The sequence below is a fragment of the Bicyclus anynana genome, chromosome 24 (assembly GCF_947172395.1).
Source record: "Bicyclus anynana chromosome 24, ilBicAnyn1.1, whole genome shotgun sequence".
NCBI lineage: Eukaryota > Metazoa > Arthropoda > Insecta > Lepidoptera > Nymphalidae > Bicyclus > Bicyclus anynana.
In genome coordinates this window covers 1,506,631-1,578,719 of record NC_069106.1, presented here as the reverse complement: position 1 = coordinate 1,578,719, position 72,089 = coordinate 1,506,631, and the positions used below count along the sequence as shown (strand labels likewise).

The 72,089-nt window shown below is 37.8% G+C and overlaps 3 protein-coding genes across 3 annotated transcripts; 2 read left to right on the top strand and 1 right to left on the bottom strand.

The window, feature by feature from the left end:
• Positions 1 to 22,212: 22,212 nt before the first annotated feature.
• LOC112044002 (transcription factor BTF3 homolog 4-like) lies at positions 22,213 to 23,603 on the top strand. The gene has a single exon (XM_024079717.2). It carries the CDS (start codon positions 22,388 to 22,390, stop codon positions 22,925 to 22,927), a length of 540 nt encoding a protein of 179 aa, XP_023935485.1. The 5' UTR covers positions 22,213 to 22,387; the 3' UTR covers positions 22,928 to 23,603.
• Positions 23,604 to 24,798: 1,195 nt separating this feature from the next.
• LOC112044003 (TGF-beta-activated kinase 1 and MAP3K7-binding protein 1) lies at positions 24,799 to 30,796 on the top strand. The gene is made up of 6 exons (XM_024079718.2): positions 24,799 to 25,080; positions 25,487 to 25,621; positions 26,355 to 26,466; positions 27,316 to 27,580; positions 28,471 to 28,627; positions 29,309 to 30,796. The coding sequence occupies exons 1-6, from the start codon at positions 24,944 to 24,946 to the stop codon at positions 29,865 to 29,867; spliced, it is 1,365 nt and encodes a 454-aa protein (XP_023935486.1). The 5' UTR covers positions 24,799 to 24,943; the 3' UTR covers positions 29,868 to 30,796.
• Positions 30,797 to 31,955: 1,159 nt separating this feature from the next.
• LOC112044004 (26S proteasome regulatory subunit 10B) lies at positions 31,956 to 42,051 on the bottom strand. Its single transcript, XM_052889123.1, has 9 exons — positions 41,882 to 42,051; positions 40,814 to 40,933; positions 39,714 to 39,850; positions 38,191 to 38,289; positions 36,638 to 36,787; positions 35,533 to 35,656; positions 34,776 to 34,986; positions 32,608 to 32,773; positions 31,956 to 32,132 (listed from the first exon to the last, which is right to left on the bottom strand). Exons 1-9 carry the CDS (start codon positions 41,964 to 41,966, stop codon positions 32,055 to 32,057), a joined length of 1,170 nt encoding a protein of 389 aa, XP_052745083.1. The 5' UTR covers positions 41,967 to 42,051; the 3' UTR covers positions 31,956 to 32,054.
• Between the last annotated feature and the right edge of the window lie 30,038 nt (positions 42,052 to 72,089).

Genomic DNA, 72,089 nt, shown 5'->3' with positions numbered 1-72,089 from the left:
CTTTATGTTTATGGATTGGCATAATTAAAATGTACTTTTTCGTCACAAAAGTTGCTATGAAAACGAACAGCGCAGTAACTTTACAGAATCGCTATCCCGAGGCCTTAGCCATGTGGCACGTCGATTCTATTGCTACAAACGCTTCGAAAACTAATAAAATGTATAGGAATGACAGAACCGATCGACAACTTGATCACGTGACTTGTCAATAGTGAATGTCATTCCCATACATTTATAATTTTTGGAAGCGTTAGCGTTTGTAGAAAGAGAATCGAAATGCCACAGGCCGTGGAATAAAATGTGTCGATTTGACGATTATCGAAATGTATTTTAGTAAATATTGATTTTTTTTTAATGCTTAATAAATTATCTAAATTATGTACCTTAAAAATATTGGTACTATCTTACAAAACATACCTACCTAACGTGACAGTTGTTTTTCGTTTTTGCGGTAATATAAATTAGTGGTAATTGTAAATCCTACTAATATTATAAACGCGTAAGTTTGTATGGATGTTTGTTACTCTTTAACGCCGCAACTACTGAACCGAAATGGCTGAAATTTGGAATGGAAATAGATTTTACTCTGGACTAGCTGACGCCGCGCGGTTTCACCCGCGTGGTTCCTGTTCCCGTAGGAATATGAGGGTAATATATAGGCTATAGCCTTCCTCGATAAATAGGCTATCTAACTGAAAGAATTTTTCAAATCGGACCAGTAGTTCCTGAGATTAGCGCGTTCAATCAAAGAAACTCTTCTGCTTTATAATATTAGTATAGATTAACACACAGGCTTTTCATCCCGGAAAAGTCCATGGTTCCCAAGGGATTTGTGAAAAACTACATTCCACGCGACTTCGTCCGAATTAGTTTTGTAACAAATGTCATCCGGTGTTTACTGGTGGATATCATACATTATGTAGATGACATTTTGTCAATTTATTTGATGTTTATTTTAATAGGTTGATATAAAAGTCCAAAATAGTGAATAGGCCTTCTGGACGTTATAATCTGTACTAAACATGCCAACCACTAAGCTAACGAAGTATTTTGTCACCCCAACTACAGTTAACGCAAAATAAACAAAAAAATCTCCGTTCAAACACAGCTTTTTGTATCTCGTCGCATAATACACCGAATACCTCGCCGCGGTGAGAATCACTCCATCTCGAGTTTTTGCACGGACAGACGGACCGACGTATTATGTTGTCACCGTGTAACGGGGATGCTGAATTAATTAAAATGTTCCCAAATGGTACGTTTTTGGTTTACCTTTTTCGACGTCTGAAAAACACGTCACTTTGATCCTTAATCAACGGAGTTTGAAGATTTTTGGGTTTTTCAAAAAACTTGTTTCATTCATATTTCAATCATACAGCGGGCGATGGAACGAGCTTGGAATATCTTTGCGTGATCGAATCAGAAATGAGGAGATCCGCAGAAGAACCAAAGTCACCGACATAGCTCAACGAGTCGCGAAGCTGAAGTGAAGCGGGGCACATAGTTCGAAGAGCCGATGGACGTCATCAAGCGAGTCGCAGGGATTCGCTGGATGCAGGTGGTTCAGTATCGTGATGTTTGGAAGTCCCTACAAAAGGCGTATGTCCTGCAGTGTCCATCGGCTGATATGATGATGATGGTGATGATGAGTTGTTTATGGTAGATACACTAAGAAACTTATTCTTAGGCTAACTTATTCTAATAGCTGTACAAATCATGCCCACGTAGAATGGAGGCATGATAACTGGCTTCATTTCCGCGTTGGACAGTCAGGCTGATCTTTTGTTTAAAAATGAGCCAGCCCTTCTGTCACCAGTCGAGGGAAGGGAGAGAAATAATTTGGGGAGATAGCTACTCTATGGCCCAAGGGTCTCCACAGCAATTGGAACGTAACCCTCTGCCAGAGAGGCATAATTGTGCCACTTACCGGTTCTCAGCATTTATTCTGCGGCTCCCGTTCTAGAAGTCTAGAAACCTTGCTGTATTTACTCAACAGAACTCAGTCGCTTTTATTAAACGAAAGCCACTAAGCTTGTTTGACATTTTTTATGAAATTGGCTCATGCTAGACCACGGTAATCCTCATCACTATGGAAGTGTAGATGTGGCCTAAGGTGGAACGTGCTCAGAAGATGTCTATTAGCCTATCATCTTAGAGCATCTCAAACAGGGGCGTAACTATCATATCAACTATCGCCGTATCAGCCGTATCGAAACGGGGTACAGGGCCCGGGGTACATTTATTTTCAGCAACCATTTTTGTTAGAGAACCTTCAATTGACCCCGAACTAATTTTGACACAGGCCCCCTCCAAGGCACGCTACGACGCTGATCTGAAATGCCCAGATTGTAATAATTAGGAAACACTGGTCATCATGTGAGGGACATATTTTAATGCAACGTTGACTTGACGTAAGTAATATTAATAATATGTCGACAAATCTTAGTTCTCATCTTAGAGTATTAAAAGTATCGTAACTCTGGGCTGACTAAATACCACTTCCCCTCGATCTCAAAGGCACCCCTTGAGTTGCCTCTTAAAAGTAATGTAACATTTAGATGGTACACTATACGCCACTTGGTATTAGTGTCTGTTAAATACCCTAAGATAAGGTATATGACGCATTTATAAAAGTTTACAAAAAAAAAACGATCGTTATGTGCAAAAGCTACACATTATTTAATAAATGACATTATAAATTAAACATAGAAGCTAATAATTTAAGAATCACCACAAAACGCCGCAAAAACAGTCCACATTCGGGTTATCTGCCACAGAGTAGTTCACAATGGACTTGGCACGGAGTCTGAAGAACGGGTTAGCCCGCTTATACCTTTTAACTCTTAACCAATCAGATGTTATTGTTATAATAACCGAAACCTACAGCTTTACGTACTTTCTAAGGCACGGGTAATACACCACAAATTTTTCAACTCTGGGCTGAGAATTTTCGGATCTTCCTTCCCTATGCCCTAAATCCTAAATCCCCTATGTCCCTTCTAGCTCATAAAGCCTACGATAGTTTCTTTTCAAGCAGTTATAAATATTCTTTACAATTTGTCTTTTTTAGTTGCCACAAAGATCTCCTACAATATTTGTCTTTCTTACATCTATCTCACAGTTCTGATATCATCTGTGTATTGTCTAATTCTGTCACAAAGCGTATCCTCACAGTTCTGTGTCCGTGCTCGTCTGTGCCGCTATAAATCGCCGGCAGCGGGCCGTCATCTCGAGCAGCGGCGGTATAATTTTGTCTAGTTTACAAAGAATATGCCCACAGTTCTGTGTCCGTGATCGCCTGTGTATCTTTTTTAACTCTGTTACAATGATCCCCTACAATCTGTGTCTTTCCTAGCTCTGTCACGAAGATCCCCTGCCATCTGTGTCTACTATACCTCTATTACAAAGAGTTCCGTGTTCATGTTGCTGCTATAAATCGGCAGCGGGCAGTCATCATGGGCTGAGGCGAGGAAAGAAGGTAATCAGCGGTCCCTAAGAACTGTGTCTTATTTTGTCTCTGTCACAAAGTTCTCCTATTTATCCTCTGTTTCTTTCTTAGCTGTTACTAAAACCTACGATATGTGTACTTTCAAGCTCCCCCTACGATCTGTATCTTTTTTAACTCTGTTACAATGATCCCCTACAATATAAATCTTTTGTAGCTCTGTCACGAAGATCCCCTGCAGTCTGTGTCTACCCTAGTTCCATCACAAAGAGTTCTGTATCCGTGCTCGTCTGTGCCGCTATAAATCGCCGGCAGCGGGCCGTCATCTTGAGCTGCGGCGAGGAAAGAAGCTATAAACTATTTAACAATGATTCCCTAGGTCCTGTGCCTTGCTCTGTCACGAAGTTCTTCTACTCGTACGATCTATGTCTTTCATAGCTGTTACTAAAATCCGCTACGATATGTGTACTTTCTAGCTACCTCTACGATCTGTATCTTTTTTAACCCTGTTACAATGATCCCCTACAATCTGTATCTTTCTTAACTCTGTCACGAAGATCCCCTACCGTCTGTGTCTATCCTAGCTCCATCACAAAGAGTTCTGTGTCCGTGCTCGTCTGTGCCGCTATAAATCGCCGGCAGCGGGCCGTCATCTCGAGCTGCGGCGGTATAATTTTACAAATGTTCAGCAGCCATTACGCGCAGTTTCACAGGTTTTTCGCGATGCCTCATGCATCGGTGAGGACGCGGTCGGCTTTTATCTAAGCGCGCGGTGTTTGGCACAGGCGGTAGCGGGTAGCGGATGATTGTTCGATCTGTAAATGTTAACTTTATTTTTACTTTTTTCAACAATAAGTTTAATCTAACGATTTCTAATACACAACGGTAGCAAGAATGCTGGCTACGTTTCCACATTTGACATTCAACTTTTCCGTCATGTGCAAAAAAATTGCCTAACTTACCGTCATCAGTCATCAAAATTAAAAACAATTAAACCGAATTTATAAAAAGGCAAAAACTTAGGTGACCTATCTATTGACGTTGCGAAGCCAAATACTTTTTTTTAATTTCGTGTATTAGCACTGCCTTCAAACCCATCAGTAGATCTTCGGACATATGTGTGTTTATTCAAATTTTAATCCGTGGCATATCCGAAATTTTCTCACGAATGACAGAAGTCAGAGTCTACGACTATTTCGGAACGTATACGTAACTTACCTGGCCTTGCCTTTTTTTTATTCTCTACAGGTTAGCCCTTGACTACAATCTCACCTGATGGTAAGTGATGATGCAATCAAGATGGAAGCGGGCTAACTTGTTAGGAGTAGGATGAAGTCCACACTCCTTTCCGTTTCTAAACGACATCGTACCGGAACTCTACATTTTGACGGCCTCCGTGGCGCAGTAGTATGCGCGGTGGATTTACAAAACGGAGGTCCTGGGTTCGATCCCCGGCTGGGTAGATTGAGATTTTCTTAGTTGGCCACGGCCGAAGCCTCCCGCCAGCCGAAACTGTTTTACCGCTGTAAAGCGCTGAAGTACTAGCTCATAGTGGTATAAACGCTACATCATATGACATGGGCCAGTCACAGTCGTATGTATTTATTTATGAGCTCCACGTTTCAATGTCTCGTCGAACGCTTTTTTGTCGCGTCCGTATAATGAGACTTAGCTACAGATTTGTTCTCCCGATGTTTATGCCATACAAGGCAGTCCTGATATGAGATAAACTGCACAAAACATCCTACGCCCATAAACTATACAGGACCTCTGATGTATCTAACTCTCAGACCAATTATAGAAGGACCTGTATCGCACTCATAGTCAAGAACAAAATTGTCTGTCATTTTCTGAGGAAAACGAGCTTAGACTAGCTAAACTAGAAGTTTTTGCCCGTTTTTTACACCAATCAATTACACAAAAAGGTATTATTACGGAGCTCTTTAACCGACAAACACGATTACAACTATTTAACATCGATTCTCTAGAGACAGTTTTTAAAATCGCATTAGATCGTATGAAAAGTAGTAGTAGTAGTAGTAGTAGTAGTAGTATCGACAGAAAAGTAACGTCTAGCGAGGCAGGTCCTATACAATAATCGGTCTGAGATCTAACTAAAGTATTTTTTTTGATGTTACAGCTTTTTACTGTGGTTACTAAAGTATCATCATTATCAGACAATCTTAACCCTCTACTAGCAGTCCAATTTATTTTGACGAATGTTACTTGACATATAGGTATACGAAATTTTATCATCAACAACAAATATTCAGCTCACTGTTGAGGACGAGTCTCTCCTCAGAATGGGGTTGATGTGATTGTTCGCCATGCTTGCTCAATGCGGATTGACAGACTTCACACACTTAGAACTTTTCAGTTGTGTGCATTTTAAGAAGTTAAATATTACGTGTCTCAAACGGTGAAGGAAACATGGTGAGGAAAACTGCATACCAGAGAATTTTCTTTATTCTCTACGTCATGTGCGTGAAGTCTGCCAATCCGTAAAAGGCCAGCGTGGACTATTAACCTAACCACTCTCATTTTGAGAAGAGGCTCCTGCTCAACAGTGAGCCCAATAAGAGTTGATAATGATTGATAAATTCATTTCATAGTATAAAATGAAGTCGCTTCCGCTGTATGTTCAAGAGAATCTTTTAGTGTTCAACGGATTTCAATGTAGTTTTTAGCAATTGTTAAAGTGATTCAAAGGAAAGGTTTATATATAAGTATAAAAAGTACATAAATACCTAGGCACAGCGGCTGGCGGGCCGTACGTTTCGTCTGAGTTGGCGCTGACGGTCACGGGGTATGTCTTAAAGATATCCTGTAGTTATAACCTGATCATAATAATATTAGTATCTACATAGCACCCATGGGAAGTTGGGGCCTATGTAGATACTAATATTTTAAAGAGGTAAAGTTTGTGGTAAAATTCAAAACTCATTTATTTCAAGTCAGCTCAGTTTACAAGCAATTTGATACGTCAGTTGACTATTTGTAAAGATTCTACCACCGGTTCGGAAGGCAGGTTCTGCTGAGAAGAAAACGGCAAGAAACTCAACAGTTGCTCTTTTTTAAATAAATCATACAATATTATAATATACAATTGATGACAACATTACAATTTCTTATAGTTTTACTTCCTGTGTGAAGGTGGAAGTCCAACGGCCTCCAAGCATCTTTATCATTAAGGAATTCTTCAATGATGTAGTAACCTCGACTAAGCAATTGTTTTTAAGACATTGCTTAATAATAATAATAATTTATTTGCTAAAACATGGGTTATAACAGATACAATGAATACAATTCACAATTATTAATGGGCCAAACATGTTTTGCCACAAATTAGGCGTGCAAATTTTTAAATCCAGTAATACAATATAAATGTTCAAATTATTTATATATGTTACATGTTAATTTGATTGAAAATAAAGTGACATACAGGAAATTTACCACAACTATACCAATAATGAAATAATTCTAAAGTAATGAAAATAATAAAATATTTAAATAAAGTTTATGTCAAATTGCGAAAATATAATAAATTAGTCAAATTGATTTTAATTTAAAAAAGTAATTTAATTCGTAAATACTATTTTGGTTGAGGGCATTAAAAATATGTTTTTTGAAACTCTGTAATGGCCTTCCTTTTGTTTTTTCTGACAGATGATTATACGTTTTTACAGCCATGCAGTATACATTTCTTTTAAAAAGAGATAGTTTCTGTACAGGTATCTCAATGTTATTAAAGCTATGCATTGGCAGGTCCATCACGTAATCCGTCACGTAAGTATTGTAGAGGGTAAGTAATCTTCGTATCTTATCATCATCATCATTATTATCAGCTAATAGACGTTCACTGCTGTACATACATAGACTCTTGCATGTACTTCTTGCCTAATAAGCCTCTTGATTTTCAATTTTGATTTTTCAGCACCTTGGGACCATCGGCTCTTTGAACTATGTGGCCTGCCCATTGCCAATACAGCTTTGCGACTCGCTGAGGTATTTCAGTGACTTTGGTTCTTCTGCGGATCTCCTCATTCCTGATTCGATCACACAGAGAAACTCCAAGCATTACTCGCTCCATCGCCCGCTGAGTTACTTTGAGCCTTCTTATTAAGGCCCATAGTTAGCGACCAAGTTTTAGATCCGTATCTACAAAACCGATTTTAAAAATTCTTTTACCACTAGAAAGCTACGTTATTTGTGAGTGTCATAGGGTATATTTTATCCCCATATACCCACGGGAACGGGAACTGTGCAGGTGGAACCGCTGGGCGTCAGCTAATACATTACACGATTATATATTGTAGCATTAAATATCAAAACCACCCTAAAAACCGTCATGCAACCTGCAAAAACATTAATGGCGGCCAATAATATAAATTGCCAATCAAAACAACAGCCTAATTGGATACGTTATATCCTTTAACTGTCCTTAATAAAAACATTATGGACTGAAATTAAACTCATAGTCCCTATTTATCACCATTATGAAATCACTACCAATTATACGAGAAATACACTTTCTAAACACACAATAAACAACTTTATTTCTTAAACAATAAAGTATATATTCATACGCATATGAAATACAGCGAAAATTGGTATTAAAACAACCCTGCAATCTAAATTCAACTCTATAATTCAGTGTATTAGGTTTGAAATTGTACGTGCTTATCTGATCTAATTTCCCAGCGTCAGTCCCAGTAGAAAAGAGGGGTTACACCTATCTTTTTCTATCACATCACATCTCGTATATGTCTATCTCTATCTGGCTGGAAGGCTCTATTGATTTTCTCCCAGATAAGGCTCTTAGAGGAAATTTACATAGCACAATTTGCTCTGATGTTATCTAAGGATATATTATTTGGATGTCAGGTATTTGTGCTGGTTATCTAAACTCGTTATAATGGGTCATAATTTTAAGACAGAAGTAGTCATTTTGTTGTATTAGTAGACACGTTTATGTAATAACTGTGGTAGAGAACATTTCATAGATGCATAATCACTGCCTACCTGAGGACTGACTGGAGCCGTGATAGCCCAGTGGATATGACCTCTGCCTCCGATTCCGGAGGGTGTGGGTTCGAATCCGGTCCGGGGCATGCACCTCCAACTTTTCAAGTTGTGTGCATTTTAAGAAATTAAATATCACGTGTCTCAATCGGTGAAGGAAAACATCGTAAGGAAACCTGCATACCAGAGAATTATCTTAATTCTCTGCGTGTGTGAAGTCCGCCAATCCGCATTGGGCCAGCGTGGTGGACAATTGGCCTAACCCCTCTAATTCTGAGAGGAGACTCGAGCTCAGCAGTGAGCCGAATATGGGTTGATGACGACGACCTGAGGACTAATTATTATTAACCCATCAATATAAATCGTTAGATGGGCCCCTCCATACTAAATAACGCACAATTTTATGTCATTACATAAAGACGTGCACGCACATCTTATCTTAGTACGTAACACGTGCTATGCGTGGACGTGAACTTAAAAAAATATTTACCTACTGTTTTTTTCTATTTCAATCCCTTGATTATGCCTTCGTATTCATTTGGGAAGTGTAAAACCACAAACCATAACATGAATAAAGAGAAATGTGTTACGAGTGATGACGTACTCAATGTGCGAAACCAATGATAATTCCGCGACGCTTTGAGGCCCATCTAACGATCTACGATCGATGTATTAACCTATGTACCTAGTGGATATGACCTCTGCCTTCCTGATTCCAGAGGGTGTGGGTCCGAATCCGGTCTGGAATGCACCTCCTCACAACTTTTCAGTTGTGTGCATTTTAAGAAATTAAATATCACGTGTCTCAAACGGTGAAGAAAAACATCGTTAGGAAACCTGCCTGAGAATTTTAAAAATTATCTGCGTGTGTGAAGTCTGCCAATCCGCTTTAGGCCAGCGTGATGGACTCACCCTCATTTTGAGGGGAGACTCGAGCTCCGCAGTGAGCCGAATATGGGTTGTTAATGATGATGAATGATGTACATATAATGCATACCCTAGTTAAAACCTTGTGTACGCTACTGGACATGAGTGTTAAGCCGCATGTCATCACTCATCATCATTACCATCAGCCGATGGACGTCTTGACTTCCAAACACGACGACAAAGGCCTCTTGTGTAGACTTCCAAACACGACGACAAAGGCCTCTTGTATAGACTTCTAAATATGACGACATAGGCCTTTTGTATTGACTTCCAAACACCAAAGTCTCGAGCCGACTGCATCCAGCGGCTCCCTGAAAACCGCTGATTGTCCTCAGTGCATTTAGTACTAAGCCTCATGTACTGAAGCTTGGCAATCATACCTTGGTTTACAACAGAGCAGTCTTTGTATACCTACTCACTAGTTTAATCATTTAGCTTGTTTAGCTAAGAATTGTGATGTCTAGAGTCTAGAGTACGAGCGCAAATTGAGACGAATACAAAATGAGTTCTTGCGTTTCAGGAAATTACAGATAGTTTCAGTAGCGTTTTGGGAAGCCGTCGGTTTTGTAACACCCTCCGTGCCCTGCAGAGCACGTATCGACGGACAAGCGCCTAATCCCTCTCCGGTTGTATTAGTGTATCGTCCGCCTTCAAAATAATTAATAGAGAAAACATAAATAGGTACTATTTTACCGACGCTTTATAGTGTAATAGACTTTGTTAAAACGTTGTGTACAATCGAGAAAGGTGCTTAGATGGTATGGGCACGTAGAAAAGATGAAAGGAGACAAATAAAGGATTTTATAAGGCGAGGATGAATCGAAATGTTTAAAGAGTAGTCCAATGCGATCGTTGCAGGACCAAATCCAGGACGTTCTGAGTCCTCAATAAAGGCCAGGTCAAGACCCTAAACCGACAAACTGCTATTCGTATTCACTAATTTGGTATTTATTAACAATAACAAGCACATAGAACCAATGTATCGGAGCTAAAACAACTTAACATCTCGAAGATGCTGTCCACCACCTGTCTTCAGAGTATCCTCGAGTACAACGGCCACATTGCCAGGAGAGAAGGAGATAACTTAGAGAAACTAGTGATCACTGGCAAAGTGGAAGGAAAGAGACCTCGAGGACGTAGCCCGAGCGTTGGTCAGACAAAATCCGCGCCACTCTCGACACCAAAGTACCTACACGAGGCTCTGCAAGTCGCGAAAAGCCGGGCCACATGACGCGACATCGTGAATAAGCAAGTTTGTGTTAGGGGTCACGACCCTCAGTATATGAGGAATACGACGCAAGGAGGAGGAACAATAACAACCTATTAAAATAAACATCAAGTCAAATATCATATACCTATTGTGTGATGCTCACGATAGGTCGTCAGTAAGCACCGGATGACTTTAATTAAGGTTGGTACTAAAGGATTGATGGGAGTGGAAGAAGCATGGGAGATATGCTAGGATCGTAGTGGAATGACGATGTCTCTCTGCCTACCCCTACGAGAAAAAGGGATGATGATAGCTATGTGTGTATACCTTTTATTTACCTGTATTACCTATGTATACCTATTTTTGTGTTTTGAGGTCAGTTAATTTTTTTTTTTATAATAATATTAAAGTTGCGGACTCCCGCGACTTCGTCTGCCCTTAAACCTCTCGCAAAATCCATTCTTAGTTCATATAAATTGAAATATTTTTTTTGATTATTACTACAATTTTGCTCAAAAACTTCGCAGCCGATTTTAAAAATTCTTTCACCATTAGAAAGCTACATCTTCCCTTAGTAATATAGATTATATTTTATTCCCATATTCTTATAGGAGTTTAAACTACGCGGGTGAAACCGCGGTTTGTCTGCTAGTAATTAGTAAAACTAAAAGTACCAAAGCTGTCGTCTAGAGAAACGTTTCGCCGTGGAACGTGCCTAGATCAGTAAACGAGCCATTACCGACACTGCTCTGAGAATATATACAGCGTGATCCGAAATTTTTAGTAAAAAAGAAAGAAAAACGTTTATTTGCAACCTTGCTTTACACTATTCTAATGAAAGATTGAATGAATGAATGATCGAATTAATTAATTAATGAATGATCGTTTATTCACAAAAATATAGGTCGAACACGATGGTACATTATCACCCCAACCCAACCCGTAGGGGTAGATCTAGCTAGCTCCTTTATGAAGAAAGCCTGGCACTGTAGTAAAACGTTGAAATAGGCTTACAATGACGAATAAATGATCGGTAGAAAACATTTTTAACCGACTTCAAAAAAAAAGGAGGAGGTTCTCAATTCGAGGCGCATTTTTTTAAATGTTTATTACTTCTTAACTCTGTCATTTAATAACCAATTTTATAAATTATTTTTTTGTTTGTTTGCTCTTTGCAGGACCTGAGACATAGGTGTAAATGTAGTCTCATGTCTTTGATCATACCGACAACCCAACATAATAGTGGCTTAACAAACAGGAACATAATAATTCTTGGCAAAACAAATTACTAAATCCAATTTCTAGCGCGTCCTTAATAAAATATAATTAATCACAATTATAAACACGGAAATGTAAATCTATATTCTCTCAAAACAGACCACCATTAAAAACATCACCCCGTACAAGCCTATCTGGATGGCTTAAATCGTTCAACACTTGCGCAGTGTTTCAACCAATCACTTGCATTACATCTATGTGTGGGTGTGATATAGGGTGGGGTTTTATTGAAGGGAGGGGGGAGCAATTAAACTTTAACGTTGTCATTACGATGCGGATGGTTTATGGGGCTTTTATACGTGTTTACCTTTCTTATGTGTGTGTGAGTTTTCCCTGGTACTAGTTACTTTTGTTTTATCTGTAAGCGAATATTCAAGGCAAGAGTTTTGATAGGTATCTTACACAATATGTATTTTTTGATGGTATATATTTTAAAGATGCTTCGAGCCCATTGGATCAGCTTCTAGTTTGACATAGGAAGTAAAACTAAAAAGATATGTATTAGTTTTTGAATTTTGTATTTGTGACGGGTACGACACCGTCTTGTTCCGTACGCTACATCTGTATATTATTGATTAATCTGTGACTATAGATAATAAGATCAAATAAAAGGCATCATGAAATATAAACAAAAACAAAAAAAGCTAATAACTGTAAGCAAGTGGTCCCAACAGAAGTCCAATCACAAAGTAACTCGATACAAGCAATCACAATTTATGGCCACCGCGCAATTTTGTTGAGACGTAATAAATTTGTAAGCGATAGATTTCGTTTACTGCCGTTTTTCCACTTGGTTCTTTTCGTTTTTTTTTGTCTATGGTATATTGGTTTTCTGCTGGAATACGTCTTCGTCCAATACCATTACGATGATAGACATTAAGAAAATGTCTTTCTTAATACACTAGCAAATACCTTGTAGTTTCACCAGGGTAGCTCTCATCATCATTATCAACCCATATTCGGCTTACTGCTGAGCTCGAGTCTCCTCTCAGAATAAGAGGGGTTATAGTTAAGCCAATAGTCCACCACGCTGGCCTAATGTAGATTGGCAGACTTCACACAAGCAGAGAATTGAAATTTCTCAGGTATGCAGGTTTCCTCACGATGTTTCTCCTTCACCGTTTAAGACAGTGATATTTAATTTCTGAAAATGTACACAACTGAAAAGTTGGAGGTGCATGCCCCGGACCGGATTCGAATCTATACCCTATAATCGGAGGCAGAGGTCATATCCACTGAGCTATCACAGCTCAGATGATAGGTACATTAAGACAATATCGTTCCTAATACACTAGCCAATACCCTGCAGTTTCACCAGGGTAGAAAATAGAATATAAATTATGATATTGTAGCTTTCCAATGATAAAATAATTTTCAAAATATGTTTTTGAAATCGCTGCTTTTCAGCTAGGATCGAAATCCAGGTACCGCCACGGACATAGCATAAAACCTTTAAGGACATTAAGGTCCTGGGTTCGATCCCCGGCTGGACAAATTAAAGATTTCTTAATTAGTCTAGGTCTGACTGGTGGGACACTTCGGCCGTGGCTAGTTACCGCCCTACCAAGCGATTTCGATAGACGTGTAGAAACCGAAAGGGGTGTGGATTTTCATCCCCTTCCTAACAAGTTAGCCCGCTTCCATCTTAGATTGCATCATCACTTACCATTAAGTTAGATGGTAGTGGAGGGCTGGTAAAGAATAAAAAAAATAGAGATTATTAGTAGGTACTTGTAAGACACGTTAGAACAGCGAATTCTTTTGACTACGGAACCCTTTTTGTTTCACCAATTTTTGGCGGAACCCTAGCTTAAGAAAGAAGTAAAGTAAAGACGGAAAACTCTTGCGTCTCGTCGCGTGTGGTAGCGCGCCAGAAGCATATCGGTTTCCTAAATGATGCCATGGAATTTTGGAAAGCACTATTTTAAAACAAGTAAATTTAAAAAGAATAATAAATTACGTCAATTAATATTATCACAATTGAAACGATTTACAATATGTAATCTTGAATTTTCGCGGAACCCCTTAGGGCCTTTTACAGAACCTCAGGGTTCCGCGGGACACCATTTGGGAACCGCTACGTTAGAAGACCAAAGTGGAACGCACTTCGCTTCGATTCTATTCAATACGTCCTCGGTTCGTAAACCGAAAATGGGTGAAAGGAAAGCAATAAAAATCCTCCTTTCATAATAAAACTACAACATAAAATTTCCCATCTTTAAAACAATGTTGTCGAAAATATCTTTTTTTTTTACCCTTGCCATGTAATTGTAAACTTAATAATAGTCAAGCACATCTTAATCTTAAGCCATGATACCCCAGTGGATATAACCTCTCCGATTCCGGAGGGCGTAGGTTCGAATCCGGTCCCGGGCATGCACCTCCTACTTTTCAGTTGTGTGCATTTTAAGAAATTAAATGTCACAGGTCTCAAACGGTGAAGGAAAACATAGTGAGGAAACCTGCATACCAGAAAATTTTCTTAATACTCAGCGTGTGTGAAGTCTGCCAATCCGCATTTGGCCAGCGTGGTGGACTAATTGGCCAAAACCGTCTCATTCTAAGAAGAGACTCGAGCTCAGCAGTGAGCCTAATATGGGTTGATAACGATATCTTAATAAATAAATGCGAAAGGTTACTCATCACGAAATCTCGAACACCACTTCGTACAAATATGAAATTTGGCAGGGAGGTAGTATATACTTACTAGTTAGTAGACGTCCGCTAAGAACGAATTTCGCAAGAGGGTCAGATTAAAGAGGTTAAGGGCGGACGAAGTCGCGGGCGTCCGCTAGTATTTTATACCTACAAATAAAAAAGGTACTTGATGTACCTTTCTTATTTGTACAACACGAGAAAAGTAACGCATCTAGCATATATTTATTACGTCACTAGCGAAAGCCCACTCTTACTCCACGTAAGCCTGGAATTTAGTGAAAATTTTAATTTTTAAAAACTTTTTAACCCCATTACTTACATTTTATGTAACGTTAAATTAATCATGGTATAAAAGTGTATATACTTATTACTGTGAATGTAGCTGAAAAATGAAGACCTTAATAAAAATCCCGGTTAAAATTTTCAAAAACCTTGAAACACAATTGTTTTATTTTTTTTCGGTCGAATTTTATATAACGTGGTGAAATGGCTGATTTATTTTTATATAAAAAAATTAAACTCTTATCAAACCTGCAGGTATGAAATCTCAAAAATTCTTTGTTGGATTGTGGTAACCATGAATAGGCTTTTGCTACGTTAGAGGAAAAGTTGTACATGGTAAGAATGTGGCTGATTTTACATCACGGCTAGTTGCCTCGACTGTTGACAGAAGGGTTGGCTCATTTTCGCCTTGAAGATCAGCCTGGCTGTCCAAGTGTCCAGGGCAGAAATGCAGCCTGTATTCTTGCCACCACTCCACGTGGGCATGATTTGTACAGTTATTATGATAAGTTAGCTTGTTCATCTAATTGTATTCTTTCTCAATAAAAAAATGTGTGAAAATTCGTGTGTACAGGCCTTAACATCTTTGTTTTATTAGCCTAGTATCTAGAGCCCTTTTCTACCTCACTAGGTACTTTTAAAAACAAACGACCGCAACTAAAAAACTAAACAAACAATTCGCGCCTCTATGGCACTATAATCCGTTCGGAAACAATATCCGTGTAATATTTTCAAAGGCTCTTGAACGAAAATTGTTCCCAGCGGGTCGATTCCGAACGAACGGTAAGATTTTTGTCTGAAAAAAAAATGTAACCGCCATTTTTGTGTGGCACTTTGTGGTTTAGGACTGCGTTTATACCGCGACATTTTCAATAAGACTTTTTACTTGTACATAATTATTTTCTCCGTCTTATAGAAAAAATATCTGAGTAAGCTTAAGTACAATTAATAAAATAGACATAAAGAAAAAAATATACAATTAATAAACTAAATAGAAAGGAATTAATTGCACAGTATCTTTGTTGTGCAAGTGTTAAGGTTTTTGCGGTTACACTGGTTATCAGTTTAGTTTACGACTTTGCCGGTTTTCAGCGTGTATGGAGCACAGAATACATAATAATTATATAGCACGTACAGATATGAGCAAGAGTCAAACGGATCCAGAGAAGAGCAAAATTTGTAGGATAGGTTTTAGCGGACCGGATTTATTATGGTTTTTCTTACCATAACCCTCCATAATTTTCTAGTTGTGAATTATTACGGACTAAAGTATATTAATCACACGACACGACGTTTGTGTCGCAGTGTAAACCTGTCCCAGCGAAATGCGTGAAAAAACATAAACGGCACCTTTCCTATTCCCTGGTATGTACCTACAAAAAGGTTAGGCAGATTGTTTTAGCAAATTGTGCCCGAGTTTTCGCTTGGATATCGCGAGATTGAATTTTGTATTCAGCTGTGTAGGTACACTGGTACAAGCGCGTTTGTTTTGTTTTTTTTTTATTCAGTTCATTTTATCGGCTTCGAACAATATATTCAGCATGTAACAGAATCAGATTTTCAATTGTTTTAAGAGTATCTACGCAAAATAAAAGTATAATTTGTATATGGTAGTGTAAAACCAATTTAAAATTTTACGCATCTCTAAGCCTGTTTATTCCTTAAACAAATAAGATTAGAATACAATAACAAGGTCACGCGTCCTACGTCAGATGCGTAAACATTTCAAACGGTAAAATGCCTTAAAGGACTAGTATCCAGGGTCGTAAATAAATTTAAAAAAAACTTATTGAACATGCCGCCAAATTGTGACAGCTGTCACATTTCGCGCCTTTGGGTGGTCGTTCAGAAATCCACTTAATCCAACCTGTTTAGATAACTAATGAGTTCCTCTTCGAATTATCTCGTCGTGTTTAAGAATTATGGCTCCCAACTAAGCTTACGGGGAAAAAAAAAGAAAAAACAGAGATTACGTAGTATTAGATGTAATGTGATAGTTAAGATTTGTGTAACGACTTTTGACACATTTGAGGCTTAAAATTACTGCTTAACTTTACTTTTTGTTACTTAATCACATGTGACACCAATATTTTAAGTTTCTAATTGATAATAATTATTAACCGCGTTGGTCCAGTGGTTAGCAATGATTTTTTACTACTAGATATGTTACGTGCCAACAAAATCACCGCAAAAAGCGATCTGATTTTAGCTACTACACACACACAATTTACATACTTTAAATATTTATGTATATTCACAGAGTAACCAGAGAGAGTCATAACAAACAGCGTGCTGAATCTGTGCCGGTGCATTAAGTATTTGAGAACAGTTTTTAAAATATTTAAAAACATAAGACGCCATTTTTCTTAAATAATATTGAAATGATATGAATATGATCGAATCAGAAATGCGGAGATCCGCAGAAGAACCAAAGTCACCGATATAGCTCAGCGAGTTGCGAAGCTGAAGTGGCAATGGGCGGGGCACATAGTTCGAAGAGCCGATGGACGTTGGGGTCCCAAAGTGCTGAAATGGCGATCTCACACTAGTAAGCGCAGTGTTGGTCGACCCCCCCACCAGGTGGACTGAAACATCAAGCGAGTCGCAGGTATTCGCTGGATGTAGGCGGCTCAGTATCGTTTTAGAAGTCCCTACAAAAGGCCTATGTCCTGCTGTAGACGTTTATCGGCTGATATGATGATGATGATGATATTATAGTTTTTACCCTTCCTGAACACACAACTCGACATTATAGACAATAATTAGGTATAACTTGTCTAAAAAACTATCGATGTTTGCTATGCGAGTAGGTAATTGAAATTAAGACAATTAGCCACCTATTTTCGCCTAATTTTTGACGCGATAGTGACATATCTAATAGTATAAATCTTTAAGTTCGAACAAAACTGCTCTTTCTGGTACCTATTTACCCATGGAATCGCCACTCCAGCACCTTGGGACCCCAACGTATGTTCTATGGTATCTATGATATTGGCTTTAGAAACTATATAAAGCTTTTTAGAATAAAATCAACACTCAACGCACATTTAACTTTACAGATAATAAAAAAAAACAAAACCACATCTCTACTCTGTGACAATAGTGAATTCTTTTTTGAACGCGTTTCCCGCTCTCCAATTAATCAGCGCCATTTTGGTGACGCTCTTTCGTTAAAACAATTACGACAAATCGTTATCATTCTGTCGAAATGTGAACGAAAAAACGATCCCCGTTTTAGACTTAAATATATTTTACACAAAAACGTGGCATCGTTAATAAGATGTTGATGTGAACTTTAATTTGTTGCTTTGGTGACAAGTTTGAGGAAATGAATTATTTTTCTTATGTTGGTATTCGGGACGGATATACTTGACGTTCGTTTCAGGTGTTGCATGATGCGAAAAATATGCTGTAAAAATAATGTTATTAGATCCTTGAAAGAGACGTGACTGCCCAGTGGATATGTATGACCTCTTCGATTCGGAAGGCGTAGGTTCGAATCCAGTCCGGGACAGACACCTCCATTTTTTTTAGTTGTACGCATTTTAACAAATATCACTTAAATCACTTGAGAATTTTCTTAATTCTCTGCGTGTGTGAAGTCTGCCAATCCGCATTAGGCCAGTGTGGTGGATTAAGGCCTAAACTTTCTCATCCTGAAAGGAGACTTCTGCTCAACAGTGAGCCTAATATGGGTTGTTAATTATGAAAATGATGAGATTCTTGTACCTACTTAGGTACTTTAATACCTAGGTTGTATTTAACTTGTGCTGTCGGCATAGGTCAAGTGAAAGTTTGGCGGGAAAAGCCTTGGTAAATTTACTACCACAAAAATACTAAAAATTCAAGATTTTTTTTCCTAATTCTACCCTTTAAAGGTTAAAAAGGGGGTTGATTGTAAATATACTTAAATCGTTTATGTTTTGATCACAGAGAAAGTCTTTCAAACAGCGTGCTGAAGCCGGTGCAACCCATAAAAAAAATAAAAGTCACGCTTCTCTTTGATGAAAAATATTAATAGAAGGGGGTGAAATATGGGTTGAAAGTATACATCGACGAAGTCGCGAGCGTCCGCTAGTTTTTAAATATTACCTCTGAATTTCCCACCGACATCGTAACTCGAAACATCAACAAGATAGACGCAGTTCCTAATGTAAAGATGTTTAATGTTTACATCGCAAACGTTAACACCTCACTACATGAAATTACTCAAAATACGCTCTCACAGTCAGTTATTGGGGCGGCAAATCAGCGTTCGCGTACTAAAGTACGATTATAAAAAAGCAATAAACCAGTAACGTATCCTAAATATAAATGCATTAGTTTATTAGTCACTGCTGTACAGTTGAGTACTCAAATGGTTTAAAACTTCGAATATATGGATGACCGAACGTCATTCAGTCAGACGCAAAATAAGTAATTTTCATAAGTTTTCGAACACAAGAGACGTTTCATATATAATTTTAATTAAATAGTTTAACCTTTCGTGTTTTTGAGGTAGACTAACCAAGTTTTGAAGGTAAATACACCTTAGTGTTAAAACCCAAGTGTGTAAATAAAAAAAATCGAACCCTTACCTAGTTTTTCGTTTTTGCGCATGGGATTTCATTTTATTATGTACTTACTTCGTCGGATTATCTAGTATAAATTAATTATTAGTCAATTCTAGAAAAACTCAATCGTTCAGTGGATAACCTTCGGATGTCGAGGTTCTGGATTTGAGTCCTGGGTCTATAAAAGTCTATAAAAGGCTATAGGCTATAAAAAGTATTAAACTTTTCTTTCTTTCTGGCCATTTTTAGTAGAAATTCTCAACTCAAAATGGGAAAGTTGGTGATGTCGCACCCTCGTGCAAGTGGCCATCGGTCTTTAACATTAACGATAGTAATGAATAATAATTGTTAATTAATTAAATAGTCAAACATTATTATCACACTAAGCCCACCAGCCACCATTCGAGCGTGGTAGGTGTAACTCCATATCCTATCTATACTAATATTATAAAGCTGAAGAATTTGTTTGTTTGCTTAATCTCAGGAACTACTGGTCCGATTTGAAAAATTCTTTCAATATTAGATAACCAATTTATTGAGGAAGGCTACAGGCTATATATTATCCCCGTATTCCTACGGGAACGGGAATCATGCGGGTGAAACCGCGCGGCGTCAGCTAGTCTCCTAAAAGGAGGGAGGGCTAGCTTCTAACGACTGTTAAAACAGGCCGAAAATAATGAATTCTCCACTAACAGTTTTCGTTGCGACATTACATCTGTCATCACTTTAACTAAGTGCGAGCAAGTTTGCGTTCAAAAACGTTTTAGCGAAACATTCAATAGTTGTTGCCGTATCGACGCGTTCGGAAATTATTAATAGCTGTCATAATCATCGAGATGGCGCGAAGAGATCCCGCGACGACAGCTTTATTGTCGGCCATTTTAGAGTGCATTTAGTAAAATGCAGATAAATATTTATCGGCTGATAACTCGCTGTTAGCGATGAGAGGTGTTTATTTTTGTAACTGAGAGCTTTCTTAGAATATCGACTACGTTCGGAAACGTTTGATTAATAATTTGCGGCGCCATGTTTGTTTAAGAAGTTCAAGTGTTGCTATATTTTAGTTAAAAGTGTTACTATTTCAATCAATCATAATATATTAACTACTATACTTTAAAAAAATATTCTTGTATTGAACATTCAGCACCTCCCATACATTTTCACTCGCAACTTTTAACTACAAATAGTAAACACAAGTTTTATACTAATTTACAAAACTCAGTAAACGTACAAGTTTTTAAAATGATATTTTATATCAGTTCCATACATTATTTTTACAGGACATTTTTTTTAATCGGGTCATCTTAGTGAATGAAAAGTCTATTATGTTGCTTTAGACATTGCCCAATCGCATAAAAAGGGATCCCTAGAAAATTTTGTACACCTGATTACATAACAAGCTAATTTTTCATGAGTAGCTTCATCTCGATGAGACGATCACCTTTATTTCGAAAATTCTGGTAGCGAACTGAGTTACCAGGAATCATTTCAGATCGTCGGGACGAGATAATGTACCACGCAATTTGTAGGACAATGTGGCTGTTAAAGTGAATAACTAATAATTATTAAGCAACAGAAAAAAAACAGGGGATTCATCACAGAGAGTCGTACCCACTCCTAACGTATTTTTTATTGTTTACAAGTTAGCCCTTGACGACAATCTCACCTGATGGTAAGTGACGATGCAATCTAAATGGAAGCGGGCTAACTTGTTAGGAGTTGTATGAAAATCCACTCCTATTGGTTTCGACACGACATCGCACCAGAACGCTTGCTTGGCGGTTCGTCTTTGCCGGTAGGGTGGTAACTAGCCATAGCCGAATCCTTCCACCAGCCAGACATGAAGAAAACCTCAATCGGCCCAGCTGGAGATGGAACCCAGGACGCCATTCTTGTAATTCCACCGCGCTCATCACTGCGCCACGGAGGCCGGAGTTACCATAGAGAGGTCGTGGTTCGATCCCCGCCCGGTGGACTTTAATATTGTTGTAACCACTAATATTAACACGTAGTATTGGAGGGAATATTGGTCATATTTATAAAAGATATGGCAAATATTCTTTATTAATATTCTGTATACTTTCTATTCTCTAAGAGTAGTTAAGTATTGCTGCTAAGCAATTGTTGATATGAGGTTTTGATTCCAAATTATTTTATTTTTCTATTGCGTTCAAACAGTACTTATTTCAATTTAGTACACTTATTAAATCTTTTTTCATTCAAATCAAATGAAAAAAAAAACCAAGTCAAAATAAAATCTATTTCAAAAATAATAAATACGTTGATTATGCGAGTTGCGATTAAAGAGACAGAGCTTTTTACATTTTATAGTTTGTTACTGGGAGTGACATCTAGTAGAAATTCTTGGCAACTTCACCATCAAACTTTAACGTTGCTCTGCTGTTTAGCGCCATCTAGCGATAACTATTTGAACTGCGTAATGGTGCATAACGTTTCTTATTACGCAGTTTATTAAGTTATCGTTTTATTAAACTTTTATAAATAAGTAAAGTAAGAAAATAAGAATGATAAATTAGAACATTTCGTTAATTAACATTATTATTTTTATAATCTGATTTTAAAATTTGTATTAAATTTATCTCAGAGGATTGAATTGTACCTGTAAACATGCTTAAGTTATTCTAAATAACTTGAATTTAAATTAAAGGCTAAAAAACGAATAGCTAAAATTTGATAATAACTGTAATTTATGTATTATTTGTCTATTTTAATGAAACCATAATTAGAAATAAAACAAAATCTCATAAAAAATTTCGTGGAACGAAACGAATTTTCCTCAATACTGCCAATCGCACGACGTCAAAATTCAGAAATAACTTGCCCTGTCGCAAATCCACCATTTTCCCTTTGTAACTAACCGGTGTCCAAAACACGTGCGTACGATCAAGTTACATGGGAAACTTGCGTGTTCGCGACTGAAATCAATACATAAACAACACTAAAAAGTGCGTCGCAGTTTTGCCGACAAGTGTTACGTGTTGAAATAGAAGAATGAACACCGAAAAGCTGAAGAAGTTACAGTCTCAAGTCCGCATAGGCGGCAAGGGGACTCCGAGGCGCAAGAAGAAGGTCGTCCACGCGACCGCGGCCACAGATGACAAGAAACTGCAGTCTTCCCTCAAAAAGCTATCAGTAAACACTATACCGGGGATCGAAGAGGTGAATATGATAAAAGACGACGGCACAGTAATACATTTCAATAATCCTAAGGCCCAGGCATCACTCGCGGCGAACACATTCGCTATAACCGGTCATGGAGAGAACAAGCAGATCGCTGAGATGCTTCCAGGTATTCTGAGCCAGCTGGGGCCCGAGGGTTTAAACCAATTAAAGAAAATCGCGTCAAGTGTAGCGCCGCCTAAACCGCTCGACGAGGATGACGAAGTACCTAACCTAGTCGGGAACTTCGATGAGGCTTCAAAACAGGAGGCCAAGGAAGTGATTACAGAGGAGAAGGAAACTGAAAAGGAAAAGGAGAAGGAGAAAACGCCTGAGACAGAAACCAAAGCTGCAGATAAGAAGACAGATTAAATTAACCTTCCATATAATGTTTTAGTTTTTTAATTTTGCTCACCCAAGGTGATTTAGGGTTTCCAAAGGCGAAGAGGTGTGTCTCAAATCATAGATTACTTTCATTTTTGTGTTCCTTATTTGAATTGTGAACTGTTCTGTTTTAATCAGTGATGGTGCCAGTGAGGGACACTTTTTTAAAAAAAGAATACTTTTAGTCTTTGGAAATCCTTGTATACAGCCAAACCCGATGACTGCTTTTTATGCAATCCACTAACAAAATAGTTATTAAACCAGCATAATGGGGAAATATCTAAGTCTAATGTTATAGGGCATAGATAAGTACTTTAGTATATCTGTTGTTAAGATATTGGCGGTATAGATTCACTATGTTATCATAATATAGCATTTTATGTGTTAAAATCAGCGCACTGGTTTATAATAATAATATTATATGTTTAGAATGGTGTTGCACACCAATAATGATATGGAATTTTGTAAAAAAAAAAAGTATTTTCTAATATTCCTTTCAGATTTGCTTTCTCATTTCATACAAAAATTTAGGTTTAAAACGAAAGTTAGTCACAGATGGCTCTATAGTTAAAGGAGCTGATATTGTATAATACAAAAAAAAATTGTAAAATGTAAAACGGCCGAGTTTGTTATGAATTGACATGACATAAACTTTTGTCAGAGATATTTGTTTTATTTTTTCTTTGAATAAAATTCCAAATGCCAATCTGTTGAACCCTTATCCACAAAGCAATCATGTCTGTGTAATATTATAAAGATCTAAACTTAGTGCATGTTTGGTTGTTTGAGTGCTATCATCCATGCCGGCTCTAAATTGATGATATTCACTACTAAATTCTCATCAGATAAATGAATCATAGTCGCTTGTTCAAGCGTTTCTTTGTATGGTCACAGGTACTGTGTAAGATTGACCTCTGACCTTTCTGAATTCATTCAACGCTTTAGTCTATAAATAATTTTATACTTAGTAGGTAGGTAGACAGCTGAGTGTATTTGGTTATGCCACCCACATTTTAAAACTGTAAAACTATTAATATGGTATCTAAACATGTACCTACAGATAATTTGTGGTTAACCATACAAGTACAAGTATCACTTGATATCACTGCAATGCAGAATTTATAAAATACCTACTGCAATGAACCTTGGTTCTGATATCATAAACTTCATATTTGGCAAATCACCCTGGTTTCATCACAATGATTCTAATAACTTATGCCGATTGATTTAGGAGTTTTCAACAATGAAATTCAGTGTATTCGGTATACGATGACAATCATCATTGTTAGTATAGATAAAAAGTAGCACACCTAAAATTCGTGCGCTGTAGCATGGTACGGTATGACAGTTCGTTAATTGTTTCACTGTTGAAAGTTCTCCGTGATTCACGACAATAGTAGGTATGTAATATGAACGTCATACAGAATGTCATTGCATATAAGCAACTGTCACCTGCACCATGCGCACGAACTGTCCGTGTTTTCCTGAATTTCTGTACCAAATTTCATCAAAATCCGTTCAGTAAGTAGTTTTTGTGTAAAAAGGTAACAGTAACATACACACACTTTCACAATGACCGTAATACCGTAGGTATGTACTTGTAAGTAGTAAGTAGAACTAGAAGGCAGAAGTATATTTTGGTATCAAGGTACAAATAATTATTGCTTTTATAGATTGCATCACATTATTCTGTATGGAGGTTTTGCTATTCATACTCATTAATCGAAACAAAGTACAAAATAGTACAATAATATTTTAGACCGATGATCATCAATAAAAAAAAAAAATTTTGAGAGCAGAAACAAAACGTCCTAAATGTCAATGTCAATACAGTTAAAAAATTGACAGATTTAGTCCTTGATTTAGTCTGTGGAGTGTGATATTTATTTTGATAATTCGTCTTATTTTATGTGTTATTTTCTAATTTATATTAGTATTACATTATAAGACAGTGCTTATTTGTTATAGAGTTAATTTAGCTTGTATTCTCCGTCGAAAATAACAATGATCGCTAGGCCGTGGACGGACGATTTGCCAAAATGTCGGAACACCTGCGTCGCCTCGTATTTCTCTCCTTTAGACGGGACGAACAGTGCTAATGACGACTATCTGTGCTTTTACTGCCAGACAGAAGATAATGCGTGAGTATCATCACTATCCGCCTTTTTAATGGCCCACTTCAAGGCCATGCCAGGCCTTCCATAAAGGTGAGATACGGAGCTTATACGCTGCTCTATATAGTCTAATATAGCTCTAATATAGTCTATTGCGGGTTATACTAACGTTCTCTTTAAGATAGTAGTGATAATGACAGGCACCAATGGCTTAAAGTATTCTCCGTTGGTGTAACACCAACTTTCAAACTCTGGGCTCAACATTTTTACTGCGGCACAGTGGTATGCGCAGCAGATTTACAAGACGGAGGTCCTGGGTTCGATCCCCGGTCGAGCAGATTTTTTTTAATTGGTGCCGGTCTGGCTGGCTGGCTTTTGCCGTGGCTAGTTACCACTCCTACTATCTTAGTAACTCTATGGTTTATGTTTTCAGTTGTCTATATGGTGTGTTTGAACCTCATAATGGGCTGGAGGCAGCCAGGTTTATCATGCAGAGGATGGCGGCTGAGCTACTCTTTCCTCCACCTTCCATTAATAACACAGATGAAGAGGTTAGAGAGAGATTGAGGTATGTGATATATTTTCTGTTGATTCAGCTGTAAAATTAATTCAAGGTAAGTAAACTTAGCAAGAAGCAAAGAGAAATGCAACTGCCAGCTACCTTTTGACCTTTTGGCTTCGGCCGTGGCTAGTTACCACCCTACCGCCAAGCGATTTAGCCTTCCGGTATGATGTTGTGTAGAAACCGATAGGGTTGTGGATTTTCATCCTCCTAACAAGTTAGCCCACTTCCATCTCAGATTACATCAAAATAATACAAAATAAATATGATTACTTACTGATTGTTCTTTATGTTTTGTCATCAGATTTTAATAATTTTTTACTCTTCCTAGAGCAGGCAAAAATTTGGTCATTCGCCTTTGAGGATATCATAGGAGTGCTCAACCTTTTATTATGATTTCTTAATTATATCATACATTAGGGTTTAAATTAATAAGTAAGTGAAGTAGATAAATATCATTAATATGATTTTAATTCTTGCAAAAGTAAAAATTATATTGTTATTATTAGATTATCGTTTTTTATCAATGCTACTATAGTACTTTGTGTTGTTGATAAAATTTTCGCCTGTGCTTGGAACAGACTGTAGTTAGCTTATTTTATAATAAATCTCATTTATTATTTACACTTTTATTTCTTGAAATATAATTAAATGCATTTAAAAAATACACTATTTGTATAATAGCTACAATGCTTTATTTTTTATTTACAATAAAAATATGTTGTATAACATGTTACAGAAATGCATTTATCTCTGTAGAGAAGGCATACATAGAGAACTATGACGGCATGATAGCTGAGAGGACGAGCCTGCAGTACAGGTTGCAACTGCTAAACACACATACTGCACAGGTAATAATCAACCTTCTTTTTTTAAATTTATATTGACATTGTTAAAAATTAAAAAAAAAAGGAGAAATAAATAAATGAGAGAATAAAAAAAACCTATATGAGCCTTCCATCTATACTGTATGACTATACTTACTAAGTATTATTATTTTCTAATATTGAATGGCAAGGGGTTTTCAAACAGTGTAATTATTATTATCATATATTTTTTTTAATAATATTTTATTATACAAACATAACTAAAAATTAATAAAAAAGTGTACACAAATATATTAGAGAAATTATATAGCCCTTGTCAGTGTCTCATTGGTCCAGTGGTTAGCCATGTGGACTGGGCTCATGAGGTCCTGGGTTCTGCTCCTGGCTCAGGTAATGGGGTATTGAGCTTTCTTTAATACAAGAAATACACCATAAAAATAGCAGCATAGAGTTAGGTAGTAGTATTACACTTCTGTACCTCTGAGAGAAAGTTAAGCCATAAATCCTGCTCACTATCATTTGATAGAAATTGTTAAATAGTTTAACATTATCACCCTAAACCCACCAACCCAAATTGGAGTAGTGTGGTTGGTCTAAGCTACATATTCCCTTTTCTGTAGCCATGTGACACGTTGAATGTTGATATGTTGTATGAATGTTGTTGTATGACTGTCTTTCTACAAATGTTTTGAACATTTAAACATGCATGGCAATGAAATTCTTTGTCTACAGGGCATGTGATCAAGTTGTCGATCAAATCCGTCACTTACATACATTTTATTAGATTTCCAAGCGTTAGCGTTTATAGAAAGAGAATCGACATGCCACATAGCACCAGTCCCTAGCTATTTAGCCTATTATGATAACTTGTAGATGAACCCAAACTGCGACAACATTCTCCAACGGCTCAAAGAAATCGACCAACACTTGTCCGGCGGCGCCACCGTGGTCATAGCGTTGGTCCACAACAACAAGCTGTACGTAGCCAACGTTGGCGAGACGCGCGCACTGCTGTGCCGCACAGACGACAACGCGGTACTGAGAGTTGTGCAGTTGACGGTGGACCACAGCTTGAACAATGAGGATGAACTGCTGAGACTGTCCCAACTCGGGTTGGATGTGAACAAACTTAGGAACGGTGAGTACAGTATAATATAAAAATAGTATGGTCATTGAAAAAAGGTGCTCTAGCCCTGGAAAGTATGAAAATAACCTCGGAAAATGATGGGTAAGTACAGAAACATGAACTTGAAAAAATGTTCACAATCTCTGTCCATTGACGACAATGCAGTACTGAGAGTTGTGCAGTTGACCGCAGCTTGAACAATGATGATCTGCTGAGACTGTCCCAGCTAGGGTTGGATGTCAACAAACTTAGGAATGGTGAGTACAGTAATATAAAAATAGTATGATCATTGAAAAAAGGTGCACTAGCCCTGGAAAGTATGTGAATAACCTCTGAAAATGATGGGTAAGTACAGAAATTTGAACTTGAAAAATGTTTACAATCCCTGTCCATTGGCGACAACGCGGTACTGAGAACTGTGTAGTTGGCGGTGGACCACTACTTGAACGACGAGGATGAGCTGCTGAGATTGTCCTAGCTCGTGTTGAATGTTCGATTGGTGAGTAAAGTGTAGGTATACTATAATAATAATAATTGAAAAAAGGTGCACTAGACCTAGAAAGTACTTGAACAAAATCTGTAAATGAAGTGTAAGTACAGAAAATTAAAATCTAAAAAAATGTTTACAACTACTGTCCAGTGATAAACTCATATTAGCGTCATGTAACTGACGGTGGACCTCATTTTGAATACCGAGGACGCTGCTAACAAATTAAATTTTTCGAAACATGTAAGCATGAGTAAATAACTGTATAAAGAAATTGGAATTCGTTTTTTTTTTCTTTTATTTTTTTTTCTTTTTCGTAACCAAAGAGGAGATATTTGAGATCAAAGTGAGAACGCCTATTTCATATGTTAAGGACCTTATATTTTACTTTTCTACAACTTTTTGTCGTTTACAGCTCAGTACCTCGGCAACCAGACTGGCACGCGGTGCCTCGGCAACCACCTGGTCAAAGGCCTGTACAAGGCCTTCCCGTCCATCAGCGCGGCCTCCTCCGAGCCCGTGGTGGCGGCGCCCGAGATACACGGCCCCATCGCCTTGGACGAGTCCTGCAGGTAACATCCATCGACCCATAGGCTAAATAACTATGGAACATCCCATCGACCCATAGACTAATTAACTATGGAACACAGCATAGACTAATTAAGTATGGAACGTCCCATCGACCCATAGACTAATTCACTATGGAACATCCCATCGACCCATAAACTAATTCACTATGGAACTAATTGAATGGAGTCTAAGGGTCGATGCTATCATTGACCCTTAGACTATTTAACCATGGACTTGCCATTATCCGCATCGACCCATAGATTAATTAGCTATGGACTTGCCATTATCGTTATCCGCATCGACCCATAGACTAACTAACGATGGACTTGTCATTATCCGCATCAACCCATAGACTAATTAGCTTGACTTGTCATCATCATTATCGTTGTTTGACGTTAAGCACGAATCTTCTCTCAGAATTAGTCCATCACCCAGGCCAAATGCGGATTGGCAGACTTCACACCCCTAGAGAATTGAGAATTTTTTCAGGTATGGATGTGAACATACTCCCTCTGAATTGAAGGCAAAGGTCATATGAACTTGTATTGTAACTTTTAACCATTTACCAACTAATTGTGTGTCGTTTAAAACATTCAAACTACAATTTACTAAATGCTTTGAGTTTGTATTGCCCTAGCTAGATTATGACGGCTTATAATTACCACAATTTTTCCATTTTCCAGATTCCTAGTCCTAGTCAGCGCAGGCGTCTACAAAAGGATACAAGAAGTGAAAGGCAGCAGCGAACAGACAAACAAACAACTATCCCAAATCATAGTAGAGAGCTTCAGGAAACAGTCAGACTTCAAGCGAGTCAGCCAAATAGCTTTGGACGAGATCGAGCAAGAATTCCTTACATACTGCGTTAGAAATAGTTTAACCCCAAAACCAAACACCCATGTTACCTTATTAATACGTAATTTCAATTTCCTACCCCCCATACCCCAAAATGATTCTAGTGCGATTCAAAAGCAGAATGCAGTACGATTCAATCCGATAGTTCAATCTAAATCGAATACGTTAATCAATGAAATTGATTCTGATGTGTATTCATCGGGCAATGATTTGGAGAATGAATCCAATATTGACACAAATCGATCTATCGAGTCATCGAGTGATATCTATCCGAGTAGACCGTATGATAAGGATAGACGGATTAAGGGTTATGTGGATTTTTCTTGTTATTATGAGAATGTTGCTAAGGCCAGGAAAAATCGAACGCTGCCTAGTTTTATTAAATAATTAAATATCTTAATTATGCAATGAAATCAATTCTGATGTGTATTCATCGGGCAACAATTTGGAGAATGATTCAAATGTTGATACTAATCAATCTATCAAATCATCAAGAGTAATTATATATTATTTACCTATTTAGTTTGGTTTAACAAAATCCCTGCTAAGTTTCAGTACCTACTCGAAAGAAATTCAGATTATTATACCTACTTTTGAAGATTAAACTATACTAATAGCATTAACAACTGAGTCTTAGGGCCATAAATCATTTCTCTATATCTATCTCGCTTGCACTTATGGGTCTTATGGAGCCGTCTAGTGAAGGGTGTAACAATGAAAGACATATTATCGATAAGTAAAGTTTATTATCGTATCTTGTTCACAAAATTAAAAAAATTAACAATATTTGATTTAATATAATACATATTTCATATTATATAATTATTAACTAAATAAAATTAATCTTCATCTGAGTCTTCATCATCAGAATCTTCGTCTTCTGCCAAATTTATTATATATTAGTATCCATAGTGCGCAACGAGTAACACATGAATGTATTTATTTAATTGCAGTAAACACATTTATAGCAAAAAAAATACGCAATGCAATTACATTAGAAACCGACCAATCAGAATCGTCCAAATCATTATTGACTCATCATTAGCACGTGCGCAGGTAGCCGTTTATCGATAATTAGGGTGCGCAGGTAGGCGCGCTGCACATTCCTATCTTTTTTGACTTTTATGACCGGACGACTCAGATGATAATGCGCATACTATAAGAAAAACGTTTGTGTAGTCAACATTTATTTTGCCAAAGTATTTCAACACTTTTAATTAATGAAAAGTAATGCATTGTCTTGTTAATTAAATTATTATTGTCTGTAAGTATTTGTGATATGGACAGTTTTATTAAAATAAATATTTACGAAATCATTTTTTTGCTACTTATTTATTTTCATCTAAAGATGAAAATGATGATCTCACCATACTAAAGAAAGCATCGGATCTTTTACAGCCATTGCAGCATGCCTTATTACGGTGTAATGAGGCTTAATATTTACAACTCAGGTTGATGGACATAGAAATATCAATTTGTAGTGTGTTATTTGCATGTCCTATGTTAAATAGGTTATACTTTCCCAATTACGATTAAATATCAGACTAATTACTTAAGGACTAGTCATCATTCATCATTATCAACCCATATTCGGCTCACTGCTGGGCTCTAGTCTCTCAGAATGAGTGGGGTTAGGCCATATAGTCCTCCACGCTGGCCCAATGCGGATAGCCAGACTTCACACACGCAGAGAATTAAGTAAATTCTCAGGTATGCAGGTTTCCTCACAATGTTTTTCCTTCACCGTTTCTGACACGTGATATTTATTTTTTAGACCTTAGCCTTTCTAGAACTTCAGCAAGTTCTATATTAGAACGAGTATCCAGAGCTGCTTTAATAGGATCTTATAAAATTTGGCTAATGCAGAGAGAACAACACTAGCTGAGGAGGGTTGATCGATCGTCAAGGAATTCCTTAACCCTACCTCCTGTAATCACAAGTCCAGGACTCTGCTCGGAGTTTCTCTCTCTACCACGCGCTGGACCCGGCACCCGCACGGTGAATCCATGGAATGCTAAGATATTCTTCTCTCTCTCTCACATAACTTAAAAATTTGGAGATGCATGCCCCGGACCGGTTTCTAACCTACACCCTCCGAGATCGGAGGCAGAGGTAATATCTACTGGGCTATCACGGCTGTGATAAAGATGGTAGTTAATGATTGTTGGCAAATTCACCAACAAAATTGTCTGTAATTTTTTTGAGGAATACGAGCTTAGATTAGGTAGATATCATGACCTTTTTTTACACCACTCCACCACAATGGTAATTTTAGGTTGTTCTTCAACCGACGAACACGATTACTATGAAACATTGATTCTATAGTCAGTTTTTATAATTGTATTAGATCATTGATCATATACTTTAACCTAAGTCTGGGTCCTTATGTAATTAGTCTGAGAATGGACTATCTGTCTGGCTCATCAACATACTACAAAAACAAAGTTAATATATGTACATAAATAAAAAAAAACATTTAAACTATATTATTTTATTAAGAAATGAATATGTAATGACAATATCGTATGAGGGGCCTTAAGTGTAATATTATTATTTTTCATATAAATGCGTGGTTTAGACAGGCTTGTAGTCCAACTTGCTCTCCAGTTTCTTGTTGTCTGCAACCTTTCGCACTGCCTTCATGAGATCCTCCTGGAAAATAAAGTTATTTCAATATTTGTTACTTTTCTAAACTAATATTAAGAGGTAAAGTTAGTGGTGTTGTATGGAGTAATATCTGGATCTACTGGACCGATTCTTTTACCACCAGAAAGACGTTATTTGAGTGTCATAGGCTATATTTTATACCCGTTTTCTCACGGGAACGGGAACTACACGGGTAAACCGCGAGACTTCGGCATTTTAAAGATGTCAAGTTTGTGACGTTGTACTCTTTTTGTTTGTTTTTTTTTTTAACATTGCATCAGTAATAATAGCCAGTGCACAGTAAAACCAACTTTTTTTTAGGCATAAATAAATTTATGCCTAACAATGCAAATTAATATTTAAAAATGTCGGATTACAATAGTCGGATCCATGCAACTGGGTCGAAATATCGACAATAAAAATCTCGTCGCTTTATCGTGGTAAGTACCCTTCTATAATTGGTCCGAGGGGCGGAGCTCACCTGCACGATGTACTCGCGCTCGGCGCGTATGGCGAACAGGCCCGCCTCGGTGCACACGTTGCGCAGGTCGGCGCCGTTGAACGTATCCGACAGCTTCACCACCGCCTCGTAGTCCATCTCGCCGTGCTTGGCGATGGGCGCCGCGTGGATCTTGAGGATCTCCAATCTGGGGACACGAAAACGTTGCTTTTCATCTCATTGGTTCGGAAAAGTTTCATTTCTACATCGAAATCGGGGAGAAAAAACCCGTTTTGTGCGAACCCCTATACTAATAATAGGGATGATGACAGTTTTTTTAATTGTATAAATTAAGAGTATACTAATAGTAAAGCAATTTTGTAAAAGGAACAGGGTATCTGCGATCGTTACTTTCGGAGCTACAGGGATCTAAATGGTCAGATTTGCGGCGCTGCCGCGGATCCCTGTAAAACGCCCCATACAAAATGGCACGAACTAATGACGTCATAGGCAATGTAATGATCGTTAGATTTGTATGCGTATTCAAACAAAATTACTAATATATTTGTGCGTTTATGCTTATAGTTCATTAATTATAAAACGTCGCATTTAATGTAAGGAAGCTAAAACTGTATAAATTTTCATCTAATTACGATAAAATATTTTTAATAGATTTTGAAATTTTATAATCTCATTTATTTTGCAAATATCCAGATAATGTTTGCTTATTATGTATAAATCAGTTAACATTGACCCTATTTACCCGAATATATCATAAAAATCAATATATTCTAACCTAGTCATCATCCCCATTATATATCTGAAGAGTTTGTTTGTTTGAACGCGCTAATCACAGGAACTACTGGTCCGATTTGAAAAATTCTTACAGTTTTAGATAGCACATTTATCGAGGAAGGCTATAGGCTATATATTATCTCAATATTCCCACGGGAACAGGAACCACGCGGAAAAACCGCGCAGTGTCTGCTAGTAATTAGTATAAAGCGTAAACATGTTTTCTTTATATTCCAAATAGCAGACCACAGTTTCACCCGTTACTCGTTGGTGATGTTGCTTTACAACGGTGAAAGATTTTTTAAAATCGGTCCAGAGCTTATTCGTCACAAAGAAGCAATTTAAATCAATAGAATCTTCATCATCATGTCAGCCGATGGACGAGCACTGCAGGACATAGGCCTTTTGTAAGAACTTCCAAACAGCATGACACTGATCAATAGAATTTTACCTCATTATAATATTAAATAGGTTAGATTAGTAGTCATGTTATAATATTAAATAGGTTAGATTAGTAGTCATGTTATGTCATTTGGCGCGAGTATTTAATAATGTTTCTAACATTGTAAGTAGTATCCTCTTGTGTCAGACCTGCTGGTAGCCATGTTTCTAACATTGAAGCGGAAGGATTCATAAGGATTCATTCAATAGGACTCGAAGCAATAATAATCATTTTCATGTCACTAGGGGAAGTATTCTTTTGTATCGCAACTGACGGTAGCCATGATGCTCTTTATCATGAGACGGTTAAAATACTGAGGAAGCAAAGGAGTCTAAACATTGAAGCGGAAGGATTCAACACTATGAAAGGTAATAATTTTTATCTCACTATTATGGGATACTACCATCTAGTGTCGGATCTGATAGTAACAATGGTGCCCTTTATCATAAGATGGATTAAATACTGAGGGAGAGAAGGCTAAGTGCTACTACGACCTTAAGGAATATTTGACTTAATTTTTTAATGACATTCTTACATTTAATTCTAATTATTGTATTATTTTGTAATTGTAACTTTATAATTTTCTCGTTTAATTTGGTAATTATGACTGTTTGTGTTATTTTTTTTTGTAATATTATTTCTTTTAATACTGTGACTTTTTAAATTTGTGTCTGATTGTAATTATTTTTTTTTCTCTTAATTTTATTTCATTTATTTTGGTAATTGTGACTGTTTGTACTTTTTCTTTTTCACCGTATGTGTAATATTTGCACACTATCAATTTAGTTGAATGTTGTAAAGAACAATAATTCTTGCAAATAAATGATTATTATTATTAAGGATTCTAACATTGAAGCGGAGGGATTCAATAGCATGCGAGCTAATAATTATTTCTAACTATCAGCGGAAAGTATCTTTTTGTATCAGACTTAATGGTAGCTATAATGTTCTTCATCATCAGATAGATACACACCTGGCCTGTTCATTGGGCAGAGGTATCTCGATCTTCCTGTCCAGCCTGCCGGGTCGCAGCAGCGCGGGGTCCAGCGTGTCGGGCCTGTTGGTCGCCATGATTATCTTGACCTGCCCCAGCGAGTCGAAGCCGTCCATCTGGTTGAGGAGCTCCATCAAGGTGCGTTGGATCTCACGATCAGCACTGGTACCCTCAGAGAAACGTCTGCCACCTGGAATTGGTGATTATATTATATTTTTTTTGAGGTGGAACCATCAATCTCCTATTAAAAAGAGGATGCGCAATCAGCGACCAAAAAACGTCCCCACTCAATGAGTGCCAAACACAACTTCTTGCCACTCAATTCAAGTAGTAGCATTTGCAAATTCAACCTTAAACTAAATTCTTAAGGTTGAATTTCCTCTGAATTTGGAATATTATTGAATATTGGGCTATATTTAAAGGCCTTTAGGGATAATTTTCATGGCAAACATGAAAGAAAGGTTTCGTTAGACTACCTGATAGAAAAACTACTAGGATTGAAAAAAAAATTATCATATTTTTTGAGACATGATTTTCGAAAATTTCAATTTTTAAATAGTTTTTTGAAAATACGAGCAAAAACGCCGTCGGCCATGATGGTCTATGATGATGTCTACATGTCTACATACAGTCTAACATGGTAGCAAGTTTATTGTGTCTATATGGATTAATGAGTCCGCTATGGACTGTAGATGACAATGTACCTCATCAACATTGTCTGGGATGAGTCACTCACCGATAGCATCAATCTCATCCATGAAGATGATGCAGGGCTGATGGTCGCGCGCGTAGTTGAACATCTCTCGGATGAGTCGCGCCGACTCCCCGATATATTTGTCCACTATCGCCGATGACACTACCTGGAATATTATTTAAGTGTTTGAACTTATTGTAGGGCAAAGCTACAGTAATATATTTTCGGTAGCAAGGGATTCTAAAATTCTGAATGGAGGATTCTTAGTTGTAGCAAGGGATTCAATGCTAAAGTTATGAGTCACTTAAAATATCTTGCATGTAACTGACATTCTGACATCTTTTTAAATCCATTTTTCTTAGTATGTTTGTTGATGGGTCAGAACTAGGTCCAGGGCCCTTTTTTTCAAAAACGTTTCAGTACTAGTTTGGAAGTTGGTGGTATACCTTGAATAGTCATTATCATTTAGACGAGATTGTTAGTCTTAAGGGCTTCACCATCAGTCCCTGCATTGTGTAAAGTTAAAGCACTGTGACATCGTTGGTTTCCATGGCAACTCCATTTGTTATTAGTGACATTTTAATTTTAGAATGCATAAACATAAGGTTCAATTTAGAATAAATCATGTTAGAGGCGAAAAGTTCGTCGACAAGTGTAAAATAGCGAAATCGCAACCCACATAAGTGTCACATAGTTGTAAACGCAAAATGTAACTTTCATCACTTTCATCCTTTATCAAACCAGCAGGCGCTCAGTGATTTCACCTGTTTAGTTCTCGTGGGAATACGGGGATAAAAGATAGTCTATAACATTCACAAGTAACGCGATTTTTTATTGGTAAAAGAATTTTCAAAATCAGTTCAGTAGATCTAGAGATGACCCTCTACATTACTACCAACTTTACAGAGGTATAGATGAAAAAGACAAAACTTGTAAATAAGCTATCAGACATTTACCAAGGTAAAACCATTTCGTTTTTGAGCTGGGAATGCATTTAAGCATCCCTTCCGAACGGGAACACCCAATAATACCCAGTGGATGTATGTATGTCCTTTGGTGACATCACAGGATCCTTTGCATGTCAGGGTGAAACCAGCTCTAACACATAGTAGCAGTGTGGTGGCTTTAGTGATTATTTTTTTTTTACCTTCAAAAAGTTAGCATCTAACTGTGAAGCCACAGCTCTGGCCAGCAAAGTCTTGCCCGTACCCGGCGGCCCGTACAGCAGACAGCCCTTCGGGGGGGTGATGCCCACCCGCACGAACAGTTCCGGGTTCATTAGTGGCAGCTCAATCACCTGGGGAAATAGATAATAATGTATTAAACATTCGTTCGTGGATGGAGTACTGCTCCCAATTATGGGATGGTTCAGCCAAATACCAGCTCGCTGCTCTGGACTCGGTGGATCGTGGAACTAGAAGGCTCATCGGTAATGAGGCTTACTAAGGATGTTAACTAGTGCAAAATTGCAATTGTTGGAGCATCACCAAAAAGTTGTCTGTCAGTCGGTTTTCTACAGGATTTATTTTGGAAAATGCGCCTAGGAATTTTTTGGTTCTTCATTCCTGATCTGCAATGCGAAGTAATGGTATGCCCTTCTAGCTTTCGTTTTCCCTACCACCTACAAAATGACAATTGTGAATATATAGTATATTCAAGAGTGAATATTTTTTAGGCAAGCGAGTTCCACCATAGGCTGCATCATTGCTTACTGACAAGCATGCTAACCTATATAATGTAAAAAAAAGAAACGTTTGAGACCAAACCTACAATGCCCTCTGCGTCGAAGGCAGAGGTCTGTAGTGCCTGTACATACGTAACCTCCTTCAAGAAATAAATGGCGGTAGTAACTCGCCAGACAAAGCTTTCTCATAAAAAGACCTTGCCACCTTACAACCTGCCTACTTTTGAACCCTGTTGCAAGACTTATGGCTGGATTTGTTCAAATTATGTATGGTATTTAATTATCATCATTAACAGCAGATGGACGTCCAACTGGACGACAACTGGACTTCTGAAGACCTCTCTCGAGCCGCCAGTATCCATGGGCTCCCTGCAACCCCCTTATTGTCCTCAGTCCACTTAGTAGGGGGTAACCACCACTGCGCTTTCAAGTACATGGTCACCAATGGATGATGACTAGGTTTGAATATATTGATTTTTATGATACATTCGGGTAAATAAGGTCAATGTTAACTAATTTATACATAAAAAGCAAAGATTGACTGGATATTTGCAAAATAAATAAGATTATAAAATTTCAAAATCTATTAAATTTTTTTTATCGTAATTAGATGAAAATTCATACAGTTTTAGCTTCCTTACATTAAATGTGACATTTTATAATAAATGAACTATAAACATAAACGCACAAATAACAAAGATATTAGTAATTTTGTTTGAACGCCCATACAAACCTAACGATCAGCGAGCCAACGACGTCACTAAATCGTATCATTTTGTATGGAGCGTTTTTCAGGGATCCGCGGCAGCGCCGCAAATCTGACCCTTTAAATCCCTGTAGCTCCGAAAGTAATGATCGCAGACACCCTGCTCCTTTTACAAAATTGCTTTACTATTAGCGTACTCCTAATTTATGTACAATTTAAAAAACTGTCATCATCCCTATTCAGTACCATGGAACCCCAAAGTCAACCAAACCAACTGATAATATAATATTCATAGTTCAACACCACTCACCTCCCTAAGCTGTCTAATTTGTTCCTGCAGACCTCCAATAGCAGAATATGTAACATCACCTGGGTCTTCATGGCTCATGTTATATACAAGAGGATCAACCTAGAAACAAACATTCATTTTTCAAGGTCGAATTATCCACAAAGTAAATCAGTCAAAAAATATACAGCTCTATACTAAAGTGTCTTTTCATGGGTACGGTGACAGTTGTCTAATGATGTCCATAATCATACTATTATCGCGAAGCAAAACAAACTGTCACCCGCACCATGCTATCTGAAAAACACTTTAATGCACCTCAATGTGCACTGTGCACCAACAAACAAATTAATAAAAATGAGGATATCAATTGCTAGTCATTTCACACCTAATAATAGTTTTAAGTTTCAACTACCCTGTTCCTCAATGTTTGAAAATAAATTGAATTAATAAGCTTATAACATAATATCTTAGCTTAATGTCTTTTAAATAACATTCTATAAGAACCAATCCTTTGGGATCCAAATGGCTTAGTTTATAAGCATGATAAAATGGATTTTTTCAGGATAAAAAGTAACCTATGTATCCAGACTATAACATACATACCATCAAAATCATAAGGTTTTCTCTCTTTTTTCGGGTTAAAAAGTAGCCTATGTGTTAATCCAGAGTAAAATCAATTTCCATTCCAAATTTCAGCTAAATCGCTTCAGTAGTTGCGGCGTTAAATTAAATAAATATACTTAAACAATACACATCACTATCTAGCCCCAAAGTAAGCATACAGAGCAGCTTGTGTTATGGGTACTAAGATAGTTGATATTATAATATTCATATACATTTATATACTACATATAAATACTTATATAATGTATAAATACACAGACACTGGAAAATCCCATGATCATCACACAAATATTTTCCAGTGGGAATCGAACCGGTGGATGCAGAAAGCAGGGTCACTACCCACTGCGCCACGCGGCCGGATGGCCGTTAAGGAGTAACGAACATCCAAACATCCATACAAACTTTTGCATTTCTAATATTTCGGATTACTAATAATGTGTGGTGTGCCACTAGTCATGTTGCATTGTATTAAAGTGCAAGTTGGCACATTCCATATATGTGTCGACGAATTAGGTTAGTTAGACAACATTGTATCATGTGAGTATAGGCTGTGTTTCATAATAAATTAATATGAATAACACTCAAGATCTCAGACCAATTATAGAACGACCTGTAACGCGCACATAGTCACGTCATTTTCTGAAGAAAACAAGCTTAGATTTGGTAAATATTTTACACTAAACTAGAAGTTTTTGCCCGTTTTTTATACCATTCAATTACACAAAAAGGTATTTTTACGGAGCTCCTTAACCGACAAACTCGATTACAACTATTTAACATTGATTATATAGAGACAGTTTTTATAATCGCATTAGATCGTTGATCATATACTTTGACAGAAAAGTAACGTCTAGCGAGCCAGGTCCTATACAATAATTGGTCTGAGCTCAAGATAGTTTAAATTCTACAATAGTTGTTACCTCTCTCGGCAAGTGTCTCATGATGGTGAGTGTGGTCATGTCCAGGGCAACTCTAGTGCCCCCCTTTAGCTTATTCTTGTCCAGCTGACGACGGCAGCCAACCACATATCTCGGCCCATTTGTGGCTTTCACTATGACTGGAACACAACAAATGGTATTTTTGTAAAAAATGGACCAGGTTTTTGAATTCAAAGTAAATCTATACTGATATTATAAAGAGGTACAGTTGTAGGGAGTATGTACTGGCTTAGTTTATAAGCAATTTCAAAACATCAAATATTAAATATAGATATTAATATTAAATATTAAATATAGATAATGGTGCTAATAAATAGTCAAAAACTTAAAATTATGGATATGATGGTTCCAAAAGCACCTTGGTCCGAGAAGACTGAACCGGTGGATCTAATGAACTGATTTTGAAATTTCTTTTACCAGTAGAAACCATGTTACTTATGAGCGCCATAGGCTATATTTTATCTCTGTAATCCCATGGGAACAGGAAGTAAGCGGTGAAACCAAAATGACTGCTAGTAGTTGGATAAATATGGTCTCTATACTTAAAATATTATATTACAAAAATAGTCAAGAACCTAAGCAGGAACTTTTGTAAAATAAATCCTTTATTGCTTGTTGAAGAGAGCAGAACCAAATTTAAAAATTTGTGAATGAATTTGCAGTGAATTTTAAAAAGGAGCTCATCATTTCTATAACCACAATAAGCAGTTTCTTTCGTTTGGCTAGATAGATTTACACTAAATATTATACAGCATATTTGTTTGGACCATAAATTTTAAATTTAAATTAAATATCACAATTAAATGTCACAAACAGTGAAAGAAATTATCATGAGGAAACCTGCACACCTGAAAATATTCTCAATTCTCTATGTGTGTGAAGTCTGAAAATTCACATTTGGTGGACTAAAGTCTAACCCCACCCATTCTGAGAGGAGACTCCTGCTCAATAGTGAGCCAAATATAAGTTGTTAATGATGAATAATTTCTGATGTGAATGATAATGATAATAATGATGAATTTTTTGATTCAGGAACTTAATATTAGCTGTTTATTAATAGTTATAATAAAAATATATCTTACATTTCTCCTCAGTGAGTTGCTTCAACACCTCACCGACTATCTGGCCCACGCTCTGCAGAGCCTTCAAGTCATTCTCACTCTTATCGTACTGCTTTGTGAGATCTTTGAGTTGTTCTCGCACTGAAATTCAAGGAAACAATTTATGATTTACTAGCAACAGTTAGTCTGTGATCTTATTTTGGTTCTGTAAGCCTAAGCAATTGATGTCACTGCTGATTACCTGGCGGCAACCAGTATTGGCCAAGTCTCGGAAGCCAAGACTTGGTCGCTAACTATGGGCCTCATAAGAAGGCTCAGAGTCACACAGCGGGCGATGGAACGAGCTATGTTAGGAGTATCTCTGCGTGATCGAATCAGAAATGAGGAGATACGCAGAAGAACCAAAGTCACTGACATAGCTCAACGAGTTGCGAAGCTGAAGTGGCAATGGGCGGGGCACATAGTTCGAAGAGCCGATGGACGTTGGGGTCCCAAAGTGCTAGAATGGCGACCCAGCACTAGTAAGCGCAGTGTTGGCCGACCCCCTACCAGGTGGACTGACGACATCAAGCGAGTCGCAGGGATTCGCTGGATGCAGGTGGCTCAGTATCATGATGTTTGGAAGTCCTTACAAAAGGCCTATGTCCTGCAGTGGACGTCCATCGGCTGATATGATGATGATGATGAACCAGTATTGGTGGGGAAATCTGGTCAGTGGCTTTCACAAAAGATCTTAAATGGTTAATGTTATACAGTTACCTCTTGATGCCTGTCACAGCCACTCGAACTAAACCTAGCATCATGGTCGAAAGCTGCGTTGGCTAACAAGTAGACCAACAAAGCATTTTGTATTTCAAAAAAGAAGTTCTGTCACATATAAACTCCGTAAATCCCACAATACCTACGAATGGTTTCTGTAGTTGCTATTAATCCACTCGATGTTATATATTTTAACAATATAGACTGAATTAATGTGTAAATATGTGCAATAATTGCTCAGACAAGCACTATTTCTTTGAAAATGCCTTAAATTTAACAATACAAACTCAATGAGTCGGCACAAATGGATGTGTTATTATGTCAACTTACTATCTTTTAATCTCGATTCCACCTCCTTGTGTTCCATTAATTTCTTGCGGTAATCCTGAAAAGACTTTTCTCTCGTAGAATCCATGGCTCTGAATTGATTTAGTTTAATACTAGATTAATATTTATTTCCAAAAACACCAGCAGTTTTTAACATGAATTGCCAATTTAAATGACAATGACATTGACATCCATCTGACATCAGACATAAAGACAAAACAAAAAAAAAACCAACGATATTTTTACAGCTCTGAGTTCTAGCTAATTTGATCCCAAGTTTCATATTCTAATAATATATCTATGGTTTTAATTATAGCAGGATTTCATTATTATTGGAATCTAGATCTACAAATAATATTACGAAGAAAGATATGTTGTAATTTTGTTTGTTATAATACTTAATAACGAAAACCGCTTGACGTACAAGGATGTTTGGCAGAGAGGTAGGTATTTCAAATAGCACTTTTAGATTCTTTTTAGACGTCAAGATTGACTATTTTTAAAAATAAATAAAAAAAAATAATATTAAAAATAAAAATTAAATTAATTTACCTATTTCAGGCACACACACTCTTAATATGAAAAATATAATAACAAAAATCAGAAATAAAATTAATAAGTCGAAATAATATATTTTAGAATTTAAACTATCGTGAGTGTTATTCATATTAATTGATTGTAATTCAGTTTGTATCGTGCCGCGTTGCAAGAACCAGCTCATGACTAAGGGCCCCGTATGAGTTCGAAACTAGTCGGGCATACTCCGACCTAATATCACGTGAGCTTTAGCTGTGTTTCATATTCAATTAATACGAAATCTTAGTACGAAATAGTATATGAAAAATGTCAGAATAATATGAAATGTCAGTAAAAAGCATGTTCATTAATATTAAAGTCCGTCAGGTTAACTTAAACGTATTAGCATAGGCACTGTATGTCTGTCAAAGCTGACGGACATATATAAATACAGTCAAGCCTTGCCGCGATAGCTCAAGGCTCAGAATACAGAAAATAACCATTTGTTTTTCTGAATTCTGAGGCTCAAGGTATACCACCAGTTTTAAACTTTACTTATTTACAGTGATTTGTGCCTTGACCATGACCTCATCCCAAAACAGTGCTCTACAACTTTTCCCTTTATTTTTGTTTCCTATTACAGTAAGTAAAAGATTTGGGGAGAAAAAAAAAATAATTTCACCCTCATGCAATAATCCCAACACTTACGTTGATAAGTACATTCGACGTCACGTCCCGTAGAAATAAGCCTCGTGTCGTCGTGAAATATTAGGTACATCGGGAACTCACGCAATTTTAGAGATCCTTGGGGCTTTTTATAATCTAGATCTAGATCTAGAAGTATAACTTTTCACAAACCCACTGAACCTGAATAATGACGAAATGATGATAACTGAATAATGGATGAAAATTTGTGTAGAGATAAATTGGATCTTGAAAAATTTGGAGCAGAACATAAGCTACTTTTATTTATTCTTTACAAGTTAGCACTTGACTGCAATCTCACCAGATGGTAAGTGATGATGCAATCTAAGATGGAAGCGGGCTAACTTTTTAGGCAATGGAAGAAAATTCACACCCATTTCCGTTTCTACACGGCATCGTACCCTAATCCTAAATCGCTAGGCGGTACGTCTTTGCTGGTAGGTGATTAGCCACGGCCGAATTAAGAAAACCTCAATCGGTCTTCCCGGGGATGGAACCCAGGACCTCCGTCTTGTAAATTCTCCGACCATACTACTGCGTCACGGAGGCTATCAACTACTTTTTATTGCGAAAAATTAATGGTTCACGCGGGATTTTTAGAAAACAGAACTTGACCGAACAGAAACGCGGGCGTCCGAATAAGAAGATAAAATATAGCCCATGTTACTCGGTTTAGATGTAGCTTTTTATTGGCAAAATAATTCTAAGAATCTAGAGACTCTCACAAACTCAGTTTATCATTAGTATACTGATCATATAAGCCGTTCAGTGATAGCCCAGTGGATATGACCTCTGCCTCCGATTCCTGATGGTGTGGGTTCGAATCCGGTCCGCGGCATGGACCTCCAACATTTCAATTGCGTGCATTTTAATAAATTATATATCACGTATCTCAAACGGTAAAGGAAAAACATCATAAGGAAACCTGCATACCAGAGAATTTATTTAATTCTCTACGTGTGTGAAGCCTGCCAATCCGCATTGGGCTAGCGTGGTGGACTATTGGCCTAACCCCTCTCATTCTGAGAGGAGATTCGAGCTCAGCAGTGAGCCGAATATGGGTTAATAATGAGCGAACGATCATGTAAATTATTAAAAGAAAGTAGATAAAAATAAATATCTATCTACGGAACACCTTAGCGATAGCGTCTCGTCTCGCACTTGTCCCGTCCGTCTTTTATTGTGAACGTGTTGTGAAGAGGGTCGTATATTAAACATTTTTGTGACATTCAGCTAACCTCACTATTAGACCGCACTTCGCTTAGATTGCTTCACTAAAAGCTAGATTTTTGTTCACACCAACTCGACGACCTTTATTGTGTAGGTATGTTTTCATAACTGGGTCCTAGATTCGCAGGTTCAATTCAAGGAATTTATTATTGCTACTAGCTGATCTCACAAAAGTTGGTTTGCCATAAAATATTTTGGGGTCGACCCTTATCGTTTAGGTTTAGGAAAAATACAAAATTTTATAAAAAGCTGTTTCAGAGGAGGTACCTAAATTCTAAACACCATTATTCATTCATCATTGTCAGCCGATGGACGTCCACTGCTGGACATAGGCCTCTTGAATGGACTTCCAAACACAACGATCTCGAGCCGCCAGCATCCAGCAGCTCCCTGCAACTCGCTTGATGTCCTCGGTCCACCTAGAAGGGGTTCGACCATCACCTTTCGGTGTGGGGTCGCCATTTTCTTGAAACTTTGAAACCTCACCGTTCATCGGCTCTCCGAACTATGTGGCCTGCCCATTGCCACTTCAACTTCGCGACTCGCTGAGCTATGTCAGTGACTTTGGTTCGTCTGCGGATCTCCTCATTCTTGATTTTATCACGCAGAGAAACTTCAAGCATAACTCACTCCATCGCTCGCTGAGTGACTTTGAGCCTTCTACTTGCTCGACCCCAGAATCTAGAACTTCATGACCCACTTAGGCTAAACAACGAAGCAGATTTTTTTTCAATTCTCTTAAAGTTAGTCCTTGACTACAATCTCACCTGATGGTAAGTGATGATGCAATCTAAATAGAAGCAGGCTAACTTGGTAGGAGGAGGATTAAAATTCACATCCATCCATCCATGCACGACATCGTACCGGTAGGTACCTCTTTGCCGGTAGGGTGATAACTAGTCACGGCCGAAGCCTCCTACCAGCAAGACCTCGATCAATCCCTCAATTTCAATAGAAGCCTCAATAGCTCAACGGTTAGAGCGGTCGGACTCATCACCGAGGGGTGGTGGTTCGATCCCCGGCCTGTTGATCTATTGTCGTACCCACTCCTAACTCCTCGTCTTTTTCGACTAGTTGGAGGGGAATGGGAATATTGGTCACATTGAAAAAAAAAAAAACAGCCCAGCCGGGGATCGAACCCAGGACCTCCGTTTTAACCACGCATACCACTGCGCCACGGAGGCCTTCAAAATTTCAGCCGGAGGATTTTCAGAGCTTTTAAATGGGTAAACTCATGGAAATTAGAGGCATAGTGCATGGGCAGACATACTTTCTCATAAAAACTGACAGAGATCTGGGCATCGCAGGCTCTAACGGAAAATCACATAAAAAGCTCCATAAGCACACGTTTCGATTTTATTGATGGTGAAACGGTGAAACACGGTGCATGATCGTAATGGGTCATAAAATCGTTTGCACCATCAAATATCACATAAAAAGTTATTCCATACACCATAAGGTGGGACCAATGTATGACTATGAATTCGTGAAATATTACAGTTTGATATTTATGGTTTTCAACGTATATCTATGGTTTTCAAGGTATTTTTCATAGTCGAAGATATAGAAGTAGATAGACAGTAAATATCTATCGCATTCCCTAAAAAACTGGTCAAGTGCGTGTCGGACCACGCGCTGTGTAGGGTTCCGTAGATTAAATAAATAATCCATAGGCAAAAATACCGATAACGATACCCCACACCAGGGTAGGCGAACCTTTATGCACCAACGTGCCATTTTTTCTAAAAAATGTTTAATGGGGTCATTGGCGTGCCATCAAATAATTTTGACTTTCAAATTATTTGGAGAATAACAATAATAAATACTATCAAAACTCTTTATGAAATAAAGTAAACAAAAGAGGTACATTTTGGCATGTTTTTATTACACGCATAAATTAAATTATTGTAAAATTAGTGTGACTTCTGTTGCTGCAGGTTAGATGACAAATAATTTATGTCAAATACCTACTTTACACATGTTTTATGATCGGCGACGTGCCCAAAATATTGTGTCGCGTGCCATTGGTTCGCCTACCCTGCCCCACACCATTGGATAGACGACAAATAATTCATTCTTACTTTGTGTGTAAGGAAGGAACCCATCTTTTTCAATCAATCAATCAATATTCATTTATTTCAAATAGGCTTAGTTTACAAGCTCTTTCGAAACGTCAGGTAATAATATAATACTTAAGATAATGGTGATAATAATTAGTCAAAAACTTAAAATTAAAGTTACGAGTTTTAGATAAACTAGATGAAAACCCGGCTTCGCTTGGGTGAAATGTGACTCCATAATACACACATACGTAGGTATAGGGCTAGCTAGCTAGGTATAGGCTTTCCTGCTCTACACTACGTTTTAACGTATTGTTATGATAGAAACAATTTTTTGACATAAAAATCTTTATTCTAGTTATTTTCATGACCTTCGGGGGTTTTTTAAAATTTGTAATTTTTGCAAGAGTTGCTGATAACTGGAGGCATTTCTCTGAAAAGTGAAAAGTGATAAATATCGCGTTCAGATACCGTGCGAACATTAGTCATAGTGGGTTGGCATGTAACAAGGCACCACCGAAGCCATCCACGTCGAACTATCACAGCATAGTTGATGACAAGATGTCAGCTCTCTGTCGGAAATGCTCCAGATACTCAATATCAACGCCACAGCGAAACTTTGCAATATTTCTCGAAGTTTCTTTTTGCCGACGCAGAGGTTGACTCCGTATTGTATGAAAATGGAAGGCTGTTCTGTTTTTATTAATAAATAAAATATCTTTTTATGTTATCTTTTCATCAGCTTATTTTATATAACCCACTTCAGAGCATAGCTTAGCTATCTAGTTCTCAGACTAATTACATAAGGACTAGTATCGTGCCCAAATTCACGACCAAATTGTCCGTCATTTTTTGAGGAAAAGGAGCTTAGATTATGTATTTTTCTTATACTCAACTAGAACCAAAGATTACCGCTTACAACATCACAACTACATACTTTATCTCTTTATAATATTTGTTTAGATACGCTGTTGTAACTAGGGTTGCCAACATTTTTTCAGAAAAAAATAGCTATAATATATTTCAGATTTAGCTATAAAAAATATGGTACGCTGTAAATAAAATATAGTATTATATGGAATAAGAAAAAAATCAACACTTATTTTTAAAAGACAATATTTATATACTCTTGTTGCATTTTACAAAATTATATGTCTGAAATATAAATTTTTATAGTTTAGAAAACTAAAATCCTTTTTTTTAATTTTTTTGTTTAATGTTAGGCTAGACGCTACTGCATCTGTCGAAAATTAATGCGCATAGCGTTCTAAAATGAAAGATTTGTTTGTTACATTTCATTGATAAAAATATAGTATTTTTGTTTATATATCTTTAAATATATATAGTACACAGACCCGGAGCCGTAATAGCACAGTGGATATGACCTCTGCCTCCAATTCCGGAGGGTGTGGGTTCGAATCCGGTCCGGGGCATGCACCTCCAACTGTTCAGTTGTGTGCATTTTAAGAAATTAAATATCACGTGTCTCAATCGATGAAGGAAAACATCGTGAGAAAACCTGCATCCCAGAGAATTATCTTAATTCTCTGCGTGTGTGAAGTCTGCCAATCCGCATTGGGCCAGCGTGGTGGACTATTGGCCTTACCCCTCTCATTCTGAGAGGAGACTCGAGCTCAGCAGTGAGCCGAATATGGGTTGATGACACAGACCCGGAATATAGTACAACATTATATATAATAGTGCGGTTGGCAACCCTAGTAACCCACGAGGCAAACCAATTTTAAGGTGACTTATCAAATCGCCGGGGTGGAACAGCTATCGCAGGGAGAAATTTTCCAATAACTCCATTGTTGTGAAACATGTAACGTAATAAAACTAATATCAAAGACACACGCGAACCAACGTAACTCCGGCACAGTCTCCCAACTTTTATATACGATAACAAACATCACTCACTCCTCTGAACCTAAGTCTATAGCTAACTTTGTAACTGAGCTTTAGCGAATATATCATAGATAGACATAGATCTTTGTCGACATTTTTGTTTTAAATCTCACTTTTTCTTCTATACATCATCATCATCATTAACCCATATTCGGCTCACTGTTGAGCACGAGTTTCCTCTCAGAATAAGAGGGGTTATGCTAGATCCAAGCTGGCCCAATGCTTTCGCGGGTTCGCCATTCCAGCACCTTGGGACCCCAACGTCCATCGGCTCTTCGAACTATGTGCCCCGCGCATGTTACACCTCATTATAAATAGACTAGCTGACGCCGCGTGGTTCCCGTACCCGTAGGAATGATGGGATAATATATAGCCTATAGCCTTCCTCGATAAATGGGCTATCTAACTCTGAAAGAATTTTTCAAATCGGACCAGTAGTTACTGAGATTAGCGCGTTTAATCAAACAAACAAACAAACTCTTCAGCTTTATAATATTAGTATAGATTAGTGTCATAATGTATTGTAAGTTGGATAATAAATGTGTGTAAACGGAAATGCACTGCAACAACAACAAAAACAAGCTTAAAAGAAGATGAGTCTAATGAAGATGACATTAATGAACCGTCGGAGAGTGTAACGGAACCTTCACTCCCCACCACTCAACCTCTCTCCCAGCGCGCGATGCGAGCTGCTGCGCGTCGCGCAGCCCCTTCGCAGTTTGGATCGTGCCGCGTTGCAAGAACCAGCTCATGACTATGGGCCCCGTGTGGGTTCGAAACTAGTCGGGCATACTCTGACCTAATATCACGTGAGTTTTAGCCGTGTTTCATAATCAATTAATAAGAATAACACTCACGATAGTTTAAATTCTAAAATACAAAACCAAATATCTTCAGTTATTACTTTATATTTTTAAAATTTACTATGACGTCATAAAATCCATCCAGCCGGTCGTCGTTGGTTTAGTACTCAGTGTATACTTACCTCAGTGTCAGAGGAGTTATGGCTCGTAAAAGTTCGCCTACTAAGTACTAAGATATCTAGACTTTGTGACTTAGATGGCACGAGCCCTGTTTCTGAGGAATCTAGCGAATGGTATAAAATATCTCAAAGTTAATCTCTTTACCTGATTGTTAACAAAGCAAAAACGTATATTTAATTCGTCTTTATTACAATCATCTTCATCATCATCATTATCATCATCATTATCATCATCATTATCATCATCATCATCATCATCATCATCATCATCATCATCATCATCCATGGTCTTATATCGTTCAACCATAGTCAATTTGGAGTGCGATAAGTGTTAATCACTACATTAAAACAAAGTCGCTTTCTCTGTCCCTATATTACTATATCTATACTAGAGTTTGTGTTTGTTTGATTGAACGCGCTAATCTCAGGAATTACTTGTCCGATTTGAAAAATAATTTCAGTGATAGATAGCCCATTTATCGAGGAAGGCTATAGGCTATATTATATTTTGAAAAAAATTAGGGATCCTTCCTGAAATTCCAATAATGTAACCCAAGGTGTACAAAAGTTTCGTGTACATGGCGTGCGCTGCAAAAACTATTGATGTTAGAATAACATAATGTACTACAACTTTGTAGAACACATCATTCTCTACAAAAAAATGTTTACAGCATATGATTTAAAAGAATATTTTCGAATTATTACAGATTTAAAAATCGCGGGACGTAGCGTTTGCGGTGGTACCGGCCGGCTGGAGTGTTAGTATCAGTTTTGCACCCGTGCGAAGCCGGGGCGGGTCGCTAGTTATATAATAATTTAGAATACATGCTAAAATATAACTTCCGTGAGTTTTAATGTAGCTAAAAGATAAATAATACTTTTCAGTAAATCAATAGGCAATGTTTAAGGTGAATGCTAGTACCTACTTACCTATTACTTATCTCACATTTATTTATTTCTCCTTATTTTTTTAATTTTTAACAATGTTATACAACCAAATATAAAAACACTATTAAAAACTTATAAAAAAAATTTGACTGCGGGACCCAAGCAACCGGTGGTCAGGGCTCCAGAGTGAGAAACCTCCTCACAATACGCGCCGTCTCAAGAATCACTGCCTTTTGTATCCGACTCTTGATCCAACAGTTAAGCGAAAGCTTCTTAAGATGTTGCTCGAAGCTTTACGCTATAAGACCATTGACTGAAACAACTATCAGAACAATAATAGTTGACTCAATATTCCACATGGCGGTAATTTCGTGAGCAAGGTCCAAATATTGAGATACTTTTTCCTTTTCAACTTTAACCAGATTATCGTCATGTGGAACAGTAATATCAACAACTATTGCACGACGCACTGACCGATCGACTAGCACTATATCAGGTCTATTGGCTACAATATACCTGTCAGTGATAATCGTTCGGTCCCAGTAGAGCAATGCACTGCTATTTACAAGAATCTTACCTATTTATTTTTACTTTAACAAAGTCAAAACTTTTATAATTTAATAAGTAAAGTTAGGAAATATCTTCTAGTTGTTGTTACTGGCACATACAGGATGCTGCGACGTAAGCTGTAAAAGCAGCAGTTTCCCGTTATGGCTTACGTTACGACCACGAGAGCTGTTCCGAAATATAAAAGCTGCAGCTAGAAGCTGTAACTGCTGTTGTGTAATGACTCAGATAGATAATTTTTAAGCTGTTGCAATAAAGAGCTTTTATGCAGTGGATGATATGATAGAGAAATGTCATTGCCCCGCAGTTTCATCCGTGCACTTTGCAACAATGTTCGGCTCAATATTCGGTCCATTCTGAGAGGAGACTTGAGCACGAGTCTCCTACCAGAATGGGAGGGGTTAGGCCTCAGTCCACCACGCTGGCCCAATGAGGATTGGCAGACTTCACACACGTAGAGAATTAAGAAAATTCTCAGGTGTGCAGGTTTCCTCGCGATGTTTTTCCTTCACCGTTTGAGACACGTGATATTTAATCACTGGGCTATCACGGCTAAAGAGCTTTTATGCTGTGGATGATTTTAAGATAGAGAAATGTCATATACTGGCAGATGATCCGCGGTGCAGTTCACATTTTTAGAGCTCAACCTCAATAGCTCAACTGTAAAAGCGGTCGGACTCATCACCGAGGGGTGGTGGTTCGATCCCCGCCCCGTTGGATTATTGTCGTACTCACTCCTAATACAGTCTTTCCCGACTAGTTAAGGTATCGGAATATAGATCATATTTAAAAGATGTGGCAAATATTTACAAGAAAAAAATACACATAACACAATACGGCCATAAAACATAGTTTACTAACTGCCGACCCGCGGTTTCACTCGCGTAGTTCCTGTTTCCCGTGGGTAGTAGGAGGGGGTAATCTCTGGATCTACTAAACCGATTTTGAAAATTCTTATATCAATTGAAAGCCACGTTATTTGTGAGTGTCATGAGCTTTATTTTATTCCCGTATTCCCACGGGAACGGGAACTACGTGGGTGAATCAGCAGTGCGACGCCTAGTCACACTAATATTATAAAAGCGAAAGTTTGTGTGTAATTGTGTATGTTTATTCCTCCTTTACGATGCGACTACTGAAGCGATTTGGCTAAAATTTAGAATGGAAATAGATTTTACTCTGGATTAACACATAGGCTACTTTTCATCCCGGAAAAATTCATAGTTTCTAAGGGATTTGTGAAAAACTTAATTCCACGCGGACGAAGTCGCGGGCACCCGCTAGTGTATTATAATGTAACATGATATTAAATTGAGATGTAATTTACTTTAAGATGACGTCATCCATCATCCCGTCGCAGCACGCATGTGTACCAACTTTGCATACTCATCTGCTACGAGGAGATAGATCGCTCGAGAACGTTTCCTTCAAATTGATTGCCTTTTCTGAACACACCCGCAATTATTATTACTAGTAGACGCCGCGCGGTTTCACCCGGTTCCTGTGGGAACTATAAAGATTATTCCGGATCGAGTGGGAGAGAATCGATCGCACAATCGATTGCGCATGGCGACGCGTCGCCACACCGTACACACTACTGCATATAGACTACATATATACTGTATAATCGACCATTCGACGCGGTGTATCGATTATTATAAATTTAGTTAAGCGATGTGCCGATAGATGGCAGTGTAAGTGTTGTTTGTAACTCTGTATCGCTATATCGAGTGGTTGTTACGAAGGGTATATATTATATATATACAATAAATAAGATATATAATAAATAACCTTCTAAGTCAGCAAAATCAAACGGAACCAAAAGTAGAAGCAAACTCAAAACACCCCTAAACGGTTTTGTGTGTAGGACATAGATTTGAGAGATTCCCCTAAACTTTTAAATAAGATAAAACTGTTACGGGAAACACAAAGACGGGGAAAGAAACCGATCCCTAACAGAACTGTTTAAGGGCACAACCACACTGGAAAATAGAAAGCTTTTCATTTCCTTATTTTTTAAATTATGTATCTTTATGTCAAGTAGGTATACATATTATATATAGTAAATTAAAACTAATAATTAACAGAATATTGATTTTATATGTGTTTTAAACAAAAAGTAAAAGTCACAAAAATCTTATGTTAAAGACCGTCGTTATTAAAACTGTATATAAATATAATTAATAAACCGACGTGTTTCAGTTATTTTTATTTTAACTCAAAAATATTAAACTGATTTTCATGGAAATTAAATGGGACTAATCTGGAAGTAAGTATACTCTTTTCAACAATTACAATTAAAATTAGTTAAGAAATGACGAAGTTATGAGGTACCACACATAAAAAAAATATTACGAAACCGATTTTCATGAAAATTAAATGGATCTAATCTGGAAGAATTTCTTTAAAACAAAAAAACAATTTTCAAAATTAGTTAAGAAATATCGAAGTTATGAGGTAACAATCAATAAAAAAAACATTTATTTTTTTTTCAAATTGGTTAAAAACGAAAAAATAAACAGAACAACAAAACCTTGTATTTTTATTCTCTTTTCTATTCTAAGAATGAGCTTATCATCATTTTTAGAAGGACGCTCGAGTAAATCTCCAAGCACCTTTGTCATTAATAAATTCAACATTTGTTTTTTTTAACTTATGCGAGTACCGAGGCCCATGATTCGAACTCGGGACCTCGTCTTCCGAAGCCACATAGGATAACCACTGGTCGAACGACACAGTTAGCAGAACAAGAATAAATCTTGTGGAAAGACGACCTTATCCTTGACAATAAGAGATTTACAAAGAAAAGTTTAGTGACGACTTTTCTTTACGATAAAACTTTTCCCGCAAGTCTGAGGCCATATTGACACTTGGGTACTGTTTCTTTCATTTTATTAACCGACTGCAAATAATATTGTTATGAACTAGGGTTTGAGGATTTAGAATTAAACACCTGGTGACTCTTATAAGACTTTATTCCACTCCTTAATCCAAGTATCAATACACACTTCCAAACGTAGGTAATTCGTAGTCCAAAATCGTAGCCAAGTTCGCTATAGTTCACTTGTATCGCTGGTACCTAACGCTTGATGTTCACTTCACTCCGTTTCGAAGTTAACTGCCCCGATCCGTGCTTGCTTCTTCTCACAGACCCGTATGAGTCTGGGGGTATACACGATTGAGGCTATGCCTCCTGCGTGTGGTGTTCATTCGCACGCCATTAATATGGCGCGGTCATTGGATGTGCCCCCGGGTGGGGGCGTTTATGGTACTCCTTTTCGCATTTTCTTCGTCTTCTTCCTCTCGTGGATTTGGTGAGGTCGCCTGAATGGCAACCTCAGCATGTAGCCTCATTGGGTGACTCTACCTAGAGTATATCCCTGGGGTACGCCTTTCGGTCTGGTGGGCGAGCGTGGTACGGCGCAATGTCCCTTATATGGGGGAGCAGCGACGTATCGGCTTTGGAGAAGGCTCTAAGCGCCAGTTGGTGTATGACTGCGTCTAGGTCCTCGACACGCAGGTCCCTCGAGATGGTGAGGTTCCTGACGTATCGAGGAGCGTTCGCGATTATTCTGAGAGCTATGGTCTGCTTCGCTCTGAGCGTCTTCCGGTTGCTCTCCTTCGCGAGAGCGTACCAGGCGGGCGCGGCGTATGTGAGAATGGGGCGTACATATGTCTTGTACACCCCAATCTTCGTCCGGAGCGGTAAATGCGAGGAGAGCACTGGTCTGAGGTGTCGAGTAGCGATCGCTGCCTTCGCTGCCACGCTTTTAATGTGGGGCTTCATGCTGAGGTTGCGGTCTATAGTAAGGCCGAGGTACTTTACTGTGCTTGACCACTTTATATCTTGTCCATAGAACTTCAATTTAACGTGCCATTTGGTTTCATGGCCCGTGGTTATTGCCTGTGTTTTGGCCACATTCACAGACAGTCTCCATTTCTCGAGCCAATCAGGTAGAGCGTCGAGTGTGCGTTGCAGTTTTTTGACGGCGTGCTCATGATTTAGCGACGTGGTAATGTACGCCGCGTCATCTGCGTACAGCGCTAGTGTTGTGCCTGGTAGGGCTGGGATGTCATCTGTGAATGCGGCGTATAGTACAGGAGACAGACAGCTGCCTTGTGGGACTCCGGCTGTTATTTCATACTCTTCAGAGAGCTCTCCATCTGTTTTGACTCTGAATTTCCTGTTTGTGAGGAAGGATTTCAGTATTCTCATTATTTTCTTCGGAATGTTGGCCTTCACTAGTTTGTAGAGCAGGCCCTCGTGCCATACGCGGTCGAAGGCCTTTTCCATATCTAGGAAGGCCGCTATAGCAGTGTCCTTTTTATTCACTGCGGTGGCGAAGAGGTGCAGGACTCTTGCGAGCTGTAGAGTAGTGCTATGTTCCGCCCGGAACCCAAACTGTTCCGGTCTGAGCGTAACATAGCGCGACAGCTGCTGCAAGAGTAGCACCTCGAATACCTTGGACGTGGTCGGGAGGAGAGTTATTGGCCTGTAGCTTGGTTTGGGCAGCACGATTACGTGTCCGGTCTTCCATATGTTGGGGAAGTGACCCGAGCGCAGAATACCATTGTAGAGGCGGGTGAGTGCTACCACTGCCTTTCTAGGCAGGTGGCGGAGTGCCGTGTTGGTTATCCCGTCTGCGCCGGGGGCTTTCCTGGGCTTTGTCCTTTTGATGGTCGCGCTGACCATACCCGGAGTGAAGAAGAGAGTTTCTTCGTCCTCTTCGGCTTCGTTACCCTCAAAAAAGCGGTTGTTTTGTTCTGTGACCCACTTTGTATGGACAGGGTTTGAGTCTGGGAACGGCGAAAACTGGGTTTGCAGGTGTCTGCCAAGGATCTCTACCCGGTCCGCTGCTCTATATCTCAGATTTCCGTCTTCGTGGATCAGTGGAGATTTCGGCTCCGGCGTCCTTGTGAAGGAGCGGCATAGACGATGGAGTGACATTTGGTCGTCTCTCGCCTGCCCCGATCGTCAGCTCCGTCGCGTATTTATACTCGCCGAACGATTTCCAGATAATTCTGGGACCACCTATATGCGTGTTGTTTATTCCACGGAGTTCGCAAAATCAAAACAATAACAATAGATAGCGATCAAAACAACTCGAAGAAGTAAACTAGAAAGGGCGATATTCCCTCCGGTCGATTATGCCGAGCTTCGAGCCTCAAAGGAGGAGCCTTAGAGAGTCGTTCCGCCCGCCTTCTGATTCTTTGGCCCTTGGGGCCCCACCAGGTGATGTTTCTTAACTCGTTCAAAATCCTTGGTGACGCTACTGAGGTTTCATTAAGGAGATTACAACAGTTATAATCCACCACGCTGGCCCAATTGGCAGGCTTCACACACGCAGAGAATTAAGAAAATTCTCTGGTAGATATGCAGGTTTCCTCACGATGTTTTCCTTCACCGTTTGAGACACGTGATATTTAATTTCTTAAAATGCACACAACTGAAAAGTTGGAGATGCATGCTCCGGATTCGAACCCACACCCTCCGGAATCAGGGGTCACATCCACTGAGCTATCACGGTTACTTAAGGTGTATGCCGAACTTGTATTTGTATCGTAAATTCACCTGATCAAATAAAAGTCTTTTTCTTACTTTTGAGTATTTTTTTTATTCTTTACAAGTTAGCCCCTGACTACAGTTTCAATTGATAGTGACTGATGATGCAATCTAAGATGGAAGCGGGCTAACTAGTTAGGATGAGGATGAAAATCCACACTCCCTTCGGTTTCTACACGACATCATACCGGAACGCTAAATCTTTTAGCGGTACGTCTTTGTCGGTACTAGGTAACTAGCCACGGCCGTTCCAGCCGGGAATCGAACCCAGGACCTCCATCTTGTAAATCCACTGCGCCACGGAGACCGTCAAATTAAATTATATGTCTGAACAACGTTATCAAGTACCAAACAATTCAGCAAGCGGCATCTAGCTAAAAGCAAGTCTGTTACAATTTCCACGATACTTTTTCCTACGACAAAAAGAGCCTCGTATTCAAAGAAAATGTCCTCACTCGATTGTGTTGGCACTTTGGTAGAAACTCGACGCGAATTATATTACTTAGATATTTTGTAAGGCTAAAGGCGGTTTAGGCTCGAATTACGGAATTTTCTCACAATCGTATAAAAACTGTTGGGATACTTGTTTTGGTAAATAATATTATCATTCACTTGTGATAATACACCGGTATATTATAAACTTGCTGACAACGCGTGGTTTCACCCGCGTGGTTCCTGTTACCGTAGGAATACGGGGATAATATATAGCCTATATCCTTCTTTGATAAATGGAAGAATTTTTCAAATCGGACCAGTAGTTCCTGAGATTAGCGCGTTCAATCAAACAAACAAACAAACTCTTCGGCTTTATATATATTAGTATAAATGCGAAACCATGCTGAGTTTGTTAGTTTGTTAAGCTTTAACGGTTAAGTTACTGATCCGATTTTGACGAATTTCGGTATAAAAATTTGACCTTAAAGCAGAACATAGGCAAATTTTTATTTAGGTTTAACCATATTCAAAAAGGTTCTAATTAATTAAATATAAACGTGATATAACATTGAAAATTTTGAAAAACCCTGTCATGAAATTATTAATTACACTCTCGATCAAGTCATTAATATTCTCTTTCAGTGCGCTTTCAATTGAGATCCCACTCGACATTGTGTATTTGCAGTCATTCGGTTATTCTTCTTTGGGGGTTCCGCTTTCAACCCCCAAAACTTTTAAACGACTCAACAGATTTTCATCAAACATATCTGCGAACACTAGCTCATAAGTCACCTTTCATAAAAAAAAAACTAAATTGAAATCGCTTCATCCGTCTTCATTCATAATTTTTTTACAAGACAGAGGTCCTGGGTTCAATCGCCGGCTGGCCGATTGAGGTTTTCTTAATTGGTCCAGGTCTGACTGGTGGGAGGCTTCGGCCGTGGCTAGTTACCAGTACCATCCTACCGTCAAAGACGTACCGCCAAGCGATTGAGCGTTCCGGTACGATATCGTATATAAACCGAAAGGGGTGTGGATTTTCATCCTCCTTCTAACCAGTTAACCCGCTTCCATCTTAGATTGCATCATCACTTACCATCAGGCGTAGACAGGTGTTAACTTATAAAGAATAAAAAAAAATTCGTTCGGAAGCTATGGTGCCACAGACAGACTGACACGTCAACTTATAACACCCCTCTTTTTGCGTCAGCGGTTATAAATAAAAACAACACTGACTAGTTAGCAGGACTTTATACAAAAACATTCAGCAAACAATTAATTTTATCAATTTAACATACGAAAAAAAAAACAATAAACTAACAAAGTGGTTGCAAAACTAAGTAGGTACACTACCATCTTCGTCTTCCATCTTTAAACAGCCAGTAATAAACTTTGGACATATAAAAGGCAAACATGCAACAATACAACTAAATATCATAGGACAAATTACCCCAAATATAGGGAAACAACACATTGGACTATGTCAGAAACTTACTACATTTTCCGTCTATATCAAAACCAAGCAAAGCTTACTTTAGATACAGAAAATCAAAGCAGATAACAAAAGTTCTTACCTTTGATATTATGCTTAGTTATAGTAATAATTTTAATATTTCTCTATAACTTAAATCTTAATCAGTTCGTCAGGTATATGTATCAAAAACAAATAATTTCATTTTTAAACATACACATACACGAAATAATTATAGTTTTGGATTTTGAGCTTGGTTTTGGTATTTGATGGGTTACTTAAAATATTTATAAAATTTTAAATTTCAATGGTGATAGTCCTCTTCCACCACCTCTTCTTCTTCTTTGTCATCTGGTAAGATGCGATCCATGCAACAATCAAAGCAAGGAATACAGGATACAAAAGGGCTGACTATTAAAGGGAGAATTATAAAGCACATTAGTGACAATGCTTCTTTAAAATCGTCCTTGGTTAAACGTATATCATATATAGTGCTTGCTTAACAATATTTACATTCTTTTGTAGCAAATATTCGTCACACTCGAATTATCAATGCTAATTGTAAAGAAATCAAAAGCAAGCAAATATAGTTTGATGCTTGGTTTTGATATAGCACTTGAGTTATAAATAAATTTATATTCAGCAGTTGCTTATTAATATTTACATTCTTTTGTAGCAAATGTTCGTCACACTCACTATCAATGCTGGTTTAAATATTTAGCACTGGAGTAAAAAATTAAATTGCTTCCAATCGCTTATTCAAACCAAGCAAATTTTTAATGATTTTGTGCTTGATTTTGATGCTTTTTAGGGCTTGGTATTTGATGAATATTATATTAGTCAAACTCCAAATTACAACATAGTATGGAATTAAACTTTCTTCTAAAATTCCGTTATTGGTTAGTCTCTAATATCCACAGGAGAAGTAAAGTTGTCGTGAATTAAATATTTAGTTCAGAGCTTGGTTCAAGGTCAAGCAAGTTTCAAGGTTATCGCAATTCAAGCACTGGTACATTTCATTATTCAAGCTCGTTGCTGTTCAAGCATTTATTCATCGTTTTCATCCAAATACTCACAGCAATGTGGAATGCAAAGAAAGCACAAAGGACAAAGAAGCCAAGGACAAATCAAAAGTGGAATACAGAAAGGTGGACACGGAAATATTACAAGACACATAAAAGAAAAATAAATTATAAAACACTTTTAAATTTGTTGGTATTAGAGGTATTTTGGAGATTAGTTGATTTCAATTTGACATATTATGAAGTTTCGATTGACGTTCTTGGACAATACTCAGAATTAGAAACTTTTTAATTTCATGTTTCCTCATTGCAGCATGAATATAATCTTGTACCGAATCGTAAATCTATGAAATTAATATTGGAGGTTGGAAGGTTGTCACGTGTGGTCTTAGGTAAGCAATCCTATGAATCTTCCGTGTTTGCGTTTTGTACGGGAATTCGATCCATCTATTGCCAACATAAGTACCTTTAGATGATTGTGTTACGTCGACTTGGACTACTGTTCCTCCGGAACCATGGATTTTTCCGGGTTAAAAAGCAGCCTATGTGTTAATCCAGGCTATAGTATATCTCAATACCAAATTTCAGCTAATTCGGTTCAGTAGTCGAGGCGTGAAAGAGTAACAAACATTCATATCATCAAAATCATCAGTTTTCGCAAATCTCGGGAAACCATAGATTTTTTCGGGATAAACAGTAGCCTATGTGTTAATCCAGAGTAAAATCTATTTCCATTTCAAATTTCAGCTAAATCGCTTTAGTAGTAGCGGGGTTAAAGAGTAACAATCATCCAAACATACATCCAAACTTTCGCGTTTATAATATTAGTAGGATTAAGGATACGTGATAATGACAAAAAAACCCGATGATACGCGCGGGCCGGGAGGGAGGTGGCGATGCCCTGCGCGCTCGACCTCATATCCGCGCAGTTCCTTCCCCCGTCACCCGCATATCATGGGAGTGTCATCAACGGACTTGCAAAACTATAGTACAAGTTTATTTCTATTGTAGAATAAAGTGTGTTTAGAAAGTTTGTGGGTGTTTAAAGATCCACACAAAAGGATTTTGTCCAGCAGTGAACGACTTGATGATGCTAAGGAAGAATGTTAGAGAAGAAAAACACTTGCCTATGAAATAAATTTATATTTAAAAACATATATCGCTCAGTCGGGTAAAAAGGGATTACTTTAAGGCACGATTTCGTTGATTCCCTTGGGTTTCGCTGAGTTCTTCGTCTGTGTCATAGTTTACAACAAAACATGTGCAACACTTCATTTCTGGAAATATTAAATATAAGTTATTTTTCTTAACCATTCGCTGCGGTTTTAATCTACCGTTGTGAGCCATTTAAAAAGTCTTTATATTCCTCTATCGCGCGTTTTATATTCCTCTATCGCGCGGAGCATGATACTGTGCTCGCCTATTGCCCTTAGTTTACTTTATATTTTTTTACATGTCACGTAACGGATACGATACGATTAGGAGTCAAGAGGTTAAATATAATTGACGGATTAGGGACCCTATAAAAAACTAGCTGACGCCCTGTGGATTCATTCCCGCGTAGTTCCGGTTCTTGTGGAAATACGGGGATAAAATGGCGTTCTTAAATAACGTGGCTTTCCTTTGGTACAAGAATTTTCAAAATCAATTTAGTAGATCCAGAGATTACCTCCTTCTATTTCTTCTTGGTGAAGCAGTTTGCCGGTCAAGATGACCCTGTATCCAATCTATTGTGATCGCCACAGCCCCTGTAGTGGCAAGTCGATTCTTTTTCTACGATTTCTAACGCTTCGAAAACTAGAAAAATGTATGGGAATGACAGATCTTGATCACGTGACCTGTCGATAGCAAATTCCCATACATTTTTAGCGTTAGCGATCGTAGAAAGAGAATCGACGCGCCACGTGGCTACAGGGGCTAGATTTCCCCTACAGTACTGGTTACTGCACAAAGCCGCAGTTTCTTGGCTGGGGTGTGGGTTCACGATGAAATGGCCTAAGTTGTGTCTACAACCTTACAAACTTTTTACCTCTTAATGTTATCATAGACTACATCCTTAGATAGAGAGCAGTGATAGCCCAGTGGATGTGACCTCTGCCTCCGATTCCGGAGGGTGTGGGTTCGAATCCTGTCCGGGGCATGCACCTCCAACTTTTCAGTTGTGTGCATTTTAAGAAACTAAATATCACGTGTCTCAATCGGTGAAGGACAACATCGTGAGGAAACCTGCATACCAGAGAATTATCTTAATTCTCTGCGTGTGTGAAGTCTGCCAATCCGCATTGGGCCAGCGTGGTGGACTATTGGCCTAACCCCTCTCATTCTGAGAGGAGACTCGAGCTCAGCAGTGAGCCGAATATGGGTTGATGACGACATCCTTAGACCTCTTTACAAATAGTCAACTGACGTAACAAAGTGCTTGTAAACTGAGCCTACTTGAAATAAATGAATTTTGAATTTTTTTAATCCAGCCCTTACAGTAGTATCGCTGTAAAAATGGAGTAACTTCTCCCGTTTTCCCAACATTTCCCTTCACTGCTCTGCTCCTATTGATCGTAGCGTGATGAAAAGTATACTATAACCTGCTCAGGAGTATGAAGAATAATTGTATCAAGTTTCGTTAAAATCTGTCGAGTAGTTTTTATTTTTTTAACAAACATACAGACAGCCAGACAAAAATTTTACTGATTGCATTTTAATCATCAATATCGATCACTAATCACCCCTTGATAGTTATTTTTGGAAATATATTTCATGTACAGAATTGACCTCTCAACAGATTTATTATAAGTAAGTATAGATTACCTTTGAAACACATAGGCAAGCAAGCTAAACAGGGGCTCAAAATGGATGGATATATACATAATTGTGGTACGCACATACAAAAACACATTAATGTTTATGGACTGATGTTTTCGAATTGTTTTGTAGTTGGTGATGATTTTCTTTCTTTCTTTTCACACATTTTGGATTAATTTTGTAATTTGTCCAGAAAAATGTTTTCATTTCTGTCACTATGAATATCGATTGACAGGCATTGATATAGAATATCATTAATCTGTGACTGTGGCGAGTAGATTGTCTATGTTGGGACCAACGTTGGTATTGATATAATGATGATTTAAAAAAAGAAACCATCAATGTTTTCTCTCTAAAATACCTATTAGTTTTTCATAATGAACTACCGCAAAGTAATGCTTGCCTCTATTCAGTTCTTTTGTAAATTAAAATTTCAAGTCATGCTAACACATCTCACCGATTACACTTAGTCCTAGGGTTGTCACTCGCAGGTATTATTTGCATCTTTTTTTGATTAAATTATATTCTATAGTTTATGAGAAAAAAAGTATGCAAAGATTTCGATATTAATTTTAAAATTTTTTAGTATTAATTGATATCACAGATATAAGATTTTTCAGAAAAAAATTTCGCGGTTAAATTAATAAACTCAAAAGTATTGACCGAATTTTTGAGTCCCGTTGGTCTATTGTCGTACCCACTCCTAATACAGTCTTTCCCAACTAATTGGAGGGGAATAGGAATATTGATCATATTTAAAAGATAATGGCAAATATTATATTAAAATAAAAAATCGGCTGTCTCTAAAGTCGGTTTACAGACGAACGTGACAACGTCATAAGAAAATACTGATGGAATGGTTGCATTTTTTAGAAGAAAATGTTCGTTTTCATAAATACTGTTAACCCGTTTAAATGTGGTTTGGAATCATCAGTTGTTAGGAATCATCGCGAGACCTTTTTTTTTCGAGATTCTTTTTGTAAAATTAGACTTTGATTACGGGATTCCAAAACAATGAAGCCGCCATGAAAACGAATGATGTCACATGCATGTATGTGTGGCGAACGAACTCATTCGTTCGCCCACTTTAGGATTGACCATCTACATGCACATTCCTTATTTATTTCATATTTAGAATGCTGTAAATCGCGCATGCGTGGATAGATTGTTTTGCCCATTCATTACACGATTACCAGTGGCCTAATTCACTATTTTGGTCTTTATTATCAACTTATTGAAGTGGACAACAAAGTGTCATCTACATATTATATGATATATACCGTAAGTACCGGATGACATTTGTAATTTGTATCATAGTATGTGGATGACATTTTGTCAATTGATTTGTTTTTAATTTTGTTGGGTTGATAATTAATATGAGATTAGCGCGTTCAATCAAACATACAAACTCTTTAGCTTTATAATATTAGTGTAGATTATAATCAGTTCAGTGAAATAATAAATAGGTATACCAGTCAACAACGTCGCCTCATTCCTTTATATCAATATACCAAATATGGCGATACATGTATGCAAGGGCTGAAAAAAAAACTCCAAAAAAAGCTGTGTGGCAACCCTAGAGTATCCCCATATTATATGCTACAAAGTTCTTACCTATTCCGGATTATGTACATTTACGGGAACACGCGCGGCGCGTCGCAGTTATGGTGCGAGGTGGGGAAGAAATTTCGCTGTTAAACCATTTGCACGGATTATTTAGCATGGAACGCGGATTCTGTGTTTGAAGGTCTCTTAATATTGTTTCGGTTGGCGAAATTCATGTTGTGAATTTTCCCCCGGAAAACCTTGCGAAACTTTTACCTATTTCCAGAGGCGTCTCTAATTCACGTAGCGCTTTGTAAGCGTGCTGAACACTATTAAAATTTGATATGTACCTACCTGCCTACCTACAAACAGCACTTCCAACTTACCACAAACTGTCTGTGAACAAACCAACACCTTGTAAGTAGTTATCTAGAGTGAATAGACATCTTCTAGGCAAGCGCGTTCCACCATAGGCTGCATCATCGCTGCATCGCATCATCAAGCATGATTGCTGCCAAGCGCTAGCCTATATAATGTAAAAAAAAAAAAATCTATATTTTGCATTTCTTTGCTAAAACTAGACACATTTATTAAGGAAGAGCTCTGGATTCCATACAAAATATAGGTATGCATACAGGAGTATTTTTTACTTGAGGTTACGTTAGGTTACACCGCGCCCGGGCCCGCCATCATAAGCCGAGCGGCGAGTGGCGATCGCGGCGCCCGAGGCAACGCACCCCCTGCAATATAGGTAAAGACGCCTCTGCCTATTTCTTATAACTTAACTCGTTCTCTACGTTAGAAGAGCTTGACTCTCCTCTCAGAATGAGAGAGGTTAGGCCGATAGTCCACCACGCTAGCCCAATGCGGATTGGCAGACTTCACACACGCAGAAAATTCTGTGGTATGCAGGTTTCTTCACGATGTTTTTCCTTTACCGTTTGAGACTGACAAAGACTAACACAACTAAAAAGGTGCAAGCCCCGGACCGTATTCGGACTCCAGAATCGGAGGCAGAGATCATACCCACTGGGCTAAGACAAATAACTTTAAATTTCGGGAGAGCGTAGATAGTTGCTATCTAGTAATTCATCTTGAGGAGGAAAATCGCATTTTTGGGCATCTGCAAAGAGGAATACTTTATGAGTTTCCTAGGTTGATCTTAGAAGGTAAGATATCCGGAAATACCTAAAATGCATTTAAAGAAGTTAAATATCACTTGTCTCAAACGGTGAAAGAAAAACATTGTGAGGAAACCAAACATACCTAAGAATTTTCTTAATTCTCTAGGTGTGTGAAGTCTGCAAATCCGCATTGGGCCAGCGCGGTGGACTATTGACTTAACCACTCTCATTCTGAGAGGAGACTCGAGCTCGGCAGTGAGTCTAATATAGGATGACGAATAAATTTAGAATTTAAAGAATCGTGAGTGTTATTCATATTAATTGATTATGACACACGACTCAAACCCACGTGATATAAGGTCGGAGTATGCCCGACAAGTTTCGAACCCATACGGGGCCCTTAGTCATGAGCTGGTTCTTGCAACGCAGCACGGCATCTTCAACTGAAAGTTGTACAGTTGAAGATTTCATTTGAATACTTTGAATTTCTCAGAATCTTACAGAAAGAAAAGTTGGAAATAACTTCCACGCTGACAATAATTTAGCATAATTGAACAATATTCAAATTAGCAGCACTTGAAATTCAGATGTTTTGATATTCAGAGCTAAAACAATAAAGAGTTTTGGATTCAGCGGCGCTGCAGTGAATACAAAACTTTATTACCGCTCCAAATTGTTATTTATTTATGACATAAACTAGCGTTTGCCTGCGTGTTTGCCCGCGTTTTAACCCTAAGGTATTAAGATTTTTTTTTCTTAAATATTACCTATATCTTTTAAATGTGACAAATCCATTCCCTTCCAATTAGTGTGCTAAGAGTGTGTACGACAATAGTGGAAAGAGCGGGGTTCGAACCTATGAGTACTCGGTGTCAGCCTTTATCATTGAACTATTGATGCTGGTAAACACGTATAAACTTTCTTCCTGAATTACTCTTTTTATTGTCGAAAAATGCAAAAAATCCGTTCCCTTGGTGATAGAGAATAAAAAAGAAACCATGCTAAACAGTTGAAAAAGTACAATCAAGCGGGTAATAATTGCAGAGTTTATCGCCGACAATGTCGTGGCCCAGCGGAGTGTTGTCTCACAAACTGTCGCAAGTAAAGAACATCGCCAACAGCTGAATACGCCATCAAGTTGTCAATAATCGCCGAGTTCATCGCCGACAACGTCATGGCCCAGCGGAGTGTTGTGTCAGAATCTGTCGCAAGTAAAGAACATCGCCAACAGCTGAATACGCCATCAAGTTGTCAATAATCGCAGAGTTCATCGCCGACAACGTCATGGCCCAGCGGAGTGTTGTGTCGCAAACTGTCGCAAGTAAAGAACATCGCCAACAGCTGAATACGCCATCAAGCGGCCAATAATCAATAGCAGAGTTCGCCGAGTTGTCACACAATCGCCATTTGCGATTTAGGCTGGTTTCATACTAATAAGCTATGCGTAGCTTACGCGATCTGTTTCGTACAAGAAACTATTTGCTAAAAAATGCGTATAAACTGATGCGTAAAAGCAAAACGATTCGAACTTCATTTTTTCATGAGGTTCTCCAGGATAAGCACTCAGTAAAATTGAAGAGATACAGACAGCAATACTTACCTTTATATTAGACAAGCGTTAACAATGATGTCATAAGTGCATATGTCTCAAAAAACATGAGTTACATTTCTATGCCTATTTTTGGTTCCTGTTACAATTTTATGTTAAAGTCTTTTTCAGATAGCATAGGTACGGTGACAGTCGCCTGTATGACGTTCATAATACGTACTATTATCGTGAATCGCGGCAAACTTTCAAGAGTGAAACGAACTGTCACCATGCTATCTGAAAAACACTATAGCCGCAGACTAATTCACAAACTTTGACGTATGCAAGTTGACTTCTACGAAATTGAGATTATATGTAACAAATGTCATCCGGAACTTATTGGTGGATATCACACAGTTGGTAATTTATGACATTTCTTAGTTGATTTAATGTTTATTTTAATAGGCTGATAATAAATACCAAAACAGTGAATAGGCCAGCTGGGGTAAAAAATAAATCTCTAGCTACGCGTATTCTCATGGCATTGGTGGTAATCGACCCTCTCGCGACATAGTTAAACTGTTACCAGTATATACACATTGACGAGTAAGACGGCCAACTTTCCTTTGTTACACGAAACTTGCGAACATGTCGCGACTTGCTCCCGAAGACGGTATCTGCTTTAGTTTTGATATCTTTTGTTTGACAAGTTTTCCTGCACTGTACACACATATATTAATATAGACATAAATGGCAAGAACTTTCAACATGAGTGAGTCTTTATCTTTTGTCTTTTTATGTACAACTAGCCGTTTGTGACTGCGTCTATATGGTGATTTCTTCATCTCTTCTCATCTCTAATATTTATTGCAATTTTTAATTTTAACAACATAAATATTATATAAAATATACAAATACAATTATTAAAATATATACAAAAAATATAGTCCTCTCGCTTCGGGGCTTAAGGTCAAACGATAAAGCGACCGTTTTTTAAGGTTTTGGTCGAAGCTTTCAGGTCATGTGCTTTACAGGTCTCATTAACAACAATTATTTTTTTAATTATTTTACAAGTTAGCCCTTGACTACAATATCACCTGATGGCAAGTGATGATGCAATCTAAGATGGAAGCGGGCTAACTTGTTAGGAAGAGGATGAAAATCCGCACTCCGTTCGGTTTCTACACGGCATCGTACCGGAACGCTAAATCGATTGGCGGTACGTCTTTGCCGGTAGGGTGGTAACTAGCCACGGCCGAAGCTTCCCACCAGCCAGACCTGGACCAATTGAGACCTCACTCGGCCTAGCCGGGGATCGAACACAGGACCTCCGTCTTGTATAGGTACGCCACCGCCACGGCCGTTTAAATTAGCTTATAAAATTGTGCTTGCAGAAATAAACCCGCCTTTCAATGCTACGTTATACTTTCCTCTGTGTTTTGCTATAAATATAATTTGTTCATTTTATTTGTCGGAACTATCACCACGACACTGGGATTAAAATTCAAAATTCATTTATTTCAAGTAGGCTCAGTTTACAAGCACTTTTGACACGTCAATTGACTATTTGTAAAGATTCTACCACCGGTTCGGAAGACAGGTTCTGCTGAGAAGAAACCGGCAAGAAACTCAACAGTTGCGACAACAACGATTCTTTAAATAAGTTTTAAGAAATCCTTAATTTTTATTAATTTATATCGATATATTTCGGTCCCTTATTCCATGTACTATGCGAAATTAAATAATATTGTTTATATTAAATTTGCTATGAGTCAACTACCCTATTCTGATGGCTCGCTATCGTCCGCGTCCGTGTGTCACACAAGTGAACATCGATGTTGTCGCAACTCGCAGGGGACGCGAACACACGCGCCAACAAATTGATAATGCGATTACAAATTTATGTTAAATTTGCTAACGAACTTAGCGTTTGTTATCAGAAGTGAAGCTACGGACTCACAAATTTTAGTTGTAGCGCCTAAATTGGAGATTCTCCTAGAGAGTCGTCCCGTCCCACCCATCTCTTAGGCCTAGTTTAGTAATTTAGTTGAGTGGGAATTTTTTTTTTGATTTACCGTCCAAAAATCGTTACACTCGACTAAAATACTAAAGTAGTCTGAACTAGGCCTTATGTTTCTGTCTTCAGGCCCATCAGACACGCTCGCCCAAAATCCCCCGGTGACAACCCATTGAGGAGCCTATGGCAATTACACAATCAGTAAAAACGTCTAAATTAAGTGTTGGCCATAAAATTCATAGAAATGGTATTTACTAAAAACTATAGTGACCCTTGTCGCCACTGAATACTTGGGAGTGTAGTGATTAATGCTGAGATTATTATAATAATCTAATATTTACACTTATTTAAAAAAAAACTGACTAAACTAAAAAGCGAAAAATAACATTATTCTATATATTATATCATATTACGTTCTAACTGATGATCAGTTTGACGGCAGTGCTAGATCGATGATGCACCTATTCATTCAAGCCATGTAAGAATATCGTAGAGATTTATGTTTTTCAGTGTTCTATAATGTATTTTTTCAGAAATAGCTTAAATTAACACAACCGGTTTAGCACCGCCTTCAAACTGATCATCAGTCAAAAATTGTAAAGATCCCATCATCAGATCCTAATATGGTGACAATGGGACTACCTTAGGAGTATACCCTCACAAAAAAAAGCTAAATTCAAATCGGTCTAGGCGTTTTCGATCAGATAACATACATAAAAAAAACAAAAAACACACACTCGTATTGAGAACCTCCTCGTTTTTTTAAGTCGGTTAAAAACTAAACTGAAAGTGATTCACCTGTCTTGCTGTCCATGTGTAGTGTCGGCATCGAAGTCAAGTGTTGTCACAGGGGAGAGCCACAACTTACACAGAGCTTAATTGAAAATACGATTTCAAAATGTTTGTCTACTTAAACTTACTGTTCGCGGTACTCTGTACACCGTGGGAGTTTTGTTTGTTGAACTTGGGAGCAGTGTGTATCCATTTTGATATAGAAAACTAGCAGACGTCCAGTGGCTTCACCTGCGTACTTTTCGTTACCGTGTGTATAAAATAAAATAAAATAAATATAAAAAAGCCTTTTATTATTTTCCATTTAGGTACATGCGATATTTATTCATAAAATGCACACAACTGAAAAGTTGGAGGTGCATGCCCTAGGAGGTGGATTCGAACCCACACCTCCGGAATCGGAGTCAGAGGTCATATCCACTAGGCTATCACGGCTATTTTATGAAATTAAATATCACGTGTGTCAAACGGTGAAGGAAAACATCGTGAGGAAACCTGCATACCAGAGAACTTTCTTAATTATGTGCGTGTGTGAAGTCTGCCAATCCGCATTGGGCCAGCGTGGTGGACTATTGGTCTAACCCCTCTCATTCTGAGAGGAGACTCGAGCTCAGCAGTGAGCCGAATATGGGTTGATAACGATATTTATTCTAGTTATCATTTATAAATTCAAGACTTTTCAAAAGTGCTTGTAAGCCTATTGAAATAAATGATTTTTGAATTTTATACAATACAAAATCGATGATGTAATGTTACACATAATACATTAAACATAATACTTAGTATTTTTTTTCCCCGTTTGTGTTGAAATATATCCTATGACACTGAGAAATAAGTTGTCTATCTATTAGTAAAAGAATTTTCATAATCGTTTCAGTAGATCCAGAGATCATTAATCTCACAAACTTTACCTAAATAGGTAAAGTTAATAACATTAGTATAGATTAGCATCACATTACACTCACACTAATATTATAAAGTTCGTGTGTGTTTGTTTGTTCCTCCTTACCCTTATCCCACTTAAGTGGGGTCGGAAAAATATGTCAATCTTTTCCATTCGTTTCTATTACTCGTCAACTCATCATCCACTCCTTTTACACACATGTCCTCTTTCACACAATCCAACCATCTCTTCTTTGGCCTTCCTCTCCTCTTATGTCCTTCCATTTGCACTTATTTCTACTTGAATGATGATATAAAATAGCATACGCCTCGCGGTTTCCTCCGCGTAGTTCGCGTTCCTGTTGAAATACTACGTTCATATTCATGTTTTAGTTACTGTATCATCAGCTCTTTTTCGTTTCGAAAAATTTCCAAGTTCAAATCGATCGTGATTTTCTGGTAAGGATTCAAGGGTCCGTTGAGCTCACCTCACCACGTTGAGAGTTGACCCTCAAGCTCAACGGATTTAATGGCGCAGCTATCCAGGGGCTAGGCAGTGCAATCACTGCCTAGCCCCTGGATAGCTGCGCCATTAAATGCAATGCTTTCTATCTGTCTGCAGATGAAAATGTGATACAGTTTGGCTAATGAAAGTAGACACTGAAGTCGCCCGCCAAATTTAAAAAAAAAATCGGAGTGAACTCTCAAAAATAAGTGCAAATACTGGAATAACTGAGTTTAATACTTATAGTACCCATATAAATGCCGTGATAGCCCAGTGGATATAACCTCTGCCTCCGATTCCGGAGGGTGTGGGTTCGAATCCGGTCCGGGGCATGCACCTCCAACTTTTCAGTTGTGTGCATTTTAAGAAATTAAATATCACGTGTCTCTAACGGTGAAGGAAAACATCATGAGGAAACCTGCACACCAGAGAATTTTCTTGATTCTCTGCGTGTGTGTAGTCTGCCAATCCGCAAGCGTGGTGGACTATTGGCCTAACCCCTCTCATTCTGAGAGGAAACTCGAGCTCAGCAGTGAGCGGTTGATGACAAGTACCTATAGGTAGTAATGTTTTCACAAACAAAAAACAATTTAAACAAACTATGAAATCAAAGTCCACTCTTGTACCCCGTACCATTAAAATTTCAAAATACAAGGGTATTTATTAAAAATTATTAAAGTGAATAAATCTAACTAAATAAAAAGAAATAAATAAAATAAAAACCTAAGTTTTTGAGTTATATCAAGCTGGCGCCCATAGAGCTATGACATGACAATTGACAGCAAACGTCAAATCGATTACTGCATTGAAAACGTCATCTATCCGCCATTATTACCCTTAATAATGTTGCATTTCTTGGGAGATATTATTTCAAAAGAATTAAAGTAAATTCGTAGATTTGTTTAATCAAAAATAGTTAAAAAAAATATCTTCTTTTATTTCCGCCAGGGTACATTGACTGATCCTGGGCTCCATACAATTTTGGACCATCTCCTTTGGCGGTCGACTTCAGTCTCTACTTTCACTAGCCAAACTTTAATGAAACAACGAGAAAAGATTAAAACTTGTATATTGGTACTTCGTATATGTTTTTCATTTACAATTTCGAGTCGATAATAGTAATTGTAATGTCATTTTAAGATGTTTACATTAAATATAAAGTTAACAAAAAACGTAACGTACTCGCGATTTTTTTTTTATATTTAAATTATAACAAACCACTAGATAATATAATTATAGTCATAGTAATAGTATAAATAATTATTTATTATAGAATTAGTTAAACAGTATTGAACAAGTTCTCTAATTATTTTATTCTCGTCTATAGAATAATGTCACTATAGATTTTAAATCTATAAAAACAATTTATTTAAATTTTGAAACTTCTAATGGTTTAATATTTTAAATGTGAATTGGCGTTATACTTTTTACATTTTTATTTTTGAGATCTGTACAAAAACCTGTATAGCTTTTTTTTTGGAAAAATGTAGAGTATTCATGCATACTTAAAACTCGACACGTAGTCTACACGTCGCTTCTTTTTAGTGTGATTCTAATCTTAGTCGATACTAACGTTTTTGGGCCGGGTCATGTTTTAAGTATGTTTCATCTTAATAGGTACTATTTTTAATATGTATAATAAAAATTATTGCATTCAATTATTGTATTATTCTAA

Excerpts from the sequence above, each read along its gene's own strand:
- LOC112044003 (XM_024079718.2), top strand. The coding sequence starts at position 24,944 with ATGATCGCTAGGCCGTGGACGGACGATTTGCCAAAATGTCGGAACACC. Across the intron at positions 26,467-27,315 it reads TAAACACACATACTGCACAG|ATGAACCCAAACTGCGACAA; the intron begins GTAATAATCAAC and ends GATAACTTGTAG. Across the intron at positions 27,581-28,470 it reads TGTGAACAAACTTAGGAACG|CTCAGTACCTCGGCAACCAG; the intron begins GTGAGTACAGTA and ends TGTCGTTTACAG.
- LOC112044004 (XM_052889123.1), bottom strand. The coding sequence starts at position 41,966 with ATGGATTCTACGAGAGAAAAGTCTTTTCAGGATTACCGCAAGAAATTA. Across the intron at positions 36,788-38,190 it reads AAATTAGACAGCTTAGGGAG|GTGATTGAGCTGCCACTAAT; the intron begins GTGAGTGGTGTT and ends CTATTTCCCCAG. Across the intron at positions 34,987-35,532 it reads GGATGAGATTGATGCTATCG|GTGGCAGACGTTTCTCTGAG; the intron begins GTGAGTGACTCA and ends CACCAATTCCAG.
- LOC112044002 (XM_024079717.2), top strand. The coding sequence starts at position 22,388 with ATGAACACCGAAAAGCTGAAGAAGTTACAGTCTCAAGTCCGCATAGGC.